The sequence below is a fragment of the Jaculus jaculus genome, unplaced genomic scaffold (genome assembly GCF_020740685.1).
Source record: "Jaculus jaculus isolate mJacJac1 unplaced genomic scaffold, mJacJac1.mat.Y.cur mat_scaffold_35_1_3033546_arrow_ctg1, whole genome shotgun sequence".
Taxonomy (NCBI): domain Eukaryota; kingdom Metazoa; phylum Chordata; class Mammalia; order Rodentia; family Dipodidae; genus Jaculus; species Jaculus jaculus.
The window spans coordinates 1,182,970-1,255,058 of NW_025423491.1; the positions used below are offsets into that span (position 1 = coordinate 1,182,970).

Here is a 72,089-nt window from a genome sequence, read left to right on the forward strand (position 1 = left end):
TGAGTGTAGTGCATGGTGAATTGTGTGGATCAAGTTTCAGTTTCCTGCATGTGGTTATCCAGTTTGTCCCGCACCATTTGTTGAAGATGCTGTCTTTTATCCAGCCTCTATTGTTCAGACCTTTGTCGAATATCAAGTAGCTATAGTTGCTTGACCCAAAGCCTGGGTCATCAAGTCAATTCCATTGGTCTAAACTCCTGTTTTTATGCTAGTACCATGCTGTTTTTTATTACTATGGCTTTGTAATATAGCTTTAGATCAAGTATGGTGATGCCTCCAGAAGTATTTCTTTTCCTAAGGATATGTTTGGCTATGTGAGGCCTTCTGCCTTTCCATATGAAATTTGAGATCATTTTTGCTATCTCTGTGAAGAACACTGTAGAGATTTTAATTGGAATTGCATTAAATCTATATATTTCCTTTGGTAGGATTGCCATCTTCACAATGTTAATTCTCCCTATCCAGGAGCATGGGAGGCCTTCCATTTTCTCAAGTCCTCCTCAATTTCTTGTTTGAGTGTTTTTATGTTTTTGTTGTATAGATCTTTCACTTCCTTGGTTAACATTATTCCAAGGTATTTTTGTTGTTGTTGCTATTAAAAATGGGACTGTGTCTCTTATTTCTTTCTCTGTATCTTTGTCATTTGCATATGGAAATGCTACCAATTTTTGTGCATTGATTTTGTATCCTGCTACTTTGCTATAGGAGTTAATCACCTTCAGGAGTTTTGGGATGGAGTCTCTTGGGTCTTTTACATATACAATCATGTCATCAGCGAATAGCGCTAATGTAATTTCTTCCTTTCCAAATTGTATCCCTTTTATTTCCTCCTCCTGTCTTTTTGCTTGAGCTAGGACTTCCAGTACTATATTGAAAAGCAGAGGTGAGAGAGGACATCCCTGTCTTGTTCCAGATCTTACTGGGAATTCCTCCAGTCTCTCTCAATTAAGTATTATTTGGGCCTTTGCAGCTTTGTATATTGCCTTTATTATGTTAAGATATGAACCAACCATGCCAATTCTCTCCAATGTTTTGATCATGAAGTGATTTTGTATGTTGTCAAAGGCCGTTACTGCATCTATCGAAATGATCATGTGGTTTCTATGTTTAATCTTGTTTATGTGGTGTATTACATTGACAGATTTTCATATGTTGAACCACCCTTGTGTTCCTGGGATAAATCCCACTTGGTAAAGGTGGTTAATGCTTTTGATGTGGTTGCTGGTTTCAGTTTGTGAGGATTTTGTTCAGGATCTTTGCATCTAAGTTCATTAGGGAAATAGGCCGGTAGTTTCCTCTTCTTGTGGCATCTGTGCCTCGTTTTGGAATGAGGGTGATACTAGCTTCATAAAAGGAGTTGGGAAGCTTTCCCTGTTCTTCAATTGTGTAGCACAGTTTCAGAAAGATTGGTTTTAGTTCTTCCAAGAAGGTTTGATAGAATTCAGCTGATAAGCCATCTGGTCCTGGACTCTTCTTTTTGGGGAGGTTTTTAAATATTTTTTCAATCTCCATGAGTGTGATGGGTTCATTGACGTGATTAATCTGCTCTGAGTTTAGCTCTGATAGATGGTATGCGTCCAGGAATTTATCCATCTCCTCCACATTATCCAGTATTGTGGAGTAGAGGTTTTTGAAATAAGTCCTGATGTTTCTCCCAATTTAACTTATGTCTGTTGGGAACTCTCCATTTTCATTTTGAATTTTGTTAATTTGAAGATCCTCCTTTTTTTGCTTGATCAAATTGATCAGGGGTTTGTCAATCTTGTATATTTTTTCCAACAACCAGTTCTTTGTTTTGTCAATTGTCTTAATTGTTTCCTTGGTTTCCAACTCATTAATTTCTATTCTAATTCTAATTATGTCTTTCCTTCTGGAGCTCTTTGGGTTGGATTTTTCTTGTTTTTCCAGTGCCTTTAGGTGGATGGTTAGGTTATTGATTTGGGATCTTTCTGTCTTTTTTACAAAGGCATTGAGTGCTATGAATTTTCCCCTGAGGACGGCCTTCATTGTGTCCCATAAGTTTTGGTGTGATGTGTTTTCATTGTCATTCAATTCCAGGAATTTAGCAATTTCCTTTTTTATTTCATCCACTATCCATTCATTTTTTTTTAAACAATTTCAAGAACCTTTATTCAAACCAACATTCAAATAGTATCTCAAGGGTAAAATTATGTTGCAGTAAAACCAATTAAACAATTCCAAATATATAAAAACATTTAAAAAGAAATCTTGTTAAAGGTGATAATTTACCCATTCCCATGTTATATGCTATACTTCATTGCACCAAATAAACAGGGAAGACCATGTTTAATCATTTGTACCAAAAAAAAGAGGAAAAATTGTTGATATTTGCCATTTGTCAAAATACAATCACATGAAATCAGTGTAATTATAGGCTTAATGTGATATAACTAAGGCTTCCAACACTACAGGCCACAATCCCAGTGTGAAGTCCCCACTACCTCAGGATCTCCCATTGCTTGACTTTGTAGGACTAGAAAGGCACAGGGACCCATTTTTAGGACACAGGAAGCAATACTCTGGGGAATCAGAAATGAGCAGGAATTAGGAGCTTACTTCTAGCAACCTTGTCAGCCTGGAAGAGGCAACTTCTCTGGCTCTCCTTCCCAGGTGGGCTCAGGGTGAGCTGAAGGGGAAGAGACCAGTGGCCACTCTGGTGAGAGGCACGACAATGGCCTGCTTATCACTATCCATTCATTGTTTAAAGGTTTGCTGTTCAGTTTCCAGGTGCTGTTGGGATTCTTGGTGGGTCTTTTGTTGTTGATTTGTACCAATATAGCATTTTGATCTGATATCATGCAGGGAATTATGTCAATTTTCCTAAATATGTGGAGGCAGTCTTTGTGACCCAGTATATGGTCTATTTTAGAGACTGTTGCATGGGCTGCTGAGAAGAATCTGTAGTCTGTGGATTTGGGATGGAAAGTTCTGTAGATGTCCATTAGGTCTAAGTGCTCTATGGTTTTGTTGAGGTCTCTTACTTCCTTGTTGAGTTTCTGTTTGGATGATCTGTCTATTACTGATAATGGTGAACTGAAGTCTTCAGCTATGATGGTGTGCATGGCTATTTCTGTTTTATTGTTAAGTAGGTTTTGTTTTATGAACCCTGTGTTTGGTGCATACAAATTTATGATTGTCATATCCTCTGGATGGATTGTTCCCTTGATGAGTAGGAAGTAGCCTTCTTTGTCTTTTTTGATTATTTTTGGTTTGAAATCAGTCCCCAGACAGTCAGGGTATCTAGTGCCAGAAGGTGCTACATGGGCAACTGGGAGAAATGACCAATATCTGTCCAAGCAACTCATGCTCTAACCCACTTAGCAACAAATAACCAGTTGTGATGTCCACACAAGTGCAATAGTGGCACATAGCCATGGTGGGGAACCAAATGCTCTTGATTTGGCTAACTGATCCCCTCATTGGTACGGGACCCATAGCTGGAGCTGGGAAACAAGTCAGAACCATATCCAAACATAAGCCAACTCTCCATTATCAAGCTACCATCAATCATGGGCTACAAGACGGCCTACACCTATTAAATTCTCTATTAAAAAAAAAAAAGTAAGGGTTAGTTCATTTGCCCTGGAGCTAACTTACTCTCCATTGGAGAACCTGCTTCTCTTTTTCAGATAGATGCAGATCCTAAGGAGAGAGCCACCCCATCATACCTTAAAAAGGCCTCAGCTGAAACTAAGGAAAATTGGCAAAATATGCAAGGGTGCTGTTTTCTTGATGAACTGGATACCAGCACAAAGGGGAAGGAGGCCAACACAGAAAAAGTTCAACTCCTACCAAATCAGAGAGCCAGAGCCTCAGAGGCCCCCAACAGCTCAGCACTGAAGCAGACCAAAAATGAACCCAACATGGCTCAGGGAAATTTTGTGGAAGAGGGGGGCGGAAAGAATGTCAGAGCCACATGTTGGGTCAGGATATGCAGAGACATTTATCATACCAATAACTGTGGGCTAACTCCACAATGCATGACCCATATACCACAACAAGGAGGGGACAATGTGGAGGGGGTAGGTCATGGATGAGCCTATTAATGGTACCAAACTGCCTGTATTTGCTGAATAGAAAACTAAAAAAAAAGAAAAACCAACTTGTTCAAACCTCCAGATCTACTGGGTTAATACAGCATCATAATACCTGGATTCAGTAATGAGTCAGTTTCAAACAACAGAAACACTGTAAATAAGTTTGTAGGCAGACAGTGTTGATAGAAAGCAAAGTAGGTGGAGCCTGGCAGTCAATCCTCCCTGCAGATCACACTTTCAGGCCTTCTTCAACAGCTAACAGTTCCTGGGCCCATGGGTATCCTTAGAACAACTCATCTGTCCCTTCTGAAAAGTGATCCAAACACTCCAAACATTGCAGTGTGACATGTACTAAAATGAAGTTTACCTCTGGAACATTTTTCACACAGAATGTAAATTAATGATGGTTTGGACTAAGCAAAAGCTATTATTCTTTTCTGGAGTTCATATAACTCCATATGAAGTGTTAGTGTAAGGACTCAGTTCAGAGGGGTGCACAATGCAGATTTCTATTCAAACACAGGCTCTCAAACTTTCTAACAATTTATAGCAAAGAAAATAGTATTAACACCTCATACAACCATATCCTGTACAGAACTGTGTCCCCAGAAATTCATGTTATTATATTTTGTTTTATTTTATTTATTGGAGTTAGGTGCCATGGCTCACAGAGCCTCAACCTGCTGATCCCAGGGCCTCCCCTGGAACCCTTGCCCTCATGGTGTCTCCACCCCATCCTGGGATACCTCCTACCCCCAGAGTCCATCTCAGCCTAACCCACCTTCATGGTGGAGGACGGGACAGGTTCCTGACCACCACCAACTCCGCTGCCAACTTCCCAGGGCTAGCCAGTGACAGTGGAGTGCCCCTGCCCATCCTCCAGAGCCCTATGGAGTAAAGGTGTGCACTACCCCCAGATCATTGTTTTTTTAAATATAATTTTATTTATTTATTTGAGAGAGAGAGAGAGAGGAAGCAACACAGAGGAAGAGGTAGATATATAGAAAGAGAAAGAATGGGTACACCAAGGCTGCAAATAAACTCCAGATGCATTGGCCACCGTTGCTTGATTTCTGAGGTCCAACCCCTATTAATGTATTTTCTATAAACATATCTTCTTTAAGCATTTTTTGCCCAAGGTGGGGCCTCACTCTACCCCAGGCTAAACTGGAATTCACTATGTAGTCTAAGGCTGTACTCAAACTCATAGCAATCCTCCTACCTCTGCCAAGATTAAAGGTGTGTGCCACCACACCTGGCAGCATGAGAAAGAGAATAAATGGGCACATTACATACTCTAGCCATTGCAAACAAACACCAGATGCATGTGTCAACTTGTGCATTTGGCTTAAGTGGGTATTGGGGAATTGAACCTGGGTACTTAAGCTTTGCAAACAAGCATCTTAAACACTGGGCCATCTCTTCAGCCCCTTACTTGAGCATTTGAATTGACCACTGTATAATCATTTGCAAGTGGGCACTGTGATGCATTGTTTTAAAATAATCCACCCCTCAGCCTGTTCCTTAGGCCACCACAAAGGATCACACACAGACCTGGCAGTCACTTAAAGGACAAACATTTATTTCTCACAGTCCTGGAGGATGAAATTCACTATTGGTGTGTCCTAAGTTTTACTCATAAGGAGCATTTTGAATAATGTAATAGGATCATGAACTCACTCAGATAAATGTAAGGTGCAGAGAACAAGAATGTTCATAATTTTTCATTTCTCAGCCTTATGTGATCCACAAATAATTCAATTATGGGTAAGAGATACAAACGTATCTCTTTTTAACTTTTATTTATTTATTTTTGTGATTGAAAGAGGAAGGAGGTGTGAACACACCAGGGCCACCAGTGACTGTGAATGAACATCAGACACATGTGTCACCTTGTGCATCTGGCTTATGTGTATGGGTCCTGAGGAATGCAAAATGGGTTCTTTAGATTTGCAGGAAAACACCTTAACCACTAAGCCATTTCTCCACATCTGGCTTAGTAATTTCAATGCTGTCCAGGCAAGTATGAAGACCTGAGTTTGAATCACCAGCACTCACATAAAAACTGTGTGTGATGGCAAATATCAGAACCCCAGAACTGGGGAGGTGGAGACAGAAGGATCCCTGGGCTAGTTGGTCAACTAGTCTAGCTGGATCAGTGAGCTCCAGGGTCTGTGAGAGACCTTGTCTCATAGAATAATGTGGACAATAATTGAAGATGACATCTGACTTTGACCTCTGGCTGCCACATTTACCTGTACACAGCACCATAAAACACACATGTGTGCCCACTTGCATATGAACACATACATATGCCAAAAATAACAACAAAAGGCACTTGTCTGCAAAGTCTAAAGACCTAGGTTCAATTCCTCAGTATCCACATAAAGCCAGATGCACAAGGTAGTGAATGTATCTGGAGTTCATTTGCAGTGACTAGAGGCCCTGGCGTGCCCATTTTCTTTCTCTGTCTGCCTCTCTCTCTCTCTCTCTTTGTTTCTTTCTGTCTCTCTTTCAAAAAATGTCACTATAGACTGCAGAGATGGTGATTGTGCACACTTTTAATCCTAGCACTTGGGAGGCAGAGGTAGGAGGATCTCCCTGAGTTCAAGGCCATCCTAAGATTACATAGTGAATTCCAGGTCACCTTGGCCTAGAATGAGATCCTACTTCTAAATAAACACAAAAAGAATGTCACCATAAGCTGAAAGAAACTTTGTTCACAGCATCCAGAGCCCCATTGTGTGTGTTCATCCCCGCCACCTGCAAATAAATTAGAGAAAAACCTGTGACAGATGCTTTTCTCAACCCTTCCTATGACCCCATCCTACAGTTTGCCTTCTCTCCTCTCATTTCCCCTGTCTTCTCAGCCCCTGCCACACTTATCCACTCAGAGCCACTTCCTATGGGCCCTCAAGCTACCTCTCCTGAACCCCAAGTTGATTTCCTCTTATGAGCCATTCTCAGCTCTACTGAGAAGGAAGCAATCTCAATGAATAGGGAGGGGAGGCACATGATGGTGGGGTATTTGCAAGTCTAAAGGGAATTAATGAACACAGGCTGACAATGTTGCTGTGGAAATGTACTCAGTGTCCCCTCTTCCTCCCTTGGGCTCTATTCAGGGAGTTTTTTTTTTTTTTTTTTTGCATTAGTATTATATGATCCACGAGTTTTGCAAGCATAGATATAAATAGATACCTCTTTTTAGGAGTGTGGTCCAAAGAGCTGCTGAGATCAGCCATTTATGAGCCTTTCAGGTGACCTTAGGTGTGGGATGGGAGGTATGGAAATTAAGGAAAGTTATTGTAGATAGTAATTTTTTCCCCTCCACATTTAAATTATATCCACTCAGGAGTCTCTCAGCCTTCCTTTCCATAGACAGTAAGGATACTTTCTTGAAAGAGAAATTCAAATGCTGTCTATTTCTGATGGGTTCTTGACAGAATTGTTAAGGCAACTTAACAAGGCCCTTTTCTTGGAAAACACACACACACACACACACACACACACACACACATACACACAAACACATATAGTTGGAGAGATGGCTTAGCAGTTAAGGCACTTGCCTACAAGGCCAAAGGACCCAGGTTCAACTCCCCAGGACCCAAGTAAGCTAGATGCACAAGGTGACACATAGGTCTGGAGTTCATTTGTAGTGGCTGAAAGCCCTAGCATACCCAATCTCTTTGCCTCTCTCAAGTTAATAAGTAAAAATAGAAAATAAAATATTTGCCTATCCTCTTTGAGAGAGAGAGAGAGAGAAGGGAGGGGAGGAAGGTAGAGAATGGGCATGCCAGTGTCTCTAGCTATTACAAACTCCAGATGCATGTGTCCCCTTGTGCATCTGGTTTATCTGGGCACTGGGGAATTAAACCTAGTTCCTAAGGCTTTGCAGGCAAATGCCTTAACCACAAAGCTATCTCTCCTGTCCTACAAGGCCCTATTATAAGTACAGTTTCAAAGCTCCCCCTGTCCTGGAAGCTTTATTTGATTTGCTCACCTATTTTAAAGTTCAAAAAAAAAATTGTTTTGGTTTAGCCAGGATGTGGTTTGCACATACCTATAATCCCAGCCTTTAGAAAGCTGAGGGAGAAGGATTGTGAACTGCAAGTCAGCCTGGGATACATAGTAAGACCAGGCCTATTTAGGAAAAAAAAAAAATGTCTGGAGAGATGGCTCAGTGGTTAAGATGCTTGCCTGCAAAGCCAAATGACAGGGTTTGATTCCCCAATTCCCATGTAAAGCTAGATGCACAAAGTGGGGATCAATCTAGAATTGCACCAGCTGGAGGCCCTGATGTATCCATTCTCATTGCCCCCCTCTCTCTCTGAAATAAATTAACTACAAAACAAACAATAGGGCTGGAGAGATGGCTCAGCACTTAAGGCACTTGTCTGCAAAGCCTAAGGACCCACACTGGATTCTCCAGGTCCCTCATAAGCCAGTTGCATAAGGTGGCAAATGCGGCTGGAATTTATTTGCAGTCGCCTGAGGCCCTGGTGTATTCATTCCCTCATCATACACCAGGCTACACCCCACCCCAAATACCACACACATTGTCCCCAAAAATCGTGAGATAATGGGGCAAAGTGTTGACATGTTATGACAAAGTGCCAGGCAACATCACAGCTGCTGTGGACCAGGTGGGAAGGTAACCCTGTGATTGTTTTGCAGGCACTGGTGGGTTAGGAAGGAGAGAGGGATGGGGGAAGAAGGTAACCCTCCAGTTTATTCTGCAGAAGGGGAAATTGAGGCATGGGTGGATTGGGAGGGAAGGAGGGAGGAATGTGGGGGAGATGGTGGTAGGTGGGACTGGAGGTTGTTATGCAGACAGAGAAACTGAGGCACGGGTGGGATAGGAGGGAGCCTGAAGGTGCATAAGGGGGCAGGTAACCCTGGAAATTGTTTTGCAGAAAGGGAAACTGAGGCAAGAGTGGGTTGGGAGGGGGGAGAAGGGTACCGGTCAGGTCAGGGTTGGTCAGTGCCCATGGGCCAAGTGGCCGCAAAGGGACTGCGAGCCCACGTGCCCTGTCCCACCGGAAGCGGGCGCGCAGGGCCGAGGCTGCCAGCGCTCCCGTCAGTCAGCGTGGACGTGGGATCGCAGGTGCCGGCCGCCGCCCGGATTCTGGGCCGAGGGTCCTGTTGTCAGACCCCTCCCCCGAGACAGATTTCGCTGGAAGCTGCCCACCGAGAAGTACCCGTCCACGTCGAAGACGAGGTGGGTGACGGGCCGAGGACTGGGCGCTGGCGCTGGAACTTCCACAGCGAGGAAGGGGCAGTTGGGGCTCAGAAGAGCTGTGCGCGCCTCCCTGTTCTCCCGAGCCGGCCTGCGCACGCGCGAGGACCTTCCCCTGCCTCCGTGTCCGCGCGTTGCACACGGAGTCGTGTCGCTCTCGCGCTGCATTGCTCATGCGCTCCTGCAGCAGGCGCGTTCCACCACGTTCACCACCCGCGGTGCTCCTCCAGCCGCGCGTCAAAGCCATAGACGCAACCCCGCCAGGAGCAGCTCTGCGCAGGAGCCCAGCAAGGGGCGAGCTGATGCGCACCTGTTGCTTTCAGGCTGTGTCCCAGATTTACCGCCCCCCACCTTTGTTTTTGCATGCATAGAAGCAAGCTGGTCTGCTTAGCCAGGGTCCTTCTGTGTTCGAATGTGTATTCTGGAGAACAGATGCAGGGCTTAAGTTGTGAAAGGAAGGCGCTTGCCTGCCCAGTTTAAGGACCTGGGTTCATTCCCCAGGACCCACGTAAAGCCAGCTGCACATGGTGGCATCTGGAGTTGGTTTGCAGTGGCTGGAGCACTGGCACACTGTAGTATTATTCTCTCTCTCTGCTTGGTTCTCTCTTAAATATACATATTTTTAAAGAAGGGGATGGGTGTGGTGGTTCACACCTTTAATCCCAGCACATGGAAGGTAGTGGTAGGAGGATCACCATCGGTTCAAGGCCAGCCAGCCTGAGACGATATAGTGGATTCCAGATCAGCCTGGATTAGAGTGAGGCTCTACCTCGAAACCTCCCCCCCCACAATAAAAAAGGCAGGGCGGGGTGGGTTTGGGGAGGGGAAGGTTGGAAGGATTGCTCAGGGGTTAAGGCACTTCCCTGTGAAGCTTTCTCCAGGACCCACATGAAGCCAGATGCACATGGTGGCATGTGTGTCAGGAGTTGTGTGCAGTAGCTGGATGCCCCTATAGGCCCATTCATTCTTTCTCTCTCTCCCTCTTTTCTTCTCAAATAAATAAATAAATGCTTTTTTTTTCTTTAAAGAAGCGAGGGACTGAGGAGTTGGGACTGCATGTAGATGTGGAGTGGCTCAGACTGGAGGCATTGGGTTGTAGGAGGTGGGTCAAGAGGTTCCTTGGTGGCTTCTTCCAAACTATGAGTTCCAGTCTTGGGGCCCTGGATTGGTTTCCCTTTTGAAGTTTAGTTCACCTGTCCCCATTCTTCCCTGCACTCCTGCACAAGAGCACACTGATCAGGGCAGAGCTGCACCTGCTCACAGAGCATTCCTGGCAGTGTGCATTGACCCAAACTCAAGCTCTAGCAGGATTCTGATAGGAAAGCTATCCGACGAGGATGCTTAAATAATGGCAATTAAAAGAAATGCCCTGCTCTTTCTGCTTCCTAGTCCATATTTTAGGAATGCGACCTTAGACGGTGTGGTGATTTAAATAGATGGCCCCCAATATATTCAGTTCTTTATTGTTCTTAGTTTGCATCTGTAGCCACCTTGCTGGAGGCAATGTCACTGGGTGATCTTAAGGTGTGGTGGTGGGTTTCAGATTTCAATCTAAAGATATGTAAAGTGTGTCTAGCTAGAGTTCCTGAAGTGTGCTGTGTGGCTTTTGATCTTTAGGCTTGTACTTCTCTCTCTCTGCTTGGTCCTGGGAAGGCAGGCCAACTTCTTCTGTCATTGATGGAACTTCCCCTGGATCTGTAAGCTTCAATAAATATCCCTTCCTCCGTAGCTGTGCCTGGTCTGGAAGTTCATCTTAGTGAACCTTAAGCTGTGTGCTACAGAAGGTGTCCCAGGTCTTTCCCCCACCCACCTTCAGAAATAACTTCTTTGCTTCAATTTCTGTTTACATTCCATATACACATGGAGAAAATTAGAATGGAATCTACTACAAAATGAAAATTCCTGACTTTGTAAAACACGAAAGTATATTTGTGGTTAAAGGGCATCCATCCTCAGTGGGAAGAATCAGTTTAAGGTGGGAAGCGTTCAATACAGTTTATAGTTTCAGGGGGTACAGTCCATCATGGTGAGGAGAGGATGTCAGGAGGAAACAGCTGGTGTGTCACATCATTACATTGGCAGGGAGGAAGTAGAAAAAAAAATCATCAGTGCCTGTGTTTGTTAGGACCCCTCCTCACGGAGGGACTCCAAATCTCGGGAATCGAGCGAAACCCCAAAACTGACACTGATGCTTCTTGATGCAATGTAGCAAGAGTTGTTTATTGAAGTACCGGTGCACCAGGGCTCCACACAGAGTCCTCACGCAGGAGGGGTGAAGAGCCCCGAATAGCAACTTTATAGGGTTTATATAGGGAAAACCCACAAAGTTAGGGAGGGAGTCTTGCTCAAGGGGCTTTCCATATAGAGTGGATTTTGATTGATGGAGTCCATCTGGTGTTGCTTGCCTAGGCCAGAAGTGACCACAGGCAGGACGGTGGCTTCCTGAGTTCCAGGAAACTGAGACAGGGTTCAGGAACTAGGCAGTTGAGCAAGGTTTAAGAATAGCAACAAGTCGGTTAGATTATCAGGGCAGGGGCTACCCAGAGACTATCATCTTAAAATGGTTGTTCTTTAGTCAATTTGTGGCAAGCAGGCAAGCAACGTTACAGAAGCTAAGAAGTTAGGTTAGCATGGCAACGAGGCTTTTAATTCCTTGGCCTTACATGTTCAGTTGATTTCTCCTTTTTATACAGTCTAGGTCATGCCTGTGCATGGGATGTGACAGTTATATATATTTCTTTAATTAAAATATTTCATTTATTTGTTTCAGAGAGGGGGAGAGGAAGAGTCAGGTTGAGAGAGAAAGAATGGGTGCACCAGGACCACCAGCCACTGCAAACGATCTCCAGACACATGTATCACCCTGTGCTTCTTGCTTATGTGGCTACTGGGGAACTGAACTTGGGTCCTTGTGCTTTGCAGACAAGAATCAAGCCACCTCTCAGAACCTGGGATATGTATATTGAAGATGGGTCTTCCCACCTCAATGAACCACATCTATTTAATCCCTACCAAGTGACTATAGGTCTTGTCAAGTCGACAATCAATATAAACCAACACTTCAATGCACTTTTGCTTTCTATGGTTTTCAGCTGGCAGTGTGCTTATCAGAATACAGCCACACTGTAAGTCAAAGAGCATATGCTAACTTGAAGGCGGGGTTGGGGGGGCAGAGAAGGCCACTGTGCTTCTGCTACCTAAGTGCAGTCTAGAGGACCTGCATCCAGAAAGAGGGTGTGTCCTTATTGCTGAGCTGTCAGCACAAGGGGTCCCTAGAATAGCCACCACAGCCTCCAGGAGCTGTCCATGAATACAGAATGCCAGGCCTCCCAGACGTGTTCACTCGTGTATACCTTCCACCCAGGTCCCCAAGTAGCTCACTGTATTTGTCTCCTGTGGAGGTATACCAACCAGCTTCTTCATGGTGCTGAGGGGGAAGGAGTACATGGCGATCACAACTAATAATTTTACATCTGGTGAGATAGTTCAGCAGATAAGACACTTGCCTGCAAAGCCAAACAGCTGGGCTTCAAATCTGTACTACCCTCTCAAAGCCAGATGCACACTGGTGTGTGTGTCCATAGTTTGTTTGCAGTGGCTGGAGTCCCTGGCATGCACTTTCTCCCTCCCCCCCCCACTCTCTTCTCTCTTTCTCTCTCTGATTGCAAATAAATAAATAAAAATACTAAAATTAATAACAATTTCGATGTAAAGAAATAGGAAATAGATCTGGAGAGATGCATCAGTGGATCAAGTGCTCACTAGGCAAAAATGAGTACTTTAGTTCAATTTATCAGAACCCACATAAGGTTAGATGCTATATTCTAAGCATCTGTAATACCAGACAGCATCGTCCCCAGGAAGCACATGGGCCAGATAGCCTGCTAAACAACTGCAAACAGAAACCCTGCATTGAGGTGACACTGAGCACTGAAATCCAAGGTTGTCCTCTGACCTCCACACACACACCATGACACATGTGAACCTGCATTTACACACACACACACATGCACACATGGAGGCAATGTTTGATTGGTCGAGCAGTTTTGTTTTGTTTAGTTTTTTGAGGTAGTGTCTTTCTGTATGCCAGACTGACAATGTAGTCTCAGGCTGACCTTGATGACACAGTAAGCCTCCTCCCTCTGATACCCAAATTCTGGGATTAAAGGTGTGCGCCACCATGCCAGCTGTACTAATGTGTTTTAAATCTGTTATATTATTGGGCTTCCATGGTGGGCAGTATTGTGACCTCAGATCTGGTTACCCTTCCTGGTATCTTTGTTCGGAGAGAGCAGAGGAATTATCATTATCTTCAAACATTTTATTTAATTTATTTATTTAATCATGACATTATTGTTGTTATTATTTGTTTGTTTTCTGGCAGTTTTAGTGGTTGAGTCCAGAGTCTTCTGTTGACATCCACAATGATGGCCTGTTACTAATGATGATCAGTACAACACATTTTGAGGGCTGGAGATTCAGCCCAGTGGTAAAGGGCCTACCTGACATGTGTAAGGCCTTTGGCATGATCCCCCCCCACACACACACAGTATATGATATAATTAGGGCTGGAGAGATGGCTTAGCAGTTAAGACCAGGCTTGATTTGATTCCCCAGTACCCATATAAGCCAGATGCACAAGGTGGTACATGTATCTAGAGTTTGTTTACAGTGCCTGGGGGCCCTGACATGCCTATTCTTTCTTTCTCTCCATTTTCTCATCTCTCATAAAGAAATATACACAGGACTTCCAGTTAAGATGGCGGCGTAGGTACCATGCCAAAGCAGCCTAGGGGGGAAAAAGACCAAAAAAACTCAGCAGAATACAAACTTTTACTAAAAAGTGAGGTGTATAGGAAATTGAGGTGGCAGCGGAGAAGTGGAAGAGTTATAGAGCATCCAGAGCCTGCACAGGCGGGAAGGGCGGCTCCGGCAGCTCGGCCAATCGCCGCAACCACAGCGCAGCAGAAAACCGCCAGATTCTCGGCTCGAGCCGCAGGAGAAGCCAGGTGCGGGATTTTCCCCTCACGCCGCGCTCTCCGCAACTCGGGAAACATGAGGGGATAGCGGCAGCGAGCAGCGGAGGAGAAGACCGCGAGGTAGAAGCACACGTGGAGCAGCAAGACAACCAGAGCAGCCGCGGCTCCCTCCCCTCCTCTACCCCACCGCCTGAGCCCAGCTCCAGCGAACACAGCAGCGGCCCGGGACCGGCCACGCCAACTTGGGCTTACAGCGGGACCCAAGCAGGAGCAGAGTTCGGCAGCAACTTCAGCGGCTCCAGCACCAGTACCAGCGGCCCCAGCAGCAGGGGACCCAGGAGCGTCAGCGGCGGCAGATCCCGCAGCAGCGGCTTCGGGGGGAGCAGCGGCAGTGGACACGGCAGCAGCAGCTTCAGCAGCGGTGGTGGCTCCGGTGGTGGCAGCTACGACATCAGCAGAGGCAGCAGCAGCGGCTCGGTTTGCCCCATAGGAAAAGCAAGTGCCCAGCTCCAGAAATCAGAACAGCAGCCCGACGACCCAGGCAGCAACTTGACTGAGACCAAAATCACCCAAGGTAACTGGGATTGCACCAGGGAAGGGTCTCACTTGGTCACAAGCTGACTTGGATACCTCAACAGACCAGAAATCTAAACCTCTTTGTTGATAGAGGATCTGGCCATTATAATAACTACTCTTGCATACATACTCGGGGCTGTTTTTGATTGAATGTGTACAGTGTTTAGTTAAATTTTAGAATCTACCTGTATTTTATTCCACTCAGCCTGCTTGAATACTCCTATAGCAGGGAAACTCAACCCCTAAGAACATCTTTGTAGATACTCTGAGAGTCTTAAGAGCCACACCTAATACCTTAAGGTCCTACCCTGAAAATATATTACATCAAATCAATTGATACAGCTAAGAATACACAGCTAGCTAGAAAATCCAAGCATTAACTTAATCCAAGATGCAAAAATATATACATTATAACACAAGAAACACTAAAAAGCAAGACAATATAAATCCACCTAAAAGTATTAATGCATCAGAAATGTCCTCCAGTGAGAAAGAGTTAGAGGAAATACCTGAGAAAGAGTTCAAAAGAATAATTATAAATATGTTCAAAGAGGTCAAAGAACACATGAAAATAATCAAAGAAGAAATCAAAGGGGAAATCAAAGAGGAAATCAAAGGAATCAAAGAAGAGGCAGGACACCAATTTAATGAAATAAAGAAGGCAATACAAGACATAAATAGGGAAATAGAAATAATAAAGAAAAACCAGTCAGAATTACTAGCAATGAAGAACAGAGTTAATGAAATAAAAAACTCTGTAGAAAATCTCACCAGTAGGATGGATGAGGGAGAGGACAGAATATCTAAGCTAGAAGACCAGGTGGCAGACCTAATGCAGTCCAACAAAGAGAAAGACAAACTTATAGAAAAGTATGAGTGGGAATTTCAAGATATTCAGGACACTATGAAAAGATCCAATATAAGAATTCAGGGCATAGTAGAAGGAGAAGAAATCCACTCCAGAGGCATAGTAGGCATCTTCAACAAAATCATAGAGGAAAATTTCCCCCAAATTGGGAAAGAGGTGCCTATACAGATACAGGAAGCCTTTAGAACCCCAGCCAGACAAAACCCAGAAAGAACCTCTCCTCGCCATATTATAATCAAACTTCTAAACACACAAACCAAAGAAAAAATATTGAAAGCAGTTAGAGAGAAAAATCAAGTTACCTACAAAAGCAAGCCCATCAGGATTACAGCAGATTATTCAACAAAAACTTTTAAAGCCAGAAGGGCTTGGAGTGATATATTCCAAGTTCTGAAAGATAACAACTGTCAACCAAGGTTACTTTATCCTGCAAAGTTATCCATTCAAATAGATGGAGAAATAAAGACATTCCATGAGAAAAGCAGGTTAAAGGAGTATTTGAAGAAAAAACCAGCTCTACAGAAAATACTTGATAGAATCCTCCATGCTGAACAAAAGGAAAAGCACACATATAAGGAACCTAGAAAAAACCAGCTATACTCAAATACCAGTTAACAGAAGAGAGCACAGGTAGAACCAGAACCACAAAATTAAAAAAAAAAAAAGGCAAACATAAATACACACCTTTCAATAATATCGCTTAATATCAACGGTCTCAATGCCCCAACGAAAAGATTTGCAGACTGGGTTAAAAAGCAGGATCCTACAATTTGTTGTCTCCAAGAAACTCACCTTTCTACAAAGGATAGACATTATCTTAGGGTGAAAGGATGGAAGACGGTGTGTCAAGCAAATGGGCCAAAAAACAAGCAGGGGTTGCTATCCTAATATCAGACAGGGTAGACTTTAGTCCAATGTTAGTCAAGAAAGATAAGGAAGGTCACTTTATATTGATTAAGGGCACACTCCAACAGGAGGACATTACAATCCTAAACATATATGCACCTAACATGGGGGCGCCCAAATTCGTCAAACAAACACTATTAGAACTAAGGTCACAGATAACACCAAACACTGTGGTGGTGGGCGACTTTAACACCCCACTCTCATCAATTGACAGGTCATCCAGGGAAAGAATAAACAGAGAGGCATCTGGACTAAATGAGGTCATAGAAGGAATGGACCTAACAGATATATACAGGACATTTCATCCAAAGGCTGCAGAATATACATTCTTTTCAGCAGCACATGGAATATTCTCTAAAATAGACCAGATATTAGGACACAAAGCAAATCTTAACAAATTCAGGAAAATTGAAATAATTCCTTGCATTCTATCTGACCACAATGGAATTAAACTACAAATCAGTAGCAAGAAAGGCTATAGAGCATACACAAAATCATGGAAACTAAACAATACACTACTAAATGATGAGTGGGTCAATGAAGAAATCAAAAAGGAAATCAAAAAATTTATAGAGTCAAATGATAATGAGAACACAACATACCAAAATCTCTGGGACACAATGAAGGCAATTCTAAGAGGTAAATTTATAGCCTTAAGTGCCTATATTAAGAAATTAGAAAGGTCGCAAGTAAACGACCTAATGCTTCGCCTTAAAGCCTTGGAAAAAGAAGAACAAGGCAAACCAAAAATTAGTAGACGGGAAGAAATAATAAAGATTAGGGCAGAAATTAATGAGATAGAAACAAAAAGAACAATCCAAAGAATTAATGAAACAAAGAGTTGGTTCTTTGAAAGGATAAACAAGATTGATAAACCCTTAGCAAATCTGACCAAAAGAAAGAGAGAAGAGACACAAATTAATAAAATCAGAGATGAACAAGGTAACATCACAACAGATTCCAGAGAAATTCAAAAAATTATAGGGACATACTATAAAAGCATATACTCCACAAAGTATGAAAATCTGAAAGAAACAGATGATTTCCTTGATCTATATGACCTACCTAAATTAAATCAAAATGAGATTAATCACTTAAGTAGACCTATAACAAACATGGAGATCCGAACAGTTATCAATAATCTCCCAACTAAAAAAAGCCCAGGCCTGGATGGATTCACTGCTGAATTTTACCAGACTTTTAAGGAAGAGCTAACACCATTGCTTCTTAAGCTTTTCAGGAAATAGAAAAAGAAGGAATTCTACCAAACTCTTTCTATGAGGCCAGCATCACCCTGATACCAAAACCAGGCAAAGATAGAACAAAAAAAGAAAATTACAGACCAATCTCCCTCATGAACATAGATGCAAAAATTCTCAACAAAATATTGGCAAACAGAATACAAGAGTATATCAAAAAGATCATTCACCCTGACCAAGTAGGCTTTATCCCAGAGATGCAGGGATGGTTCAACATACGCAAATCTATAAATGTAATACATTACATAAACGGGTTGAAGGACAAAAATCACATGATCATCTCATCAGATGCAGAGAAAGCGTTTGACAAAATCCAACATCCCTTCATGATAAAAGTCCTACAGAGACTGGGAATAGAAGGAACATATCTCAATATAATAAAGGCTATTTATGACAAGCCTACAGCCAACATATTACTAAATGGGGAAAAACTGGAAGCTTTTCCACTAAAATCAGGAACAAGACAAGGTGTCCACTGTCCCCACTACTATTTAATATAGTTTTGGAAGTCTTAGCCATAGCAATAAGGCAAGAGACACACATAAAAGGGATACAAATTGGAAAGGAAGAAATCAAGTTATCATTATTTGCAGATGACATGATTCTATACATAAAGGACCCCAAAGACTCTACTAGCAAGCTGTTAGAGCTGATCAAAACCTACAGCCATGTAGCAGGATACAAAATAAATACACAGAAATCAGTAGCCTTCATATATGCTAACAACAAAGAAACAGAGGATGAAATCAGAGAATCACTCCCATTCACAATTGCATCAAAAAAAATAAAATACCTTGGAATAAACCTAACCAAGGAAGTAAAGAACTTATACAATGAGAACTTTAAAACACTCAAGCGAGAAATTGCAGAAGACACTAGAAAGTGGAGAAACATTCCTTTTTCCTGGATTGGAAGAATCAATATCGTGAAAATGGCAATCTTACCTAAAGCAATCTACACATTTAATGCAATCCCTATCAAAATTCCAAAGGCTTTCTTCATGGAAATAGAAAAAACAATCCAAAAATTTATTTGGAATCATAAAAAACCTCGAATATCTAAAATAATACTGAGCAACAAAAAAGAGGCTGGTGGTATCACCATACCTGATTTTAACCTATACTACAGAGCCATAGTAACAAAAACAGCATGGTACTGGCACAAAAACAGACATGTAGATCAGTGGAACAGAATAGAGGACCCAGATGTAAGCCCAAGTAGCTATAGCCACCTGATATTCGATAAAAATGCCAAAAATACTCATTGGAGAAGAGACAGCCTATTCAGCAAATGGTGTTTTGAAAACTGGATAAATATCTGCAGAAGGATGAAAATAGATTCTTCTCTCTCGCCATGCACATGAATTAAGTCCAAATGGATTAAAGACCTTAACATCAGACCGGAAACTTTGAAACTGCTAGAGGAAAAAGTAGGGGAAACCCTTCAACATATTGGTCTTGGCAAAGACTTTCTGAATACAACCCCAATTGCTCAGGCAATAAAACCACAGATTAACCACTGGGACCTAATGAAATTACAAAGATTTTGCACCGCAAAGGACACAGTGAAAAAAGCAAAGAGGCAACCTACAGAATGGGAAAAAATCTTCGCCAGCTATATATCTGATAGAGGATTAATATCTAGGATATACAAAGAACTCAAAAAGTTAAATAATAAGGAATCAAACAAGCCAATCAAAAAATGGGCTAAGGAGCTAAATAGAGAGTTCTCAAAGGAAGAAATACGAATGGCATATAAGCATCTAAAAAAATGTTCTACGTCACTAGTCATCAGGGAAATGCAGATTAAAAGTACATTGAGATTCCATCTCACTCCTGTCAGATTGGCCACCATCATGAAAACAAATGATTATAAATGTTGGCGGGGATGTGGAAAAAAAGGACCCTTCTGCACTGCTGGTGGGAATGCAATCTGGTCCAGCCATTGTGGAAAACAGTGTGGAGGTTCCTAAAGCAGCTAGAGATTGATCTACCATATGACCCAGCTATAGCGCTCCTAGGCATATATCCAAAGGACTCATCTCATTTCCTTAGAAGTACATGCTCAACCATGTTTATTGCTGCTCATTTTATAATAGCTGGGAAATGGAACCAGCCTAGATGTCCCTCGACAGATGAGTGGATAATGAAGATGTGGTACATTTATACAATGGAGTTCTACTCAGCGGTAAAGAAAAATGAAGTTATGAAATTTGCAGAAAAATGGATGGACCTGGAAAGTATTATACTAAGTGAGGTAACCCAGGCCCAGAAAGCCAAGTGTCACATGTTCTCTCTCATATGTGGATCCTAGCTACAGATGACTGGGCTTTTGCGTGAGAATGAAAATACTTAGTAGCAGAGGCCAGTAAGTTGTAAAGGAGACATAAAGGGTGGAGAAAGGAAGGGAGGGGGATACTTAATAGGTTGATATTGTATATATGTTATTACAATGATTGTAATGGGGAGGTAATATGATGGAGAATGGAATTTCAAACGGGAAAGTGTGGGGGTGGGGAGGGAGGGAATTACCATGGGATATATTTTATAATCATGGAAAATGTTAATAAAAAAAAAAAAAGAAATATACACAGTGATGGAGAGATGGCTTAGCAGTTGAGGTGTTTGCCTGCGAATCCTAAGTACCCTGGTTCGAACCTCCAGGTCCCATGTTAGCCAGATATACAAGGGGGCACGTGCATCTGGAGTTCATTTGCAGTAGATGGAGGCCTTGATGCACCCATTCTCACTCTCTTTCTCGGTGTGTCTCAAGTAAATAAATAAAAATTTTAAAATCTTAAAAAATATCTTCCTTTTAAAAAAAGAAATATATGTATATATGTATATATATATATATATACACACACACACACATACATACACATAAATATGTACTATTATATTTTATATTAAATATCATGATACCTTATATGTAATAATACCCACTATGAATTACTCTCTATGTATAAATAGTAATATCTTTTTTTTAAATTTATTTACTTATTTGAGAGCGACAGACACAGAGAGAAAGACAGATAGAGAATGGGTGCGCCAGGGTTTCCCGCCTTTGCAAACAAACTCCAGACGCGTGCGCCCCCTTGTGCATCTGGCTAACGTGGGACCTGGGGAACCAAGCTTCGAACCGGGGTCCTTAGGCTTCACAGGCAAGCGCTTAACCGCTAAGCCATCTCTCCAGCCCAGTAATATCTTATATATGCATTACTGTATATAGCAGTCTCCATGTTAGTATGTAAGCAGATACACAGTGTCCTAAAACAACACTTATGGAAGGAAGATAAACACATCAGGTGCAGGCTTAAACCTAACCATGCTTTACACTCCCCCCTCCACTATCTTCCTAGCACTCTGAAGACTGAAGATGACTGTGGAAAACTTAAAAGGGGGGCTTGAGATCTGAACTGCCCATACTGGTGATAGTCATCATTGCATTGTTATAGGGGCTTCCCTCCTTTCTTCCTCCATTCATTCCTCCCTCCTTCCCTCCTTTTCTTTTTCTTCCTTCCTTCCTTCCTTCCTTCCTTCCTTCCTTCCTTCCTTCCTTCCTTCCTTCCTTCCTCAAAAAAACAAAAAATAAATAAATAAAGAATACAAGTCAAATCAAATTCCCAAATCAACTTAAAATACCTAGGCTGATATTACTAACACTTTTCAACTTGCTTCTTTTGGGCTTTTTTAATAGTGTATACGTGTATGATGTATGCATGTATGTATAGGCAAGCAGGCATGTGCACGTGGCGGTCAGAGGACAAGCTGAAGATGCTGGTCCTCTCTGTCCACCTGTGTTCATACAGGGGCTCTCCTGCTTGCTTCCTCCAACCCCAGACTAGCAGGACCACGTGCATTAGGTTCCTCCTGACTCTGCCTCTTATTGCCCTAAGTTCAGTGAGATCACAGAAGCATCTGCCACTTTCACCTTTCCTTATGTGGGTGCTGGGGACCCACACTGGTCAGCAAACTTATGGAGTTATCTCCTTGGTTCCTTCCTTCTTGCTTCTTTCATGTTCCTCCTCCAACTTAAATGTAGCATAAGGAGAAAGAGTTCTAGGGACTGGAGTATAATCCAGCAATCAAGGCACTTGCCTGCAAAAGCCTAAAGACCCAGATTCCATTCCCTGTGACCCATATAAGCCAGATGCACAAGTTGGCACATGCATCTGGAATTTGTTTGCAGTGGCTAGATATCCTGGTGTGCCCATTTTCTCTCTCTATCTCTCTTAAGTAAATAATAAATAATTTTTTAAAATATTGAGGCCCAACTCTAGAAAGAAAAAAAAAAAGGCATCTGGGAGGGGATTCTCCAGGTCTTTTCCTGTATCCTACACCACAATCTTGCTTTTAATAGCCAAAGAGAGCCCAAAGACAGAAAAGAGGTTGAGATATGAGCCGTGGGAGGTTTCAATCATAGTAGTAAATACTTGAGATAAATTTTTATTTTACTCATTTATTTTTTAAGAGAATAAGAGAGAAGTGGGCATGGTGGTGCATGACTTTAATCCCGTAATCAGGAGGAAGAACTAGGAGAATGGCTGTGAATTTGAGGCCACCCTGAGAATACAGAATGAATTCCAGGTGAGCCTGCACTATAGTGAGACCCTACCTCAAAAAGATAGAGGGGGTAGATATTTATAGAGAAAAAAAGGGCACACCAGGGCCTCTAGCCACTGCAATCAAACTCTGGATGCATGCACCACCTTCTGAATCTGGGTTACATAGGTCTGGGGAAATTGAACCTGGGTCCTTTGGCTTTTCAGGCAAGTGCCTTAACCTTTAAGCTATCTTTCCTTCTGAGGTACCTTTTCAACCTGTCAAGAGAAAGGGTAAGTCTGGATTAAAACTCGGACAATTTCAATCCAAAATCAATTGTCCTTGTTGGTGTGGACTTGTGTCACTACATACAGACAGTATGTCAGACATGTGCAAAGAAGCACTACCGCTCACCTCAAGCCCTGGAGTAAAAAGAAAGGAAGAGGTCTGGAGAGATGACTTAGTGGTTAATGTGCTTGCTTGCAAAGTCTGAAGACCCAGGTTCAATTCCCCAGTACCCATGTAAGCTAGATGCACAAGATGGTACATGTGTCTGAGTTTCATTGCAGTGGCTAGAGGCCCAGGTGAACCCATTCTCTCTCTTTAACTATCTCACTCTCTTTTGTATAAATAAATAAGCAATTGTTTAAAGAGTGAGAGGAATTGACAACATTTCACAATCATCTCTAAAGACAGACTCTCCAGAACTCACTAAGACCTTCCCTGTTAAAGATTCCACCATTGGGAAGCATTACTCTGGGGAAAGCCCTTTAAGACATCGGCCTTTGGGAATATTTGTGATCTAAGCTATAGAACATGTCTTCATAGTTGAGAATTTTAGGGAGGTGTCAAACAGATGGGTGAAAAATGCAACCCATGTCAGATGGGCCAGAACACCTTGCTGTCCATGTGAAATGTGTGTGTGTGTGAGAGAGAGAGGAAGGGAGAGAGAGAGAGAATCAGTGCAGTAGGGCCTGTTGCCACTGTAAATGAACTCCAGATACATATGTATGGGAGGATTGGTCCCAGGCCATCAGGTTCTCTGGGTAAGGGTGAGGGGAAGGTCTGTGAGCTGCAAAGGTTCTGCTTTATGATATCTGCATCCTAGGTACCAGGAATCCCTCCATCTGTTCTCTGGGTATGTGTGGGGTGGGACACAGGTTCTGTGAAGTGCAAAGTCCCTGCTTCAGCACAGCTTCACCCCAGTGTCCACGCAAAAGACACAGCTGTCACCTCAAAGGGGATTAGGGATTGTTTAGTCTAGGGCCAAATATGAGTGACCATGGTTCAGAAACATAGATTTAAGTTACCCATATTCCATGTTCAAATGTGTTAACAGTTTCATGAAGTTTTTATAGTTTCATAAATCAAGTCATAAGTCAAGGTGACTTTCAAATACATTGTTTGACCACCAGGTAGGAGGATTTTTAGCAAAGCATGGAAATCTCCTCCATGGGCTTCGGATACTATGTGAAGACATTTTTATTCCTTGGGTTGGTGGAAGCTGGTGGTCTGTCAGTACACACAGCTGCATCTCAGGTCTCAGGAGCTGCTGCATCTACTCTCTGAGAGTTTGGGTTGCACAAGCTGTATTAGCTGCCAAGGCCCTGCTTCAGTATAGGTCCACCTCACTCATCTTCTGCCAGCCCCCCTCCCTTCCTGACCAGTGGATGGCTCCGGCCTCCCCCGCCTCACAGGCAAGTGGAAGTTTCCATGACGTCACACTGCTGCGGCTCAACCAGGGAAACAGTCAACTTTCAAATGGCGGGAGCGCGGAGTTCTTTCTCCTGAACCTCTCCAGCAGCTCGGTGGGGTGTAGGAGGCAGCAGTGGCGTGTCTGAGGCCAAGGAAAGCACTCAGCAAACTGTAAAGTGAAAGGCAGAGGCGTGAGCAGTGCGGAGGAAGCAGCGGAGTTCCTTTTACTGAGACTCCCCTTCGGGATGGCAGAGGAGGCGGCCGTGGCGGGTCTGTGCGGGAGCGAGAGCGTGAGCGCTCCGCAGCAGGTAGGGGGATCGCGCTGGGCTGAGGGGCCGCAGGGCAACCCCGGATTCTCTGTGAGGAACCCGGGGATGGGCTGGCCTCGGCTCTCACCCAGTTCCAGAGCTCCACCCTGGAACATGAATCCATCCACACAGACCACACACACGCGCACACACACACACACACACACACACACACACACACATGCCTTCCTCCCGCCCGCCCCCCCCCTTAGAAAAGGTGGGTGTGGGCCACTCCTGTAACCCCACTGTGAGGGTGAGGTAGGAGTGTTAAGGGTTGAGGGCAAGTCTAGGTCATATAGAGACCCTGTCTCAAAACACAAGACCAAAAAGAAAAAGAGGGTGGGAGATAAAGGGAAGAAGGAAAGGAAAGAGGAAAGTGAGAGAGGGAGAAAAAACGGATAAAGGAAATTGGGGGACAAAAGGAGCAAACAAGGATGGAAAACAGGGACAAAGAATGAAGAATAGAGGGTAGGAATGAAGGTGGGAAGAAAAAGAGAGGAAAGGGAGAAGGAAGGAAAGAAAAAGAGTGGCAAGAGGAGAATAGAAGGAAGGAAAAGGGAGAAAAATGGAAAGAAAAGAAGAAAAGGAAGGTGGGAGTGAAGGAAGGAAACAAAGAAGGTGGGCAAGAGGATTGGAAGGAATGAGGCAGACTGGGAGAGAAAGAAGGAATGGAGAAACAAAGGGAAATGGAGGGAAGCAGGTCAGGGCTGCCGAACCGAGGCCTGAGTACAATCAATCCCTGTAGGTTGACCATAGTGTTGTCAGGCACACACAGTGGGCATGTGGGATCTTCTGGCCAGGAGTCACCTTAACCCATGAGGCCTCCTCAGGACCCAGGAGTACTGCATCTGCTCTATGGGTAGGTGGAATGAAAGATCCCTGTAAGCTGCAAAATCCCTGCTTCAGTACAGCTGCATCCCACTCACTTATGCAGGCCACCTTCCAGTTAGGAATTGTGGATGTCTATTCCCCCTCATGCCTGGGGCAGGTGGAACAGCTCTGATGTCACAATGTTGCAGATCTTCCAGAACATTGGGCAAATTTTAACGTTAAGGTGGGGAGGGGCAAATGGTGTTGAGGCAGCAGCAGAGTTCATTTTCCTGGGCCTTAATTTGGGGAGATGATGGTGGAGGAGGCGAGGATGGTGATCTGCTTGTAAGTCAGACTTCTCAGCATCAGGTAGGAGGATCAGATCAGGTAAAGGGGCCATGTGAGCTTCCCAGTGGCACTGTAAGAACCCCTGATGGTTGGCCAGGCCACAGTCCAAAGCCAGCTCCTGTGTGCCACCCACGAGTGTATTCACCTCTCCTTGCCAATTTTGTAATCACCGTGTGATGTGCTTACAGAAACTGTCTTCATTTTCCTGTGTATATGGCCAGAAAGTAAAAATTAATAGTGTTAGATACTAAATGCTAGAAGGAAAAGCAAGAAGGAGAAAACATGAAGTCTTGGCTTTACTAGCCTCTGGCCTTAACTCAAAAATTGAAGTTTTGGGTGTGAGAAACGAATATCGAACACTACTGAGTGTGATTAAGAATTTTGGGAATGTCCCAAGTTTAATAAGCTCACTCTAGTGTGGAATACATCACTCCAAGCCTTTCTGGCTTTTAAAGTTTGTGTTGAGTAATCTGCTGTGATCCTGATGGGCTTGCCTTTGTAGATAACTTGGTTTTTCTCTCTAACTGCTTTCAATATTTTTTCTTTGATTTGTGTGTTTGGTACTTTGATAATGGTAATATGACAAGGAGAGATTCTTTCCAGGTTTTGTCTGTTTGGTGTTCTAAAGGATTTCTGGATCTGCATTGGCACCTCTTTCCCAATTTGGGGGAAGTTTTCTTCTCTGATTTTGATGAAGACATCTACTATGCCTTTGGAGTGAAATTCTTCTCCTTCTACTATACTCTGAATTCTTGTTTGATCCTTTCATAGTGTCCCGAATTTCTTGAAATTCCCATTCATACTCTCCTATTAGTTTGTCTTTCTCTTTGTTGGATTGTATAAGATCTGCCACCTGGTCTTCTAGCTTAGAAATTCTGTTCTCTCCTTCATCCTTTCTACTGGTGAGATTTTCTACAGAGTTTTTATTTCATTAACTTTTTTTCTTGATTATTTCTATTTCCTTATTTATGTCTTGTATTGACCTCTTTATTTCATTAAATTGGTGTCCTATGTCTTCTTTGATTCCTTTAGTTTCCTCTTTAATTCCTTTGATTTCTTCTTTGAGATCTATGAGCATGTTTATAATCATTCTTTTGAAATCTTTCTCAGGCATTTCCTCTAACTCATTCTCACTGGAGGTCAGTTCTGATGCATTAATACTTTTTGGTAGATTTATATTGTCTTGATTTTTGGTGTTTCTTATACATATTTCATCTTTAATGCTTGAATTTTCTAGTTAGCTACAGTATTATTAGATGTATCAATCACTCTCATGTTATATCTCTTCAGGGTAGGAGCTTAAGGTGCTAGGTGTGGCTCTCCAGACTCTCAGAATATCTACAAAAGTGACCCTAAGTGTTGGTTTTCCTGCTATGAGAGTATTCAAGTAGGCTATGTGGAACAAAACACAGGCAGATTGTAAAATTTAGCTAACCAATGTACACTTTCAATGTAAAATAGCACAAGAGTATTTATGTAAGAGTACGTATTATGACAAGCAAATACTCTGTCAAGAAGGAGGTTAAGATATCTGATCTGTAGAGGGTTCCAAATTAGCTTGTGACCAAGTGAGACCCTTCCCTCATGTACAACAGAAGAGGAAACAAAGCCTTTATAAATCAAGAAGCAACAAATAACAAGCCCAAAATATAGAATTGCACATCTGTCTATCCATCAGATTTAACATATAACTTATCCTGATATGGAAGGTGCAATTAGCACTTCCAGTTCAGTCCTATAACCAGGCTTATTTGGTGGGTACTGATCTGGTGTAATTCCAATTACCTTTTGGGATGATTTTGGTCTCAGCTATGTTGCACTCCTACTTGGGTCCCTCTTTGGTGCAGTGTGGGCTCAGGTAGGCTGGCTAGGTCATTGGATCACTGCTGTGGTCACCCATGCTGGGTACTGTGATGTCCTGCTGGTCTCTGGTGCTTGCTGGTGCTTGTGCTGGCGGTGGGGGAGGGGAGGCTGTTGATGGTGGCTCTAGGTCCTTTGCTGGCCTATGTGATTCACATTTCTTTTTTTTTTTTTTTTAATTTTTATTTATTTATTTGAGAGCGACAGACACAGAGAGAAAGACAGATAGAGAGAGAGATAGAGAGAATGGGCGCGCCAGGGCTTCCAGCCTCTGCAAATGAACTCCAGACATGTGCACCCCCTTGTGCATCTGGCTAACGTGGAACCGAGCCTCGAACCGGGGTCCTTAGGCTTCACAGGCAAGCGCTTAACCGCTAAGCCATCTCTCCAACCCTGATTCACATTTCTTGAGTTTGCGAATAGCTCCAGTATGAGTGGAAAATCCCCTCACCTGGCTTTTCCTGCTACTCAAGCTGAGCCTGGCAGCTGTGGCCACGCAGACCTGGTGCTGCTGCTGCTGCTGGTGCTGCTTCTGCCCGTCTGTGGGCTTGGAATACTCTGGATCTCTGCTACTTCTCTGCTGCCATTGGCAATTTCTTAAACCTCACTTTTTAGTAGAATAGTGTTTTTGCTGTTTTTATGGGGGGGGGGGGCTTTTTCTCCCTGAGGCTACTTTGGTGTGGTTCCTATGCCACCATCTTAACTGGAAGTTCTGATTTTTGACTATATCTATTTTGAGAAAAGTGGGATGGAATTCTCAGAATTGTTTAAGTTATATTTTACTTATTAATAAATATGTAGCACATGTTTTCTTTAGATATTCATTAGCTTTTATTTTTATTTTTCTAAAAGAATGTTTAATTATGTGCAAGAAGAGAGAAAGAGAGGGGTGGGGAGACATATGCATGTGAGGTCCTCTAAGTACTACAAACAAATTCCACATGCATATGTCACTTTGTGCATTTGGGTTTACAAGGACATTGGGGAGTTTAATGCAGATCACTGGGCTTTCAAGCTTGACAAGCAAGCAAGCTCCTTTAACTGCTGAGCCATTTCTCTATGCCATGTGTTATATTTTAGCTGGATTATTTGTAGTATCTACAACTATATGCTACTATTCCCCCTAGTTCATGTTCTATCCATCAATACCAAGTCTGATATCACAGCAAGTGTGTGCAAACACTGAATGTTTGGCTTGGTTTTAAAAAGTTTGCTTTAACATTTTGTTGTATGAAAATTATATGGTTTAATCACTTTTTCTCTACTAAATGTAGCTACTTTTCCATAACTGAAGAATATCTACCTAGCAACAATTCAGGTAAAGTTTCTGCTGTGCTTCTTTCACAGAGGAGGGTCCATCTCAGGATCTTCATTGCACTTTGGGAATGAGGGGAACATCAAATCCAAGACCTCAAATACCCAACTCCTGGCATTAGTTTCCCTTACTCTTCCTGATGACCTAAAAATTTGGCATTTCTTGGTTTTCCCTGTGGACAGGGTTGCTGCTGGGGTTGAATAGTTTTTATTGAGTGACAGAGATGAGAGGAGAAGGCTTTGGATTCTCAGGGACAGAGGAATGAGGCATGCCCCCTAAACCTTCCTAGGAAACTTGGCCTCCCTGGTTCTCTCTGTGTTCCTTTGCCTCTGGATGTTTTTCCCTTTGTCTTTTCCCTGTTTCCTTTTATTTTTATTTTTTTTCAGGCAGTTTCTCACTGTATAGGCAAGAATGTCCTGGAACCCACTATATAGCCCATGCTTGCCGAAAGCTTGCAGCAATCCTCTGCCTCTTGCCTTCCAAGTACTGAGATATACACAGATGAGCCCCAACCTCCAGCTACCTGACACTTTTCCCCCTTGTGGTGGTTTGATTCAGGTGTCCCCCATAAACTTAGGTATTCTGAATGCTAGGTTCCCAGCTGATGGACATAGTGTATTGTTGCAGGCAGGCTTATGGGTGATAGCTAGTTTCCACTTGTTAGTGTTTGGCATAGTCTTCTCTTCCTGTTTTCCATCTGATGTTGGCAATCATAGAGCTTCCCCTCAAGCCTGTAACCCAAAATAAACCTTTTTGTTTTCTCAAAAGCTGTTCTTGGCCAGGTGATTTCTGTCAGCAATGTGAACCTGACTGCAAGAGTAAAGGTGGTACCAGACAAGTGGGATTGGTGCTACACACCTGACTGTGTCTTTGGCCTTTTGAAGCTGATTTTCAAGAGGAATGTGGAAAGCTTTGAAACATTGGCCTAAGAGACACCTTGGAGTACTGTAATATCAGCTTGATGGAATATTCTTGTCAGAGTGGGGCCTGGCGACCTGGTGGTGGGGCAGGGAGAGGAGCCTGGTGATTGTGTGGTCTTGGAGGCAGGTAGCTGGCAGTAGGATAGGATGGTGCTGACTCAAAGGGGATGGAATGGGAGGATGAGACAGTGTGGGCCCAGTGTGGACCTGGTGTTATGGAAAAGGTGACACGGACCTGGTAATGTAGTCCTGCACCTGGTGGCAGGAACTCGGTGGCAACCCAGTGATGTGGATCCAATAGCATTAACCCAGTACATGGACCCGATATTGCAGACTCAGTAACAGAAACCAACTGTTGTGGACCCAGTGGAATGGACCCTGTGGCACATCCCCAATGGCGCAGACCCAGTGACACAGTCCCGTTGGCTATGGTGAGGCTGCAGGGGTTTGGAGAATGGTATGGCAGTCTCGGTGGTGGCGAAAGAGAGGACAGCCATGGGAGGGAGGTAAGAATGAGAGCCGGTTGGCACAGGGAAATGAGAGATGTGCCTGGCCTGGAATCTTTGAACCTGTAGATAATGCAGGAGCAAAATTGTATATGGTGTGGGGCTGGTGCAATGGCTAGGTCAGCTGCTTGAGGGGCTTGGGGCACTGGTTGGCTACTTGAGGGTGTGTGAATCAGTGGATTTCCTGCTGTACCCCTGCACCCTCCCACTGGAGGTCTGCTATGACCTGTTGACCCTAAAACCCTACAGATCTTGCCTATTATTTCTTGAGAATACATTCCTAATGGTTACTTGAATGAGCCTCCCTGTAACTTTGACTGTGGTTATGCTTCATGAGTAATTTCTTTGAAATGCTCATATTCTCTCTCTCTCTCTCTCTCTCTCTCTCTCTCTCTCTCTCTGTGTGTGTGTGTGTGTGTGTGTGTGTGTGTGTCAGCACAGATGTGGCTCTTCACTTTCCATCTGGTTGGAGGCAGGATTTCCTTTCACCTCTGTGACTGCCAAATTATCTGGCCGGTAAGCATTTGAGAGATTCTCTTGTGCATGCCTCGCATTTTGTGTAGTCACACTGTGATTACGGACATTAGCTGCAGCATCTGGCTTTTTCCTTGGATTCTAAGGATCCAACATCAGTTACTCACCCCTGTCCCCTTCTTTCACACCTGGTTTTATCATGTAACATCAAACTTTTTCCTGCCTCAGCCTACTAATTTCTTTCGTATAGGCATGCACATTTGCTCAAATTCTTGTAAACATTTTTTACTAGTATTTTGAATATATATTCCTCCCTCTTTTTTTACCTCACAATATCTTGTGGGTACTTGAGCTTTTTATTTCATACACAGCAGTATCTACGGACTCCAATTCTAAGCTGGGAATGTAGATCTGTAACAGAGAGTTTTCCAGGTATGTATAAAGGCCTGGGTTCAATCCTCACCAAAAAGGAAAAAAAAATATATTGATATTGCCCTTTACATTCATGTATTATTTTAATTTATATATGTTTCATATTTTTTGAGATTAATCTCTATTTTTTTCAGATTTTTTGTTTCATCAAGGGTATTCCTTTAAGTAATAGTTGTGTGTGGGGGGGGGGGTTGAGTAGGCACACCTGTGTTTTTGGCCACTCCAATGGAAATGGAAACCCGCATATGTGTTTCACTTTTTGTATGGGGGGTGACGATTTGAGCCTTGTCCAGTAGGCTTTGCAAGCATGTTCCTTTAAGCACTGAGCCATCTCCCTAGCACCTTCATCATGAGGCTTATTTTGTAAAATTGTCTTTTTCTACAAGCATGTGGTGTTTCATAGTGCAGTGACAATACCGTTTGGTCCTTTTACCTTGTGTGCTATGGATATATTTGCAGTTTTACCCAGTATAGGTTTTGAAAATTTCTCATAATCTCTTTTCACCACTCATGGTCCCCATTATAGTTTTGTGTCTTATACAAATACCACGTACATCCAGACATGTACACAGGTATAAAGAATAAAAGCTAGGATCCATATATGGGCAAGCATATGCATTGTTAGTTCTTTGAGTCTGAGTTACATCACTTTATATGAAAAGTTCCAGGGCTGGAGAGATGGCTTAGTGGTTAAGCGCTTGCCTGTGAAGCCTAAGGACCCCGGTTTGAGGCTCCATTCCCCAGGACGCACGTTGGCCAGATGCACAAGGGGGCACACGTGTCTGGAGTTCATTTGCAGTGGCTGGAGGCCCTGGCATGCCCATTTTCTCTATACATCTGCCTCTTTCTCTCTCTGTCTGTTGCTCTCAAATAAATAAATAATATATTCAAAAAAGGAAAAGTTCCAGATGAACACATTTTTCTGTCTTCTTAACTTTATCTACCACCTCACCTCTTGGTCCCAGGTCCTTTGCTGTTTTGTTCTCAGAGGGAAGGCCAGACAAGAACCAGTCAGGGTCTCTAGGTCTAAATGAGATCATGGGCAGTAAAAAGTGCCAGCTCCTTATACAGGTATCAATATGGATAACTCTTAAAAAATCACTTCTATGTCTTTTATTTTATTGCATTTATTTATTGACAACTGCCATAATTATAGACAACAAACCATGATAATTCCCTCCACCCTGCTTTCCCCTTTGCAGTTCCACCTTCCATCACATTCCCTCCCCCTCTCAATTAGTCTGTCTTTTATTTTAATATTATCGTCTTTTTCCATTATGATGGTCTTTTGTAAGTTGTGTCAGGCATTATGAGGTCATGGATATTTAGGCCATTTTGTGTCTGAAAGAGTGCATTGTAAGAAGTGCTACCCTTCTTTGGGCTGTTATATTTTTTCTGCTACTCCTTCCACAATGAACCTTTACCACTGGAAGTTCTGATTGAGATATTTCAGTGTTAAGCACTCCCCTGTACCTTTTGAATCATCCTAGAGGTCACTACCATCTGAAAAGAGAAGCTTCTCTCACCAAAAGTGAAAGAAGGAAGAGAAGTGGCTTAGCATTTAAGGCAATCGCCTGCAAAGCCTAAGGACCCAGGTTCAATTCTCCAGATCCCACATAAGCCAGATACACAAGGTGGCACATGCATCTGGAGGTCATTTGCAGTGGTTAGAGGTCCTGGCATGCGCATTCCATCTCTCTCTTTAATAAATAAATAAAAAGAAAATATTCAAAAAAGTGAGGGTAGCATTAATATAAAGCTCTAAACCTTAAGAGAAGAGTTTATCAGGAAGTTTCGCATCATAGTATATACATTTAGTCAGACACCAGCAGGTGTTACCCCCTCAGACCTCATGACTTTCCCTGTCATAGGTTTTCAATATCAGACATGGAGCAGACCTCCAGTCCAAGTAGAGAGTGATTGGTTACCCCCTTAACACACATGCCACTATTGCACCTGTTTGCACATTTGACCTGCCTAGCCAAATGTAAATCTTGGATTGCCCACTGTAGTTTACTTCCACTGGTGACTTCTCTGTCTCTCATGGAGTTGCATGTAGCATAGCTTTTAACTGCTTTATGTCGGTTGGTCTTCATGGAGGAGGATTTCAGCTCAGCTCCAACAGGATGCCTCAGTGACTTTGCAGCCCCAGCATGTGGCGTCTTCAGCAATAAGATCTCACCATCAAATTCTGGTGGGAAACTAAGATCCTTGGCAATGGCCTGTAGTATTTTTTCTGGGGGGGGGCATACGTTTCCTCCCTGGCTAACAACTCACTGGACAGTATCTTTCCTGACACTGAAATTTTTCTAGTAACACTCTATGGCTTCAGGGTGTGCCATTGTCCCAAATCTTAGGTTTCCATATGACTTATTCATACCCTTTAATGTTTTGATTAACTGAACCCCACCTTTCCTTTACTCAGTTACTTCCCTTGAAATCAACTAGGTCTTTCTAACCCCTGTTAAGATGTTCTTCTACTTATGTATAATATCATCCACTAAAGTCCTCCTCTCCTCCCTCTTTTATATCCTCTTTCTAGCTAACTAGCCTCTGCTACTAAATTTTATTGCAACTCACATACAAGTCCAAAGATTTCTAGCTTAAGGACCCAGACTCAATTTCCCATTACCCACATAATCCAGATGCACAAGGTAGTGCATGCTTCTGGTTTGTTGGCAGTGGCTACAGGTCCTGGCCAGAGCATCTTCTACATATCTGCTTCTTTCTCTCTCATTCAAAGAAAATAAAATATTTCAAATTCACCAATCTGGTATAGATTGTAAGGCTCATTTTCATTTGTGCTTAAAAGGTAGGTGGTCTTCCAACTTTATATTCTTGCTTATACCTGATTTTTGGTATATACATATTGTCCTTTGCAGAAGTAAAGTTTTCCTTGATAAACCACCTTCATTTGAGTGTTGTTCTCCCAATTTGTGACCCAATACTGCCTCTAATACTCATAACACTATACTTTGGAGTATATATGGGAATATGATGGACTCAGGGCAGAAAATTATGCCATTTGTTGGCATTGTGGTTTGGTTTAAGTTTTCAGTTAGAAGGTAACTGCAATTAACATCACATTTGCAAGATTTTTCCTAGATTTTGAAAGTTTTGGTGGTGAATAATTGCTGGAGGAGGTGGGTTGTTGGTATTGGACTTAGGGCTATAATAGTCAGTTCCAACTTGAGAAACTTGCCTCAATCTCCTGGTGCTGTTTTCCACCAGATGCTTACAAGATGACATCCAGCCTCTGCTCTATTATCTTTTCCCAACTCTCAAGAAGCTTCCCTTCAATACTGTCAGCCAAAATCAACCCTTTCTTGCCACAGTCTACTTTTAGTCTTATGTTTGATCCAAGAACTTAGAAGGTCACTACATCACAAACTTGGTGCCTGTTGGGCATTGCTAGGCACAGGCTAGAGCTTTCAGGAGATGGGCCTGAGCTGCCAGGTATGGCTAAAGACCCCTGGGCTAAAGGAGGCCATTCCCTCTCCAAGCCCAGCACATCTGAATTTAGGTTTTGTTCATAGCCCTGTGACTTTTGGCCAGTTACCTAGGAAAGTCCTTATCAGCCAGCAGCCTTCACATATCCCATCCCCCTGTGATCCTCTTCCTGCTACTATGTAGGTTGCCTGACTCTTTCCCTATGTGCTGCACCTGACTCTTTCCCTATGTGCTAGAATGAACATCCTTAGGCATTGGCAAGCAACCTTTAAACACAGCAATCCCCTTCAGACCCTGTTCCTGCTCTCAACAATTTATAAACCTATTTCCCTCTCAATAAACTGAGCTGTTCACTGAGACTGCCTCCTGAAAGTGGTTCTTTCTGCATGCACCTGGCCAATCTCAAGACCATGTTCTCCACGGTTGCCTGGAGGATCCAGGGACCCACATCTGGTGCCTGAACAAGGACCCTCTGAGAAAGGCCAGGATAGGTGAGTGTTCTCCCAGAAGGACTGCTGGGTGATTGGCCCATGTTTCCATCCTCCACATTTTTTTCTTTTTTTTTTTTTCTTTTTCTTTTTCTTTTTCTTTTTTTTTTAAAAACATTTTATTTAAGCGACAGACACAGAGAGAAAGACAGATAGAGGGAGAGAGAGAGAGAATGGGCGCGCCAGGGCTTCCAGCCTCTGCAAACGAATTCCAGACGCGTGCACCCCCTTGTGCATCTGGCTAACGTGGGACCTGGGGAACCGAGCCTCGAACCGGGATTCTTAGGCTTCACAGGCAAGCGCTTAACCGCTAAGCCATCTCTCCAGCCCAAACCTCAACATTTTTGGGTGCTGGCAGGTTTCTTTTCCCTCCTTATTTTCAGTTCATGCCATCACAAGGGAGCAGACACAGCAAACTGCTAGTTATTCTCTCTTGGCCAAAGCCACTCTTTGGCATTGACTAAAGGCCAACTGTTCTCTGCCTGGACCCAACAGCCTGTTGGGTGTTGGGAAAGACCTTATATCTACTTCTCTCCAACATAAAAAGCCAGGAACACATTTACCTCTTAAAAGCCTATAAGGCAGGTCGCTGCCCTCTTAAACTTGTGGACAGGCTTATGTCTGGACCACTGGGGAATCCCCCAAAGTGCTATTCAGCCCTCAGGGATATTGTCCTCTGGATTTGGCATTTCCACTCTTTTTCTGTCACGAATGATATTGCCTCCCACCAAAAAGAATCATAGGTTTGTAAATTAATGGCTCTCCTGAATGTTGGGGAAATTAAGCTGTCCCAGAGGGAGGCTGCCTCCTTTTGGGAGGAAGTTCTCACAGTCACCCCTTGAATGATTTCTGGGGATCCATGTGACCCAGTCATGTGGACCTGCATAGCTTATCTGGCCAGTAAATGAAAAGTTCAGGAAGAAAATTTCCCCTCATTCACTTGTCATCTCCTTACAAGTCTGTCTGCTATGCAAGCACTCCAAAGCAGCTCAGGACCAGCAGCAGGCTGATGCACACTGAGACAATGGCACCTTGGCCTATGAAGTCACAACCTTCCCTTTGCCCCTGGTGGTCCTGGGAGTCCCCTCCCTTCCCAGCTGCCCCTGGTGGTCCTGCCCCCCCCCATTCCCTATAGCCCCTGGTGATACCAGTGGCCCTCCCCTCTTCGATGCCTCCCCTCCCTTCTTTCCCCTTGTGAAGCTGGACTGAGGTGATAGCCTGGGAGCAGGGCAGGGCTAATCCAAATGTTCTGAGCCATACAATCTCCCACCCCCACCCAGGCACCACCTGCAGTGCCATCACCAGGAAGCAGCAGATAAAGAAGAAATAAACAGGTCACGTTTATATAAAGCCTGTGATGAAATGAAGTTTTATATAAACAATGCCATTTGTTACTTGATATCATAGATATAATCACTGAGTTTATGTTCTTGGTCAATATCAACTTACATAGAGGATTATAGAAAACAAAATTTTCTCTGAGACGGCCACTTATGGCTGGTCTCAAGATCTTGCTCTCCATGGTTGCCTAGATGATCCAGGACCCACAGGTGTCAGAAAATTGTTGCTGTAGGAAACATGACTGTGTGGCTTTGGGTCTTTTGGAACTGATTTGCAAAAGGAATTTGTAACATTGGCTGAAAAGAAGCCATACAGTGTTTTCAACACAATTTGATGGACTGTTCTGGTCAGAGTTTAGAGATCTTAATGCAGTAAGATCTATGGACACTGAGGTTTGGTTTATGATAAGAATTAATAGCTTTCTTTGGGGTAGAGTAGAAGAAATTTATTTGAAAGTTTACTGAACTTTTACTGTGTCTGAAGAACTTGAGCAGAGTTCCATTTAGAAATAGACAGCTGTGAGAAGGAGGTGGCACAGAAACAAATAACCATTTCATCCTAGAGAAAGGTCCTATTGAGCTGCAATTACTTGAAAATTGCTTTAGAAACCAACTTTGGGGATGAGCCAGCCGTTCTGTACTGGGACATCAGAAGGAATGCTGTCTCTTTTGAAAGTCAGGGTGCCACCACCAGCCTTATTTTTTGTTGCTCAGTATTATTTTAGATATTCAAAGTTTTTTGTGATTTCAAATGAATTTTTGGATTGTTTTTTCCATTCCCATGAAGAATGCCTTTGGAATTTTGATAGGGATTGCATTAAATGTGTAGATTGCTTTTGGTAAGATTGCCATTTTCACAGTATTGATTCTTCCCATCCAGAAACTAGGTATGTTTCTTCACTTTCTAGTGTCTTCTGCAATTTCTCGCTTGAGTGTTTTAAAGTTCTCATTGTAGATCCTTTACTTCCTTGGTTAGGTTTATTCCAAGGTACTTTATTTTTTTTGGATGCAATTGGGAACAGAAGTGACTCTCTGATTTCATCCTCGGTGTGCTTGTTGTTAGCATATATGAAGGCTACTGATTTCTGTGCATTTCTTTTGTATCCTGTTACATGGATGTAGGTTTTGATCAGCTCTAACAGTTTGCTAGTAGAGTCTTTAGGGTCTTTTATGTATAGAATCATGTCATCTGCAAATAATGATAACTTGATCTCTTCCTTTTCCTCATCAGTGGATCCTTGCTACAGATTGGGCTTCTGCATGAGAAGGAAAATACTTAGTAGCAGGGGCCAGTAAGTTAAAAAGGAGATATAAAGGGAAGACAAAGGAAGGGAGGAGGGTACTTAATAGGTTGGTATTGTATATATGTAAGTACAATGACTGAGATGAGGTGGTAATATGATGGAGAATGGAAATTCAAAGGGGATAGTGGGGGGGGGGGGGTATTACCATGGGATATTTTTTATAATCATGGAAAATGTTAATAAAAATTGTGAAAAAAAAAGTCAGGGTGCCTGAATACTTAAGGAATGACCTGCTGTTCAAATTCATCTTTATTCCCAACAAATTTACAAATTTCATAGTCCATCCAATACTATGAAATATATCCACCACAGGAATTAAATCATCATTGGATTTGCTGCATTTTTCGACATGGCACCTAAGTAATATGGAGCTCTAAATGTAGGCCATTGGGGCCATGACCTAGATAAACAATTAGTTGCATTAGAAACCACAGGATTTTATTGGTATCCCAGGACTAAAACAAAATTAGCAAGGCCTTTGCATAGAGTGTTCACCAGACTGTGACCAGCACAGCTACAGACAGAACTGGAACGCATGAACTTCATCACTGGCTACGCATGTCAGAGTTGGAGTTACTAATTGTTCAGAGTTTCTAGGTTGAATATTTAGATTGCCTATTTAAAATATTTTGCAAGAGTTTATTGAGATTGTTGTTTGAAGGATGGTTCAAAAGATTGCCTACTATGTATGATCTGGAGTTATCTGAGTTCCCATCGATTAAAGAATACACTATTGTCTATTAGTAGATGAATTTCATTATCTAACCACTTTATACAGCTATATAGCAGTTTCTTATTTAAATGCTGAGTAATAATGGGGAAAATACTACTTTTGAAAACTTCTTTATTTGTAACTGCCCAAATATATCCAATGCACCATGATAAAAATCTTCTCCCACCACCCTCTATTTTCTTCCTCCAAAATCCTACCTGCATTGATTCCCTTCTTCTTTCCAATTGGTCTCTCTTCTATTTTAGTCATTTATTTCCCACTTATTTTGCAGGTTTCATGCAGATAGCATCAGCCACTATGAGGTTATTAATGTCAAGAACAATTTTTGTCTAGAATTTTGACACTTACAATTCTTTATTTTTTGGATTTTAGATGTAGGGTCTCACTCTAGTCCCAGCTAACCTGAAATTCACTATGTATTCACAGCATGCCCTTAAACTGATGGTGATCCTCCTACATTTACCTCCCTAGTTTTGTGACTAAAGGTGTGTACCACCATGCCTAGCTCTCACAATTCTTCACCAACCTCTTCCACAATGGTTCCTCAGCCTTGGAGTATTTGCTAGGGCTGTCTTATTCACTACTGAACCTTCTACTATCAATCATCAGCAATTTGTTGTTTCTTGAGTCTACCCAGGGGTAACTGCCATATGAAAAAGGAGGCATGAACATATTTAGAGGACAGGTTGGTAGGAATAATATATCAAGTTAACAATACAAGAGAAGTAGTTATTCTCTAGAATTATGGCCTGCTGTGATGATATGATTCAAGCGTTTCCTATAAACTTAGGTGTTCTGAATGTTTGTGTCCCAACCTGCTGGCAATTTGACAACTGAAGCCTCCTGGAAGCACTGTATTGTTATAGCCACCTTTCCCTTGCCAGTGTTAGTTCTGCATCTAATGTTGTCCAGTAGGTGAAGTCCACCCTCTGCTGGTTACATTATATTTGCCTGCCACTTTGGAGCTTCACCTCAAGTCTGTAAGCCAAAATAAACCCCCTTTTCCCCACAAGCTGCTCTTGGCTGTTTCTTTGCCAGCAGTGTGAAAGCAACAGCAACATCCCCCCCCCCCCAAAGCTAGGGGCTTTTGATTAAATATTCAGTACCAGGTAGAAATTCCCTCTTATGGAGAAGACTTCAAGTCTAATGAGAGACCATTTGGTCTCCCTCATAAAGTACATAGCACTATTGTACCAAATTGATGCATTTGACCTGGTTGACCATCAATAAAACTTGCATGGTCACCACAGGGTAACACTATTGATTACTTTTCTCTCCCAACAGTTTATTTAGTTCTTCCTAGTACATTGGTAGCCAGTTAACTGGGAGAAGGCTTCCATCTGTGCTGCAGCTTGATTTCCCAGACTACTGCATCTCACACATGTGGAATCTTTAGCAATAGAGTCTTACCACCTGGTTCTGGAGGATAACTAAGGGTCTTGGTAATGCTTGAAGTATTCTCTGACATCAGTGGGTTTTATGGCTAATTGTCAGTGGAAGACAACCTACCCTGTCCCTGAATATTTCTAATAACAATTCATTGGTTCTGTGTACAACAATATCTTTCTCTAAAGTATTTCTGCTATCTCTATTTTAACATAGAAATTACTAGCTAGGAAAGAAATAGGCTTTATATACCATTAATCTGTTAGTAAATCATTAAGTTTCAAGAGAAGAGAAAAAGTCCTACTTTATTAGCACTATTTGGAACATACTTGTGAGCGAAGATGCTTCAGATTGTGTGTGCTCATTGGATGGCAGTTGCATGGCATAGTGGCATCAAAGTGCAATGTGGTTGTATGGATTCCCAACATAAACTACAGTAATGTTGACTGATGCAACATGGTACATTGGTGGCAAGACAAAACACCTTTAACCTATTGTTTATAATATATTTGATTTTGAATTAATATTTGGTTGTTTGCACAGAATCCTTTCAGTTTTGCCATATTTATCATGACCCCAACATTGATGATCAGACTCCATCCAAATGGAGTAAAATCCTTAACTTTATTAAGAGCTTCTATTCCACTATTAGTGTTAAGAATTGAACCCATAGCCTTGTATCTTCTGGGCAGGCAGTACACCACAATGTTATGATACAAGTCCTAATATATGCCTTTCCATTTCCATTGTATGTTCATTAAAAATAATAATAATCTTACACCAGGAATGTTGCCACAAGCCTTTAATCCTAGTAGTTGGGAGGCTGAAGAAGGAGGATTGCTGTGAGTTCAAGGCAAACCTGAGATTTCGTAGTGAATTCCAAACAACCACCACCAACAAAACAAAAAGAAAAACAAAACCTGATTTTCTTGAAACACTATACCAATATGCAGGAATGATACTAGTTTTGAGTCTTTTCATTCATGATACAGCATATAAACTTTGTGCTTATTGAATAAGTCCCTGCCAAGAGACACATAGAAGCATGGAGTCCAGTTTACTAGACCCTCTTTTGTAGTCTTGGGTTGAAGAGAAATATCTCATTATAGCAACTGGTGTCATTTGAAGACGTCGCTGTGGACTTCACCTGGCAAGAGTGGCAGCACCTGGATGTTGTTCAGCAGAACCTCTACAGACATGTGATGCTGGGGAACTACAGCAGCCTGATGTTCTTGGGTGAGCTAAACTTCCGTGAGTTTCTGAGTAGCAATTCCTTTCTTTTTTTTTTTTTCCCGAGGTAGGGTCTCACTCTGGTCCAGGCTGACCTGGAATTAACTCTGTAGTCTCAGGGTGGCCTTGAACTCACGGCGATCCTCTTACCTCTGCCTCCCGAGTGCTGGGATTAAAGGCATGCGCCACCACGCCCGGCTTGCAATTCCTTTCTTTATGGTTGATGAATATAGTTATGATTACTAATATTTAGTATTGTTTTGATATTTTACTCTTAAACTGACATACTTAATGGAACATATTATATAGAACAAAGTGGATTTAGAGTACACACATGTAATGACAAGAGTCTGTCAGATCAGGCATTAGTTGTATGGGGAACACTCAAAAATTCTAGTAGCTATTTTGAAATATTAATATAATTGTTGCCAGAAGCATGCTCATTTACTTCTGTGCTATACAACATAAGAAGTTATTTCTTCCCAATGCACTCAGTTAATTCTAACTATAATCATTCTATCTCTTTTCTTCTACTCCTTTTCCACATTGTAATTATTTGTTATACTTTCTACCTCTATTATGTAAACTTGGAATTGTAAGTATAATAAGAACATGCAAGATTTTTGTTTCTGTGTTTGTCATATTTCATTTATACCCCTTCAGTTTGGGAGGGATGTGATAACTTATAGGAAAAATTATAAATTCCCCTTTCTGAGTGAGCTTATTTGGTTACCTAGAAAGCAAATTCTTCTATGATACACATTTTTATTGCCAAAAGTATGAAAATCCTCATTTATTCATATTGCTTCTTTACACATTACCAATTAGAATATCAAGTGAGAAATGTATAGCAATTAATTCTGGTTGTTGAGTGCTGATTGCCTATTCCCATTATCTTAGACTTCTGTAAGTGTTTCAGCATTCTTGATTTCTTTGAAATGACTGTGATGAAAATCTTTTGGAGGTCAGGAGAGCTGCTCTAATTTGAGATGATGACACTCAATTCATAACCAGAGGAAATAGCTTTATTATTTTACATAATACCCTACAATTATATGCATACCAAAATTTTTAATGTTTTCTTTTTTTTTTCCAAGGTCTCAGATTTATTCAGGCAAGTACAAGCTTATATACAGAAAATAAAAGTTTTTAGACAGTGCCTACATGCCTAAAGTCTGCTCCACAAATGCCTCTGTTTCTGAAGACTGTTTGCCAAGGCCATACGATAAGGTCTCTGTGCCCAGAGATCCAAAAACAGCTTCAGTTCTCATGTTTAAAGAGCAGCTACAGCTCCCAACATCTCCTCCCTTCTTTTATACAAAAGACGGGGAGACCCGCTATTCAGTGGCGGGCGTTAACCAACTGGGGGAGTTTTGACCTGACACCTCCCATGGGCTGTCATTTTTTCGACCCACAATCTTGGCCCTTCGTACCTTTTGGGGAGGGGAGGCAGGGCCTATATGATCATAATACGTGTGGTACCAACCTCCATGAAAGTCAGGTTTTTCTCTCAGGGAATTCAGAAGCGGTCAGAAAGGGACCCTCCCTTGCGGTGCTTTGCCTCGCACCCATGTTGGTGCCCATATCGTACTCACTTTATTTTGAGCTGATATGCATAGGTCTGAATCCTATGCAGCTCCCGTAGGAGGGGAGTCAAGGACGTATTATATAGTGCATGGCTTGGACCTCTGCATGAACATTCACAATAGACTTCATTAGACACTTGAAGAAAATAGGCAATAGGCATAAGAGAAGCAGAAGGCAAACTCCCACAGCTGCAAAGCTGCCTATCCAGGAACTTAAAGAGTCACAACTAGGCAAAACAGACTGAATTGCAGCAAGTAAATCATTAGCAGCCTTAGTGCCATCAAAATCAAGATGACTGTTCTGTACAGCTAAAATTTTTCCAAGGCTTTGAAAGATTAACAGAAATCATAACAAATGCAGGTTGTTTGACAATCATTACAGTTCCAGAATGATGAGAAATACAATTGCACAGACTACAATTATCATTAAAAATTTTCTCAGACCCATGATACCAGGTAATATTTATATTCCCTAACATCAGGGAATGTTTTCTTTTTATTTGGAGACTGGATCTCACTCTACCCTAGGGTATCCTGGAGTTCACTCTATTGTCAAGTTATGTCCTCAAAATCCTAGTAATTTTCCTACCTCAAGTACCCAATTGTTTGTGGTGAAGGGGTGTGCCACCACACCTAAATCAATTTCTCCTTAGAGTCTTTTATTTTTTCTATGTATATACATTTGACCTCCAGACAAGGACATTTCTCTACTCTCTCTTGTGACTTGTATGGACTTTGTTTACTGCACTGATCATATATCTTAGGCTAAAGTTTTATGGTTTTTTTTTTGTTGTTGTTGTTTGTTTGTTTGTTTGTTTTGTCTTTATGATTGAATTAAACTTAGCAGTTCATACATCCTGGAAAAGTGTTCTACCAGTAAGCTGTTTTTCATCACTGAGGTTTGAAGAGTGATGGATAAGTACATTGAGGCCCTCTTTTGTATGTAACATTACTTGATACATTATAGTCCTGTGTTGATTTATAGAAATTTTTATTTTTCTTTAAATTTATTTGTGCGTGTGTGTGTGTGTGTGTGTGTGTGTGTGTGTGTGTGTAATGGTATTCATGTGCTTTGCTCAGTGGCCTTTTTCCCATTATTTGAATTTCATTGGTTTTAGTCTAGAACATGGTTATTATATACATTCAATTACTTACGGGTAATTCTTATAAATCCTGAGGCCATTCTTTCCTAATAATCTTTATGTTTTCTTAATTTCCTCAGGTATCTTTAAACAGTATTGCAATTTTTGGCTCAGCTTTAACAATTTCGTTCTGAATCCTGTTTTCTGTTTTATTTACTTTTTAATCTTTACTGATTAATTTAAGAGGGATAGAGAGAGAGAGGATAAAGCAGATAGACAGAATCAGTTTGCCAGGGCTTCAAGCCACTGCAAACAAACTGCACATGTGTGCACTGCCTTGGTTATCTGGCTTGTGTGCATTCTGGCGCATCAAACCTAGTTCTTTTGGCTTTGCAGACAAGTGCCTTAACCATTAAGGCATCCCTCCAACCCCTGCTTTCCTTTTTTATTAAATTCTTTAATTGAACTCTTTCCTCATAATATTCCTTTGCCCTTTTTATTACCACTTTCTCTTATTTCCCCTTATCTCTAATGTCATTTATTTTCTTTCTAGTTTCATTATGTTCCCCTACCATTATGCTCTATGTATTTAATGGTTTTTTTTTTTTTTTTGAATTATTGTTTAAGATTTTTGTCCGAAAATGTGTGAAGCAGAGTTAGAAAGACCTCCACAAGTATGAGGCCAGTCTTGGGCTACAGTGTCTGTTCTTGGCCAATATGGGCTAGAGTGAGTCCATATCTTGTTAAAAAAAAAAAAAAAAAAAAAAAACAATAAGCAATCATTGTGTTATATATTCTGTTCAGTCACATGAGGGAAATATTTTCAATGTCACTTCAGGCAAATATTCCAGTTAATGAACACCAGGAGTATAAACTGTCTCTAAGGTAACTTTGCAGTTCACCAATAGAGGTCAGTTGTAGAAATGCTGCTTTTATCTTACAGAAGGCCACCTAATGTAACATATTGACACAATTTTCACATTATTTCCCTATGTCAGGGAACTGTGTGATCAAACCACATTTGATCTTCAAGTTGGAGCATGGATTTGCACCATGGACTGTATTAGAATACTCAATTCACAGGCTTCCATGCAAGTAAATGCATAATTTGCAACGTAGGTCAGTGAGATGAGAACTCATCATGAATTGTCATGATAAGTTTTATTACTGTGAATCACACACCTTTTATGACATGGAGAAATTTTTACTCTTTTCCTGATTGTGAAGAATGCTTTCTTTATTCATTCCAAAATTTAATTCCCTGTTTAGGTAGTCTAGGAAAATGTGTGTTAGATATTGTACTATTTTGTTAACTCACCATTTTCAGTATGTTTCAGTATAATAATATCATTAGTCACTTTTACTGCTGTGACAAAAATCCTGAGAAGAAACACCTTAAGGAAGAAAAAATATTTATTCCAGTGTACAATTCTATAATGGTGGTTCTGCTCACAATGTTGACACAAAGAAAGTATTTAACATAATTATATTTACTACCACCTGGGAAATTTAGAAGTAACTGAAAAAAGACAACACCAGAGATTCCATGATAAGAAATGAGAACATGTCTGTGAAATGTGCATGAGAATGTAGGTGCAAAATTATATTAGATTTGTGAAATAGAGGAAGTGTGTCAGAGATTTATAAATAAGCATTTGGGACATTGAAGAAAGAAAATCTAAATGGCAGTGCAAATAAAAGTAAGAAATGGTCCATTCTCATGTTCCAGATGAAAATAACATGTAAAGCCACAGGTACAACATCAGACCAGACAGTACAAAGAGCTCTTGTGTCAAGAGTGGTATCTGTAGGGTTATTAGAAATATGTGTCTCTTGCAGGTGTTAAATCTAGAGATTCACACCAGTATGGCTGTCACTCACTCCATAACAGCAGACTCATATTAGAGAAATGTACAATTAACCATTTGAAATTTTTGAAATCTGAAAACAGGTAATCCAGGGAGTCTTTACACATTAAATATTTATGTGTGGGAGATGAATAAAAGAAGAAATATTCAATCTGACAGGACCAAATGGAGAATTGATGATCAAGTTTTGCATTAGAGAACCAAAGGAGGGAAGTTTTGGTGTTCTCACCCTTCATGGTGAAGAGTCAACCATATTGCTTGTTGATGTTCAAGGTATAGGGAATGTTAAACCTATATTGATTATGTTATTTGGCCTTTAGACATTCATTATAATGTCACATGTTTAGTTGTAAAATGACTCTGAACATTATAAAACAGGGTCAATTATATGGGTGGATCCTTCCACTTACCACAAGTACTTGATTCTTGCTTGGGTACTTAAATCCCTGAATTGAACCAAGAGTCCTTGTTTCTGGTTTTTTACTGTGTGATACACATGGGAGAGGCCTTTTATTTTTGCCTGTATATGGAATAAATTTAGGACTCTGCCTGTTATATCAACCTCAAGGTTTTCTAGTTGCTTTGTATATGAAAATACAATTTTATTTGCCTGCGCACCTGCCATTGACTTTACTTATGGGTCCATCCATCAATGCATATATACTGCCAACATCAACAGTGAGCACAGAATGACTATATCTGTCTAGAGATGAACCCCCATTACTTCTGCCCACAACCACTTGCAGAAAGAATATAGCTGTTCTCCAATTTGTTCTTTTCTCCTTATTTTTAAACTGTTTATCTGCATTAATAGCTTTGTATTCATTTTACTCATATTGTGAAGCTTTTCATATTCATTTAATTACTCTTATTTTGTTTTCATATCCTAAAGTGGTTTGTTTTTCTCCTTTTCCATGCAAACTTTTTTTTTCTGTGTCATCATCCTCCTTTTCTCCTTCATTCAGAACAAAAATGATTGAAAACTGTGCTCATCTAGCATTATAATTAGATAATAGTATTTTAAAAAATATAAAACAATCAGGTCCACAGTCATTATGAAACGCAGTAGTGGCTGGGGACCTCAATCAGTGCGTTAATATGCTTTTTTGTGTAATCATGGTCAGATCCTCAGAATAAACCAGGATATTGAGAATCCCTGAAATCTCCTAATTTATCATTATTGCATACACAGCATTTAACAACAGGAGGCACTGTTAAACAAAGTTGAAGGCAATGACTTACACCCAAGCTTGACTTATTATCAGAAAGCATGCATTTGGTAACACACATTTCCAAATTCACAGATTCACATATAAACATATATATATATGTGGACTATCATGAATATGTACCATGGAGGAAGGTGGTAGTGGAGAGACTAGAAACAAAACAGAACATGTCCTATGTTACTGTTGTAGACTTTGGCACTAGTCTTTGTAAATAAACCAGAATATCTGTAAGGAAGAACATCCAGCCAACATGTGCTAAAATGATGTGTAAGCATTTAGGCAAGTAACTGCCTAAAAGTAAAAATTTTCTTCATATCCAATCAGTTATTTCACTGAAAATTAATTTGTTAAATAAGCCTTATCTGTGAGAGTTTCTGTCTTCAAAAAAATTAGACCAGAACTTATTCAGGAGACAAGAAAACAAACAAAAAGGTCATCCCACTTATAGGTCTTTAAAAATTCTGGTTAGTAGGAAAACATTTGCTGAGTTTTCCCTTTGTTGCGTAAGATATGCCCCATTCAAGAAACTCTCCACAGAAAATAGTAAAGAAGTCCATTGAAAAGTAGTATTAATATAGTTATTGTGAGCTATCTTTTTGTAAATTATAACACTCTACGAAATACTAGGAAGCCCTAGTGGGTCAAATTTTTGTTTAGTATTTCAAATGTAATAAGTTTACTTTTATTTCTCAGAATTGAAAACTCAGCACAAAATGCAGTGGCCACAGACTGATGATTTTAAACAATTCCAGAACACCTTTTACCAGGAGTTACATCAGACATATTATCAAGGAATAAACACAGGTGACAAGCTGTTTGAATGTAGGACAACTTTTATCTCCAAGTCACACTCACTAATCATCAGAGAACTCAAACAGGTAACAATCCTTATGACTGTAATGTATGTGGAAAAGCTTACCTCACCCAGTCACATCTCACTATGCATTATGAAACTCATACAAGTTATAAGCCATACGAATGTAGCAAATGTGGGAAAGCATCATGTCCAAGTCACATCTCAATAAGCCATATGAATGTACTGCATGTGGGAAAGCCTCCATAATAAACTCAGATCCTAATAAGCATCAGAGAATTCACACAGGTGAGAACCCTTATGAATGTAATGAGTGTAGGAAAGCTTACATCACCCAGTCACCTCTCACTGTGCATCATCAAGCACACACAGGTGAAAAGTCATATGGATGCACTGAATTTGGGAAAGCTTTCGTGTCCACGTCACAGCTCACCAGTCATCAGATAACTCACATAGGAGAGAAGCCATATGAATGTATTGAATGTGGAAAGGGCTTCATCTATAATTCAGATCTTATTAGGTATCAGAGAAGTCACACAGGTGAGAAGCCATATGAATGTACTGAATGTGGGAAAGACTTCATCCACAAGTCACTTTTTCTTAGGCATCAGAGAACTCACCCAGGTTCCCACTCAATGTGGGAAAGCATTCATCTACAAGTCAGGTCTCACTAATCATCAGAGAACTCACACAGGTAGAAGCCAAATGAATGTACTGAGTGTCAGAAAGCTTGCATCTCCAAGTCACACCTAATGAATCATTGCAGTACTCATACAGGTGAAGCACCATATAAATGTAATGAACGTAGGAAAGCTTTCATCACCAATTCACAGCTCACTATTCATCAGAGAACCCACAAAGGTGGTAAACAATAAAAATGTATTCAATGTGGAAAAGGCTTCATCTGCAAGACAGATTTCACAAGCCATCAGAGAAGTCACACTGGTGAGAAGCCATACGAATATACTGAATGTGGGAAAGCCTTCGTCTGCAAGTCAAATCTTAATAGGTATGAGAGACGTCACACAGGTGAAAAGTCACATGAATGTACTGAGTGCCAGAAAGCTTTCCTCTTCAGGTCAGACCTAATGATTCATTGGAGAATTCATACAGGTGAGAAGCCATATGAATGTACTGAATGTGGGAAAGCCTTCATCACCAATTTACAGCTCACTATTCATCAGAGAACCCACATAGTTGAAAAACCATATAAATGTATTCAATGTGGAAAAGGCTTCATCTGGAAGACAGATCTCACAAATCATCAGAGAAGTCACACAGGTACTGTATGTGTAAATGGAGGGAAGTTTTGGTGTGCTCACCCTTCTTGGTGAAGAGTCAACCATATTGCTTATTGATGTTCAAGGTATAGGGAATGTTAAACCTATAATGATTATGTTATTTGGCCTTTAGACATTCATTATAATGTCACATGTTTAGTTGTAAAATGACTCTGAAAATTATAAAATAGGGTCAATTATATGGGTGGATCCTTCTCAGAATTGAAAACTTAACACAAAATGCAGTGGCCAGAGACTGATGATTTTAAACAATTCCAGAACTCATTTACCAGAAGTTACATAAGACATGTTATCAAGGAACAAACACAGGTGACCAGCTGTTTGAAAGTAGGACAACTTTTATCTCCAAGTCACACCTCACTAATCATCAGAGAACTGAAACAGGTAACAAACCTTATGACTGTAATGTATGTGGAAAAGCTTACTTCACTGAGTCACATCTCACTATGCATTATGAAACTCATACAGTTATAATTCATACAAATGTAGCAAATGTGGGAAAGCGTTCATGTCCAAGTCACATCTCAATAAGCCATATGAATGTACTGCATGTGGGAAAGACTCCGTTATAAACTCAGATCCTAATAAGCATCAGAGAACTCACACAGGTAAGAAGCCACATGAATGTACTCAATGTGGGAAAGCATTCATCTACAAGTCAGTTCTCACTAATCATCAGAGAACTCACACAGTTGAGAAGCCAAATGAATGTACTGAGTGTCAGAAAGCTTGCATCTCCAAGTCACACCTAATGAATCATTGCAGTACTCATACAGGTGAAGCACCATATAAATGTAATGAACGTAGGAAAGCTTTCATCACCAATTCACAGCTCACTATTCATCAGAGAACCCACAAAGGTGGTAAACAATATAAATGTATTCAGTCAGCAAGTCATATCTTATTATGCACCAGAGATATCACACTGGTGAAAAGCCATACGAATGTACTGAATGTGGGAAAGCCTTCATCTGCAAGTCACATCTTAATAGGCATCAGAGATGTCACACAGGTGAAAAGTCACATGAATGTACTGAGTGCCAGAAAACTTTCCTCTTCAGGTCAGACCTAGTGATTCATTGGAGAATTTATACAGGTGAGAAGCCATATGAATGTACTGAATATGGGAAAGCCTTCATCACCAATTCACAGCTCACTATTCATCAGAGAACCCACACAGGTGAAAAACCATATAAATGTATTCAATGTGTTAAAGGCTTCACCCGCAAGACAGATCTCAGAAATCATTGGAGAAGTCACACAGGTGAGAAGCCATATGTATGTACTGTATGTGTAAAAGCTTTTATCTTCAAGTCACATCTTACTAGGCATCAGAGAATTCACACAGGTGAGAAGCCATATGTGTATACTGTATGTGTAAAAGCTTTTATCTTCAAGTCACATCTTACTAGGCATCAGAGAATTCACACAGGTGAGAAGCCATATGTATGTATTGTATGTGTAAAAGCTTTTATCTTCAAGTCACATCTTACTAGGCATCAGAAAATTCACACAGGTGAGAAGCCATATGAATGTACTAAATGTGGAAAAGCCATCATCTGCAGTCACATCTTATTAGGCATCAGAGAAGTCACACAGGTGAGAAGTCATATAAATGTACTGAATGTGGGAAAACTTTCATCTGCAAGTCACATCTTATTAGGCATCAAAGAACTCGCACAGGTGAAAAGCCATGTGAAGGAACTGCATGTGGGAAAGCCTTCAACTATAAGTCATTGCTAACCAACTAACAGAATTCATATAGGTGAGAAGCCAAATCAATGTAATGAATGAAGGAAAGGTTTCCTTGCAATCAAAGAGTTTAGGAAACATAAAGGAATTCATATGAATGTACTAAATGTGTCAATTGCTTCATCTTCAAGACACATCACACTTTATGCTACAGAAATCACTCAAGTTTAAAGATATATGAGTGTACTTAATGTGGGAGAGCTTTTCTTGCCAAAAAACATCTTTGTAATCTTCAGAGTTGTCATAAAAGGGAGAAGCTATGTGAATATAATGAATATGTGAAAGCTTTTATTGCTAATTCAAATGTTATTAAACATTACAAAACACCCAGGTGAGATTCCCTATGAATATTGTAGTGTGGGAAGCTTTTCATCTTCAAATCACAGCACATTATGTATCAGAGAATTCACATTGGAAAGCAACCATATGAATATAATGAATGTGGAAACACATTCAACTCCCGGTGAATATTAATGTAAAAAATGTGAGAAAGCTTTCTGCTTGAAGTCACAACTCAGTGTGCATCTTTAGACAGGTGAAAAGTCAAATGAATATACTAAAAGTGGTAAAACTATTTTACTGAAGTCATAAGTCAAGGTATAAGAGAAGACACACAGGTGAGAAGTCAGTCTAATATAATAAATTTGAAAAAGGCTTCTTGTAGAAGTCAAACCAAATTTTGTATTTGAGGATTCACATAGGAGAGAAAACAAAAACCATATAGATGTAACTGTCAGAATACATTCTTCTCCAAGTCATAGGTCACTGTGCATCAGAGAATTCACACAGATGGAAAAAACATGTAAATGTAACGAATGTGTAAAAGCTTTTATCTCTCAGCTACAGACTACTATGTATAAAGAAATTCATACAACTTACAAATCATATGAATATAATGAATGTTAAAAACTTACAGATAATATACATGAATCTGACAATGTACACATTATTGTTTAAGTCATTCCTTAGTGAATTTTTAAAACATGTCAATTTTCTAATTTTTAATTTGGTTGTGGGAAAGATATGGAATAATTTAGGAACTTACACTTGAAGAACCACGCAGTGATGTAAACAAAGCTTAATGGCTAATCGTGATGTTTGGAAAAGCTAAAAGCAAAATGAAGTGTGGGTACAAGAAATCTCGACAGTTGTATTTTGTGTGGTGATTACTTGCTGTGTTCTGACTAGTTCCTGGGAACTTGAAGAACATTGAATATAAAATAAGTCATCTGGGCTGGAGAAATGGCTTAGTGGTTTAGCTCTTGCCTATGAAGCCTAATGTCCCTGGTTCAAGGATAGATTCCCCAGGACCCACGTTAGCCAGATGCACAAAGTGGCGCACGTGTCTGGAGTTTGTTTGCAGTGTCTGGAAGGCCTGGCATGCCCATTCTCTCTCTCTCTCTCTCTCTTTCTCTCTCTCTCTCTCTCTCTCTCTCTTTCTCTCTCTCCCTCCCTCCCTCCCTCCCTCCCTTTCTCTGTCTCACTCTCAAATAAATAAATAAAAGTAAACAAACAGAAACATTAAAATACGTCATCTGTTGTCTTGCAGAGGAAATTTTTAGAAGATTTGAATTTCAAGACATGGAAATATAATTTGTTTAAACTGCCACTCTTTAATAGATTTCCATCTTTGATGATCAGACTACTGATATGTATTAGAGCACTATGAGTAGTCATGATCAGTCTGAACATATGAGAGGTCTGTAATGACAATGCTAAATGATATGACTGTTCTGTTTTGGTCAATCAACTTATATTGCTTTTGGAAGTAGAACATAGGCAGGAAAGAGTCTTTCAGTTCTTATGTGGAAACCCTATGATGACAGATATAGAGCTATGAAGATGAAAAATGTTTCACTGTAGTTGCTCAGATTTTCTTGGAATTGCTGCTAAGCAACGCTACTCATGCTGGCATATTTTAATTTCCCCACAAAGCTGCCTTTCAGGGCTGGAAGGGTTAAATTTGAAGCCAGGTGATTTTCTTTGCTCAGGTCCTTGGGTAAAGCTGTAAGGTTTCAAGTTTGTCTTGTTTATTTTCCCAGTTATATTGCCTCACCATTTCCTTGCTGTGCCCCCCCCCCTTTTTTTTTTGCAATGGGACTGTTAATATGTGTTGGAAATAGGTAACTGTACTTTGAGTTAACAAAGCTCAAAATTAATAGACTTTCTGGCTTCTCAGTTGAGGTGTTGGATTTTATAGGAGTTTTGTATTTGCTAAAGACTATAGACTTTTACATCAGATTTAATGCATATGTAATCATAAAATCGTCATGGGTCTGGGAACAAAATTTGGATATTTCAATGCAAAGTTTCTATTCTAGTCTCATGTTTCTTTTTAATTCATGCTGACTTGGAACTCATTATGTACTCTAAAGCCAGTCCCCAACTCATAGTGAACCATCTCTCTCTTCTTTCTTAGTGTGGAATTTAAAGCATCTGCCACTATGACACGCTGTTATTTAATTTTTCATGTGTATAATTGATATAAGTAGTAATGAATTTAAGAATAATATCTGGTATATGATTATCAAAAATGATTTAAAGGACTTGGAAGATGGTTAATTGGGTAATGTGCATACCAAGTAAGCATGAGAGAGTGACTTTGGATCTCCAGTACCCATGTAAAAATGTTACTTGTTGGGGTGGGAACTTTACTCAGTGACTAATGCATTGCCTGTAAAGCTCAGTGACCATTGTTTAATTCCACAGTGCCTTCATGAAGACATAAGGAGTGTTACATTCATCTTGAGTTCATTTGCAGCACGTAAAAGCGCTGGCATTCATATTAATATTCTGTCTCTCTCTCTCTTCCCCCCTTACAAATAAAAAAAAATAAATGTTCGATATATTTTACAATACTGACTGTGGTTGTCCATGTGTGTATTTCCAGAAAAAAAGAAGATCACAAGGAATCCCAGATATGACTTTACATTGTCTTGCTGAATTGATTATCTCTGTCTGCAAGGCAAGACTTGGTATGGACATATCTAACCACCCAATGTCTAAAACAGAGATTTTGCTAAGTTAAACTTGTCTATAACAAGCAGTAACATTTTATGGCCAATCTCTTAAACATAGAAGCAAAAGTAACAAACAAAATCCATGCAAACATACATCCAAAAAATCACACAATGATGATCATATCTCCCTAAACAACATCTGTAACACAATGATGAGCATGTCTCCCCAGGCCTCATCTGTAACAAAATAATGATCACATCTCCTCAGGCCTTATTTGTAACACAATGAAAATCAAATATCCTCATGCCTCATATGTTACACAATGATGATCATGTCTCCACATGCCTCATTTTTTATACAATAATGAACAATCTCCCCAGGCCTCATCTGTAAAAAAATGATGACCATGTCTCCCCAGGCCACATCTCTAACACAATGATGATCATTTGTCACCAGGACTCATCTGTAACACAATGGTTTAAAGCTGGGCTCAGCTACGAAATGAGTTTCAGAACAGCCTAGAGTACATGTGGAGTTTCCCCCTCAAAAAGTACATAATTAGCTGGGCATGGCAGCGCACACCTTTAATCCCAGCACTTGGGTGGCAGAAGTAGGAGGATCGCTGTGAGCTCGAGGCCACCCTGAGACTCCATAGTGAATTCCAGATCAGCCTGGGCTACAGTGAGACCCTACCTCAAACAAACCAAAAAAATAGTACAAAATAGTGTACACGATTTGCAGGCTTCTGTCTCTCCTATAAGATAAGAGAAAAAGTGATAAGAGGGAAGGACTGGGTGGTAAATAGGTAGAGTTTGCAGGAGGAATCTGCAAGTGATTCCATGCAGCATAGGCCCCAGGAATGGAGGCAAACAAGAATATAGATGGGAAGGAGGAGAGACTATGAGCTTGATAGAAATGAAAAGCAGGACAAAAGCAGTTAGTTGGGGCAGAAATGTTGAAGAAAGTGCACCATATCAAATCAACACACACAGGCTCAGAGCAGGATACAGGACAGGGAATTTAGTGACTAAATTAATGGACTAGGAATGATTCTAAGGCTGCAACAGGGTTTGACTTAAACAGAAAACTTGTTCAAGACCAGATCTTTTTTTCAATTTAATTTATTAGTTTTCTTTTCAGCAAATACAGGCAGTTTGGTACCATTGTTTAGGCTCATCCGTGATCTACCCCCTCCCATTGGACCCTCCTTGTTGATGTAAATGGATCATGCATTGTGGAGTTAGCCCACAGTTATTGGTACAATAAATGTCTCTGCATATCATGACCCAACATGTGATTCTTTCCACCCCCTCCTCCGCAAAATTTCACTGAGCCATGTTGGGTTCATTTCTGGTCTGCTTCGGTGCTGAGTGTTGGGGTCCTCTGAGGCTCTGGCTCTCTGATTTCAGAGGAGTTGATTTTTCTCTGTGTTGGTCTCCCTTCCCCTTTGTGCTAGTATCTGGTTCATCAGGAAAACAGCACCCTTGCTTGTTTTGCCAATTTTCCTTAGTTTCGAGATGGGGTCTCACTCTAGTGCAGGCTGAGTTGGAATTCACTATGTAGTCTCAGGTTGGCCAGAAACTCATGGCAATCCTCCTACCTCTCCCACCAAAGAGTTGGGATTAAAGGTGTGTGCCACCATTCCTGGCTGTAATCCCACTTCTTAAAAGGCATGAGGAGCAGCACTGGTACGTTAAACTACATAGTGATTTCAAGGCCAAGCTAGACTGAAAATAACACAGTGCTTGAATGGTTAATGCCTTTGCTGAGAACCAGAGGGAACTAAAGGGGTAATGAATGTCCCTAAGACTAGAAGGCCTTGAGGAAACATCCAAAGCAATCAGTCCCAGAAAAACCTTACAATTCCCCTAAGTGATGTACTTCCTTTAACTCAGAAGGCCTTGAAGGAACAGAAACCATCTGTAATACTTCCCCTTAGACAATTCTACTGAAAAACCTTATGCTGAGCAAGGACATAAATAGCTACAAGTTCTTTATCTACTTCCCTTGGACCTGCACCTGGTCCAGACTCTCTTCCTCACGATCCTCCTTACAAACTCACACCTTGTGTAGTTCAGTGCTTCAGCCTCCTTCCTGCAGGAAGATTGTAGCTCCCCACTGTGCTTCAATAAATAGTCTCAGTCTGTTGTGATCAAGCCCATTGTTTTCCTTTGTTTTTCTCTTTCACTTTCCTTATATTTCTGGTGCTCAGTCTCAGATTGGAGCACTCATGGCTTTTGGGTTACATGCCCTCCCCTCCTCTATCCATCTTCTTCTTGCTACCTCACTACCAGTGTTTCACTTCCTTGGGGGAATAGAAGATTGCCATACTCTACTCACTATTCTGGAGTAAACAGTTACCAGTTGAGACCTGAGACCTCCAGTTTTTTGTGACCTTTGTCTACATAAGAGGCACAAGCTCTTTTCATCCTCATGGTTCAAGGGACTTTATTAGTGTTCTGTGTAAACCAAACTTGATACCTGGCCATTTCCTTCTTATCTTTTTCCTGACACACTGACCCCTGGATTGCATGAGTTTTGCAGCTCATTTGTGGAGAATGAGGAATTCTAACCAGGGTTACACTTTAACGAATGTCCCAAATACCTCTCTGGATGATTTAGTGGTGAAGCATTTGCCTGTGAAGCCTAAGGACCCCGGTTTGAGGCTCGATTCCCCAGGATCCATGTTAGCCAGATGCACAAGGTGGTGCATGCGTCTGGAGTTCATTTGCAGTGGCTGTAGGCCCTGGCATGCCCATTCTCTCTCTTTATTTCTCTGCCTGTCTCCCAACTGAATAAATAAAAATTGAATAAAAAATATTCAAAATACCTTTCTGAGCTCAGCTGTGACTACAACAGTCCTGTGGTTGATCCACCCAGTCATAGTTCCCTCTCACTCCCTCCCATCTCCCACAAACTTCTGAACTCTAGACAGGAGGCCACTCACTGTGTAATAATCTTCATCCACATCCTCATCAAATTACAACATTCTGGACAAGGTATTTACTCTCGGTCTGCTGTAGAGGCACCCCATCTGAGACCTTAGTAACTGCAGGAGTCACTTTTCACTCTGTGGATGATTTGAGGCCTCGGAATCCCTCTACATTTAATTCTACTGGACACCCCAGAAATTATGAATATGGGACAAATCCTCTTAATCTTTGAGATTTGTTGCCCTCCCTAAGCCTCAGAAACTTCCCTGGTGGCATTAGCCACTCCAGTAAGTCTTTGTCCTCCAAAATGGGCTCTAAGTTACCTATTCCAAAGACACCCTATTGGCATGTCTCAAAAGTAGTTTAGAGGAAGTCAGATTATCTGAGGCCATCACAGTATACAAAACCTTAACCATTAAATTACTAGAAAAATCAGTGCCTGCCACACAGCTGGATAAAACCAAGGAAAATTCTGTAACCCCAGGCCACTTGCTTAGGGCTAATGGCCACAGAAGAAAAAAAAAAATCATCTTAAATTTGAAACATTGGATGTTGCTTTCTTATAATTTAAATCTTCACCAATTTACAACATAAGTAAAATCCTACAAATGGTCTTCCCTCCCTGTTTGGTGTTGTCCTGTTTAATGCTGGCCAACAATGTTATGTGATGCAGTCTGTCTATATTATGACTAAATTCATGGCCATTAATCCTTTTAATGTTTATTATAATTGAATATTCTGATGCTTTTGTATTTTAAATGATATTAAATTATTAAAATCAGGTTTATGGTATATTTCTCATTTTAAATTCTAAAGTTAAATTTTCTATGAATTGTGAAACATGCTGCTTGACAAAATTAGACATTTGATACAACAACTGAGTGCTTCATTTTTGCATCATGGAACAGAAATTTTAAAATGATGAGTGTTAAATGTTATATTCAGAGATGTGATATGTGTTTTTTTTGTTGTTGTTGTTAGTTTGTTTTTCAAGGTAGGGTCTCACTCTAGCCTAGGCTCACCTATAATTCACTATAAAGTATCAGGGAGGCCTTGAACTCATAGCAATCATCCTACCTGTACTCCCAAGTGCAGGGATTAAAGGTGTGTATCACCATGCCCAGCTTGTGATTTGTTTCATACACAGGAGTTTATGAAAAGTTGTGCTTAACACTGAATGGAATAGACAACTAAGTGAGAAATGTAACTGGCCCTTTAAATGTGTTTTGGCAATGACAATAAAGGAAGTCTTAAAAGTCAAAAAAAGTTCTAAAGTTTTCTGCTAAGGATGATTCTCTACAGATTTTCAAAATTAGAATGATTAACTTTGTGATGCTGAACTACTTGCTTCTCTGTCAATTAGTAATAAGATAAGTTAATTGAGTGACATTTCTCTTATCTATCCTAAAAATAATTAAAAGTTTGTAAGACAAGATAAGTTTGTTGAAGGATAAAGAGATTTCCAGGGCTGGAGAGATGGCTTTGTGGTTAAGGCACTTACCTGCAAAGCCTGGGGAACCATGTTCATTTTTCCACATTCCATATAAACCAGTTGCACAAACGTGAGGAAAGTTCAAGTTTGTACATGACAGTAGGTGGCACAAGCATCTGGAGTTCAATTGCAGTGGCTGAGGCCCTGGCAGTGCTAATTCTCTATCCATCTCTCTCTCTAAAACATTTTTTAAAATTATCCAATTTTTTTAATTTATTCATTTGAGAGAGAAGGAGAGAGAGAGAGAAAGGGAGAATGGGTGCACCAGTGCACGGCAGGGCTTCCAGCCTCTACAAATGAACTCCAGATGCATGCGTGCCCTTGTGCATCTGGCTAACGTGGGTCCTAGGGAATTGAGCCTCAAACTGGGATTCTTGGACTTCACAGGCAAGCACTTAACAGCTAAGCCATCTCTCCAGCCCCTAAAACATTTTTTTTTTAATGGAAGCGATTTTCAATAATAGATACAAAGAACTTTATTAAGAAAGATGTTTAACTGGTCAATGAAATCATAAAATGTTGTGAGGATATAACCAGTAATTTTTTTTAAAAAAAAAGTTAGTCTAGACAGAGAAAAAAGTGAGAAGGCAACAGACAACCTAGACATTCCTGATTACTCCTTCTCCTCATGGTCTTTTATGGTTTCCAGGAACTGTTAGATGAAAGAGACAGATCAAGGGAAATATGCTAAATATTGGAGAAATTGGGTCTTAAGTGACAGGACATGGTTAAGATAAAACACTCTTCTGAACTGTGTTGTTCATAGGGTATGAGAATTGATAGAAAAAGGTTGTGGGACTTAAACTATAAAAGGTTTGAGTTGACTGTGGTAAAATGGGTTAACTTAACATTTTTAATTGTACATATGTTTATCACCTGAATTGTTAATATAATTCAGAGTTTACCCTTTATTTATATTATCATGTCCCAAATCAAGGTTAAAATTGATCTATGGTTCCTAGTTTCAAGCTCTGGCTACTGAAATAAAAGCTGTTTACCAAAATCAAGATTCATTTCAATAAGCTTTCATTTGCTTATTTAGACTTTATTTATGTAGCATAAAACTCAAAAATATGAAATTGATATAACAGACTTTTTGGATTTTTAACAAAAACGTTGGCCTAGGGGACTTCAATCCCAAGGAAATTGGAAGGCAGACCATCACAATCCACTCTACTTACAATTAACCATAAGGACAAAAACCATAAAGACAAAAGTTAGGGGGAAAAGTTGTTAAGATTCTGATAAAGAGTTATTGATGGGCATGGTGGTGCACACCTTTAATCCCAGCACTCAGGAGCCAGAGGTAGGAGGATCACCAAGAGTTCAAGGCCACTCTGAGACTACATTGTTAATTCTAGGCCAGCCTGGACCAGAGTAAGACCAAACCTCGAAAAAAAAAAAAAAAGTTATTTAAAGCTCAAACAAAAAGAATGAAATAAGTATATTATGTATTTTTTTTTTTATTTGACTGGTCAATGTTCAGGTTCTCTTAAATATGATTCTGCTCAATGAGCTTTAGGTAATGTTCACAGAATAGTTTATACATAAATCTTTATGTTAAATGAGATACTTAAAGCTTATAATTGACTTATATCAAGGTGTTAAGTTTACATATTTTCCAATAGGTATTCATTCTATTTGTTAGAACATGTGGTTCCCTATTTATACCAATAGATTTCTTACATATTCCACTTTTACATATTTTTCCATTAGATAACAATTTTGTTGATAAAATTTTATTATACTAGATAACAATTTTTACTATATAAAATTTCATTACACTTATAAATAAACAACTAATAATACACTGAAAGTAATGAAAAATTCTACCTCTTTTTAGCTTGACATACTTTCATTAGTTCTTCTACAGTTATGACCTCTTTTGATCTCTGTACCAAGTAAGTAAAAATTACAAGCCACCTATATTAAAGCCTTATTTGGAAGAAAAAAAAAAAAAAACTTTTAAACTTGATATCTGAACTTCAAAATTAATGTCCTAAATTCTGTAAACCTTAACATTAAAAAATTTCAAGCTATTTCAAATATTGTGTTAATACTAATCTCATATATTTCCTACCTTATCTAAACTAAGTATGTATATTTCCAAGAATTACAATTAAATTTCCATTCAAGTTAACAATTTCTTCTTCCTTACCTATCACCTATATTATTATTTTCAACGTTAAATCTGATATTTGTGTCCCTGTAAATGTCATGTCACATACAAGATATTTGACACTTAGAAAATAACCACATCATAATGGCTAATAGATTTGACATGATATAGGAGTGTCTTTCCTAATGGCTCTGATAAATATCACACTCCTGAAGAGCTGTCTTCTTTACCTGTTCCTAAGATGTATGTGAGATAATAGCCTACTAGGTACATAAATGGCAAAATGAAGTTTGGCAAATGGAAAACCCAAACTGAGACTATCAAAAATATACTGTGGTATAGGTTAAAATCAGGTATGGTGATACCACCAGCCTCTTTTTTGTTGCTCAGTATTATTTTAGATATTCGAGGTATTTTGTGATTCCAAATGAATTTTTGGATTGTTTTTTTCTATTTCCATGAAGAATGCTTTTGGACTTTTGATAGGCATTGCATTAAATGTGTAGATTGCTTTTGGTAAGATTGCCATTTTCACAAAATTGATTCCTCCAATCCTGGAACAGGGGATGTTTTCCCACTTTCTAGTTTCTTCTGCAATTTCTCTCTTGAGTGTTTTAAGGTTCTCATCATAGAGATTCTTTACTTCCTTGGTTAGGTTTATTCCAAGGTACTTTATTTATTTATTTTTTTGACGCAATTGTGAACGGGAGTGGTTCTCTGATTTCATCCTCTGTGTGTTTGTTGTTAGCATATATGAAGGCTACTGACTTCTATGTATTTATTTTGTATCCTGCTACATGGCTGTAGGATTTTATCAGCTCTAACAGTTTGCTAGTAGAGTCTTTAGGGTCTTTTATGTATAGAATCATGTCATCTGCAAATAATGATAACTTGATCTCTTCCTTTCCAGTTTGTATCCCTTTTATGTGTGTCTCTTGCCTTATTGCTATGGCTAAGACTTCCACAACTATATTAAATAAAAGTGGGGACAGTGGACACCCTTGTCTTGTTCCTGATTTTAGTGGAAAATCTACCAGTTTTTCCCCATTTAGTAATATGTTGGGTGTAGGCTTGTCATAAATAGCCTTTATTATATTGAGATATGTTCCTTCTATTCCCAGTCTCTGTAGGACTTTTATCATGAAGGGATGTTGGATTTTGTCAAATGCTTTCTCTGCGTCTGCTGTGATGATCATGTGATTTTTGTCCTTCAACCTGTTTATATAATGTATTACATTTATAGATTTGCGTATTGAACCATGCCTGATTCTCTGGGATAAAGCCTACTTGGTCAGAGTGAATGATCTTTTTGATATACTCTTGTATTCTGTTTGCCAATATTTTGTTGAGAAGTTTTTTACTACAGTGCCATAGTAACAAAAACAGCGTGGTACTGGCACATAAACAGACATGTAGATCATTGGAACAGAAAAGAGGACCCAGATGTAAGCCTAAGTAGCTATAGCCACCTGATGTTCAATGAAAATGCCAAAAATACTAATTGGAGAAAAGACAGCCTCTTCAGCAAATGGTGTTGGGAAAACTGGATATATATCTGTAGAAGGATGAAAATTGATTCTTCTCTCTCTCCATGCACAAGAATTAAGTCCAAATGGTTAACAGACCTTAACATCAGACCTGAAACTCTGAAACTGCTAGAGGAAAAAGTAGGGGAAACCCTTCAACATATTGGTCTTGGCAAAGACTTTCTGAATACAACCCCAATTGCTCAGGCAACAAAACCACAGATTAATCACTGGGACCTCATGAAATTACAAAGATTTTGCTCTGCATAGGACACAGTGAAAAAAACAAAGAGGCAACCTACAGAATGGGAAAAATTCTTCGCCAGCTATATATCTTATAGAGGATTAATATCTATGATATACAAAGAACTCAAAAGGTTAAATAATAAGGAATCAAAGAAGCCAATCAAAAAATGAGCTATGGAGCTAAATAGAGCATTCTCAAAGGAAGAAATACAAATGGCATTTAAGCATCTAAAAAAGTGTTCTACGTCACTAGTTGTCAGGCAAATGCAGATTAAAACTACATTGAGATTCCATCTCGCTCCTGTCAGATTTGCCACCATCATGAAAACAAATGATCATAAATGTTGGTGGGGATGTGGAAAAAGAGGAACCCTTCTACACTGCTGGTAGGCTGCTAGGCAGCAGGCTCACACCTTTAAACCCAGTACTATGGAGGGTGAGGCAAGAGAATCACTGTTTGAGCCCATCCTGTGTAATAGAGTGAGTTTTAGGACAGCCTGGGCTATAGTGACACCATATCTCCAAAAATGTTTAAGAGAATTACACTATGTAGTAAGACGCAAAATTATTTAGAAGGAGGTAAGAAGGCAAAGCCATGGGAAGGGAAGGGCAAGCAAAAACAGAAGGCATGGCCGGGCGGGAGGAGGCAAGATGTGTAAGTTAAAGGTTTTCTAGCTAGGCAAGGCCAGACCACTATACAGATATGGGAAGGCAAGGAGGATGACAAGGGAGAACACAAGGACAGGAGCAGGGAAGTGTGGAGGCACAACTAGATAATGGGAGTCAAAGGCCATAGCAAGCATGGGAAGAACAAGTGTGCAAGGTCAAAGAGACGATAGAGCCAGGCAAAACAGAAGACACACCAGTTATGGCCAAAGGCGGGTTACAAAAGTAAAATGAGAGAAGGCCAGATCAAGCAGCTGGAAAAGGAAGGCAGGGCAAGCCATTAAGGTGGAAAATAAGGCTAGAGTAGGTAGAAGATAGGGCCACATGCAAGCCAAGCAAAGAGGGAAGGAGATAGAGGACAGGCCAATTTCCAGATCAGACAAAAAAAAAAAGGAAGTCAAATCCAGGCCACATGCAAGGGAAAAGAAGGTCATGTCAAATCAGAACAGGAGGAAGGCAAGGGGCTGGTAAAGGCCAGTGATGGGAAGTGGTAAGACAACACTATTTAAGGGAAGGACAGGGGATACATGGTCAAGCAAGGCCTGCCGGTGGTGACAGCAAGAGGAAGGGAAACAATAAGCAAGAGGAAAGACAGACCAGTCAATATGATGGAAAGGAAATGTTAAGCAAGGTGGAGTGCAAATCAAGTGGGGAAACAAGCAGGAAAAGCCAGATAAGACAGGGGAAAACATGGGGAAGCCAAGGTAGAAGGCTATGCCATGCAATGTTAAGGAAGGCCAGGGAAATGGCCAGACCAGGCATGGTCGCAAGTGACCAAGGAGAAGGCAATGACTATTGCAGCCTAAGATAAGATAAGACCTGGTCAAGGCCAAGTAAAACTAAGGGTGAATGGCCAGGGAAGATGGGCAATTATGAAATTAGGGTCCTGTGAAAAGGAAAATTCCAGAGTGAAGACAGGATTGAAAGCAGTCATGGCAAGGGGGGAAGCCAGGCCAAAGTCAAGGAAGAAGGCTAGCTAGCCCAGGCAGGGAAAAGGAAATGAGGCAAAGAGAAGGTAGACCAGGCAAACTTCAGGGAAAGGCAAATGCCAAGTAAAGCAAAGGTGAAACCAGGTCAATGCAGGAATGACAGACAAGGGAAAACAAAGCCAGACCAGGCATGGGAGAAGAATGGGCCAAGTCAGGCAAAAGGAAGGCAAGGTTGGCCTGGCAAAGGAGTCAGCCAAGGAACAGGAAAGGCCAGGCCCAGTCATTGTGAACACCATGCCAGACCAGGCCACAGGAAGGAAAGGAGAGACAAGGCAAGGTGTAAAGCAAGGATATCAGGCAAGCTCCAGCCAGCAAAGGCCAGGAAATATGGAGTGCCAGACAAGGGTGAAAACGTGATCAGTCTAGGACCTCAGAATGTGAGACCAGGACAGGTGAAATGCAATCAAACGGGGAAAAGCAATGCCAGACATGTCAAGGGAGAGAGAAGGCCAAACAAGAACAGGGAAGGAGGAAGGTAGGCAAGAAGCTAGACAAGGAAGGTGAGAATAAAAACACAGCCCTGCAAAAGCCATGCCAAGGAGAAGGCAAGGAAAAATCCAGGTCAGGATAGGGTGAACCTAGTCTAAGCCAAGCCGGAAGGAAGGCAGGTGTAAGGAGGCCCAAGAAGACAGGAGAAAGGCACAGTCAGACAAGGGAAAAGGATGGACAAGTGCCAAGATGAAGGGATGGGACAGTAGCCCAGATGAGAAAACAAAAGGCAGAAGGCACATCCACTCATTAGAAGACAAGACCAGACAAGACCACACTTGAGACAAGGCATGGAAACAGAGGTCCTGAGACCATGCAGTATGGAAGTCCTAGAGAATGAAGTACAGACAGAAAGCAGGGGTAAGTCAACACAGGCCTAAGGGAGAGTAAGAGGCGCAGCAGGCTAGGGCAGGGGAAGACAAGATGAGGCCAAGCAAGGTCAGGCCAGGCCAAATGTCAGTCCAGCGGGAAAGGAAGGCCAGGTAGGCAAAATGACAGACAAGCCAAGGCACACCAGGCCAGAAGCCAGTCAGTACAAGAGAATGATATGGTAACAAAAGCTCACCAAGGCAAGGGGAAAACAAAGCCATGTTGTGATTAGCGGGAATGGGTGATTGAAAAGCTAGGATAAGTAAGAGGTAAGGCCACGGGGCAAGTCAAATTAGGGAAGACAAGAGAAAACCAAGTCCAGGCAAGGATAGAAGTAATACAAGGCCAGACAAGTTGTGAGGCAAAGGGATTGAAGGGAAGGACCTCCAGGCAAGGCCTCATGGAAGGCCAGGGTAAAAAAGGGGTATCAAGGCCTGGAAAGATGGAAGGCAAGCAAGTGAGTGCACACAAGCAGAAGGTACATTCAGAGGAAATCAAGGAGGCTAGTTAAGGGAGTATGTGGGCCAGTCAAGGACAGAGGAAGGTGTGGACATTCAAGATGGAATTCACAGCAATGGAGAAAATAAGGCTAGGCAGATGGCAAGCCCAGACAGGCCATTAGGAATGCCAGAATAGGACAGACAAAAGGGAAGATGATGAGGAAGGCAAGGCAGAGCAGGCAGAAAATAACAGAGAAGGAAAGGACAGATCATGCATGATGTATTATGACTTAGGGCCAGGTAAAATTCAAGGCAAGGAAGATAGCAAGACCAAGAGACAAGGAGAGATGGGAAGGGCAAACCAGACCAGGCCTGGGGCAAGGCATGATCAAGCAAACACAGAAGGAATGCATGTTCAAATTTGGCCAGGGCAACCCATGCTGAAAGGGGAGATCATAGACCTCAAATGGATCAAAGACCTCGTTGTAAGACCTGAATCCTATAAACATATATAAGAAAAAGTGGTGAAAATACTTCCAGATAGAGCTGTAGATAAGGACTTCCTGAATAGGACCCCAGTTGCCCAGGAAAGAAGGCAACAGACAAATAGAACCTCATGAGACTTAAAAGCTATTTTACAACTAAGAAATGCTAAGAATATTGTATTATTGTGCATATGTAATCATTTTCTTTCCATTTTTAGAAGAACTTCATGGATATCAACAACACCCCATAATATTTTCTACTCATCTATGAATCACTAACCTGATGATTTCAGAAATATACATGCAGTATTAATTTTCTCCTCAGAATAACTTAGGTAACCAAGGAAATAGAACAAACACTTGAGAGGGAAGGCTCACTGATGATGACCTGTAGGGTTTTCAAGATAGGTAAAGGCATCACAACTAGTTTACCTGCACACCCATGAATGCACTTTTAATTTGTCACCATTTTCATTTCTATGAAAGTGTGTGAGGACAATATTCACAGATAAATATTTTATACTCAATACTAGAATGTTTTATGCAATGTAAATGCCATGATTTAAAAAATTGTAAGCTAAGGCCAGGCATGGTGATGCATGCCTTTAATTCCAGCAGACAGATGGCAGAGATAGGAGAGTCTCTATGAACTTGAGGCCACCTGATCCAACATAGTGAATTCTAGGTAAGCTGGGGAAATAACTGGTAAATTTGGAACCATACTTGGGTGGCTAAGCTTTACAGGCAAGTGATTTAAATGCTGAGTCATCTATCAAGCCTCAACATTCTCAAAAAAAATTTTTTTTAAGTGTCCTGTGCATGTTCACTTCACATGAGATTGACAGGGCTACAGCTGAAGTCCTCATGCACCTGTAGAGTTTGGTACTGATAGAATGGAATATAGTGATAGAATTGATGTAGCCAAGATCAGTACAGTTCCTAGACTCATGTCTGAAAGGGGCTGGGGCATTGGTAGTGCGATTCATAAACTAAGTGGTTAAATTACAGCTATGGTCATAACTGCTATAAGTAAGAGTCTAATGAGGGAGTTTGGGTGAAGGAATTCTTCAATAAATAATTTATGGCTGAGAATATGGTTGGAGAAGACCATATGGTCTGACAACACCTGAACATTTATTGTAGTTGTATATATTTCAGTAGTTCATGTTGTTGATTGGGATTGGGATAAATAGTGCTTATGGTATTAATTAGATGTATTCATGTTAATGAGAAGATTTGAACCTCTTAAAATGAAGCTTTAAATGTTAGGCAGTTACCGCTTCTGCACTGTAACAAGTCATGTTCTTGAACAAGTTTCTTGTAGTTAGTTTCTTAATGCTGGGACACAACACCTGACTACAAGCAGATGATGGGAGGAAAATGCTACTTTTATCTTACAGTCCCAGTCTTGAAAGGGCTAAGAAGCTTCATCATGGCAGGAAAAATTGCTAGTAATAGAAACCGACCTGGATTACTACAATCTGAACTCAGATCAAGTAGGACTTTAATCATTGAAAAATAAACTCTTAGAGTTACTGTGCTTCTGGGATGCCCTAATCCAAAATTCAGACCATAAACCCTATTTCTGGACTGTATAATGGGCTAGTGTTATTATCCATGGGATTATTTGGTTTGATTAATTTTGTTAGGTCCATTTATGACAGTAATCAACCTGTTAAATTCATTCAGAGGAGTTTTTTTTTTTTTTTCTCCTAAGGCACTTCAACCAAAATTATTAATTCTGTTTATTATTGATTAGTCTATGAGGATAAAATTTTGATAGTGAATTAAAAAGTATTAGGTCCACAAGGTATTCTCAACTATTAATTTATTCCTGACTCTTCAGTGGGAGGGAGGTCAGGTACACTAGTTGGAAGTAAGAGACAATTAGTCCCCCTTTTTAGTCATTCATACAAATCCCTAATTAAGCAAAAGAAATGATTATGTTACCTTTGCATAGATAGGATATTGCAGTTCTTTAAGATGTGTCAACAAACAGATAATACCTATAATAATATTAATGCTAAAGATAGTGGTTTTTTATTAAGATAGGGTCTTGCTTTATTCCATGGTCACCAGTAACTCACTCTGTAGTACCAGGCTTGCCTCAAACTCATAGCCATCATTCCTACCTCCACCTCGCAAGTGCTGGGTATTAAAAAGGTGTGTCCATCCTTTTACTTATTTAATCTTTCCTTTTGTTCACATTCCTGCCTTGATTTACCCTAAATAATGCAAATGTACTTATTATAGAATGGTAACTTGCCTAATTTTAACTTCTAGTTGAGTTTTTCATCTGGTATACACTTATACAGGTATAAACAAATTTTTTTTACTCGTGTTAACAGTACATCATCAATAACTTTATTGATGGATACTATGTACAATTTGCTTTTTAAATTTATGGGCTAAGTGAGAGAGAGAGAGAGAGCAAGAATGGGAATGCCAGGGCCTCTAGCCAATGCAAAGAACTATAGTCACATGTGTCATGTTGTGCACCTGGCTTATGTGGGTGCTGGGTGAATCTGACCTGGGTCCTTATACTTTGCATGCAAGCACCTTAAAATCTAAGTCATGTCTCCAACTTCCTTGATGGCTGCTTTTATACCAGCTATAATTTTGTAAGGTAACTATGTTTTCTTGGGGCTAGGGATAGTGGGATATCTAATCCTAGTTTGTTTCCTAGCTATCATGTAGTCGAGCTTCTTATTGCTTAAGAATGTTATCTTCAGGGCTGGAGAGATGGCTCAGTGGTTAAGCGCTTGCCTGTGAAGCATAAGGACCCCAGTTCGAGGCTCGGTTCCCCAGGTCCCAAGTTATTTAGATGCACAAGGGGGCGCACGCGTCTGGAGTTCGTTTGCAGTGGCTGGAAGCCCTGGCGCGCCCATCCTCTCTCTCTCCCTCTATCTGTCTTTCTCCTTGTGTCTGTCACTCTCAAATAAAAAAAAAAAAAAATGAACAAGAATGTTATCTCCAGAGACGGGACATTTGTGTGAGGTGTGTTACTAGGGGCCGATCTTGATGTTGATTGTTTCAGCCACTCTGGGTGTTGAAAGCTCACTCTCTACTTCTACTCTGCTCATGTGAAGATGTTATGACTAACTATTTGCTCTTGACATGTTTTCCCCACCATGATGAAGTTTCTCTTCAGAACTGTCAGCTAAATAAACCTTTTCTTTCCATAAGCTATTTTCAAGTAAGAAGGTAAATACTACAGAAAGTTGTTACCAAGATATGGGGCTGATGCTACATAAAGCCCAAACATGTGACTTGGTAAAATTTGTGTGTGTGAGAGAAAGAGAATATGGCCATGCAAAGGCCTTTAGACACTGCAAATCAACACCAGCTGCATGGACCACCTTGTTCATCTGGCTTATGTGGGTAATGGTGTATTGAATTTGTGTTCTTAGCATTTGCAGGCAAGTGCCCTACCACAAAACAATCTCTCCATCCCAAACCATGTTATTTTTAGTTTGACAGAACTGTATTACAGGAGGAAAGCCAGGGTCCAGCCCTGGCTTGAAGGAGGGTCCCCGAAGAGAGGTGTGAAAGGGAGCGGCGAAATAATGACTCGAAATCAAGTTCTGGTGCAAGGTGACAGGCTAATGATGAAGGCAGTTGAGTTTTTCCATCTTTCTCTTTTTTCTTTCTTTCTTTCTTTCTTTCTTTCTTTCTTTCTTTCTTTCTTTCTTTCTTTCTTTCTTTCTCTCTCTCTCTCTCCCTCTTTTCTGCCACAGCTCTTAGCCTCAGTCTTTTATTTTCTGATCACGTCTTGCAAGAACAAACTTCAAGAAAGGTACAATTTCACAGAATTCATAGAAACTTTTTGTTATTCCTTATCATCAAACAATCCCATAATTATTCACCTCAAGTAAAGTCGTCAGGCCCCTGTAATGATTAACTGTTTTCACATTTTCCCCCTGTATGTGTGGTCAAGCACTTGTGATTTCCTGGACTTCTACTTTCAATTACTCTATTAAAGGTGAGAGGCAAAACAACCACAAATGGGGCTTCCCATCATTAATCACTGATCCAGCAGATCCATTTATCCTTTAATTATTTATTTTGAAGTTTCCTTTTTACGTCCCTCCAATACTTAGACTTTGGTCCCCCCAACTGAACTATTTCTGACTTCAGTTGTTTTTCTGTAAGGGTTCTTGGTATAGAGTCAATTGCAATTGCCACCATTTAGAAAAATTAGTCATATAACAATGTTTATGTTGTTCCAGGAGGTTCATTGTTTCCTCCTAAGTTTACTGTACTCCATGCCTGACTTTCTTTAAGGCCTTTAAGGAAAACAATTATCTCTGACCCATTTTCTTGTTTATCCAATTCTATGCCAGAGCCTCTTTCAGATACATTGACCAACACTTTACCAACACCAATTTTTACTGGAAAAGTAAACTTAGAGATTGGGACACCAAGTGAAAGACAGAGAAAGACAAACATTATATAGAAAAACCACATATTTCTGTAGCATAGAGAGCCAAGGATTTTTCTATAAAGGGGCCACATTGGACTTCAAGGAAGAGACAGCTGGGCTGGAACTATGTCAAGCAGCTCTTCAGCGCTCGATTCCTTGTGATCCTGAAATGGCATGCTTGTCATCTCCGGCAGAGGAATATTGAAGGAGTCTGGAACTTTGGACTAAAGAACCTTGTAGTGTTATAAGCAGAACTTAATGGGTCATTCTCATGAGAGTATGAAAGACTAAAATGCATAAAGAGGTATGAATTGTGTAGGCTCCTGAGGTTTCAGAGAGCAAAGAGGTCTTTGTCAGGCACTGGATACATGAAATTTGTGTGATATTCCCACTGTTCTGCTCTTTTCCTGAGACTTTGACTAAAGATTAATTTAGAATTAATGCACTGATTTGTTTGGTGGAGAATAATACAGGCAGAATGATATGAAGGATATAAAAATTGGCAAGAAGGAAGTATGGACAGATAAGTTTTAGGACCCAGAGAATGCAGCAACCTTATTTACAATTGTTAAAGGATCACCTTGTTGAAGGATGTTCTAGGTCCTCTGAATAGTGGAAATAGCTAAGATTTCCTGTGAGTGAGTCTCAACTGAGTGTAGGTTCAAAGTAGAATGTATGCTCAAGAGTAGGGCCTGAAGGAAGAATGCTGAAGGAGTTTCTTGATCCTGGAAGTCCAGCTTCATTTCAGCCTGGATAAAAAATTTGTCAGCATCACCTCCTTGGCATTGGTGAAGTATAGATGCCGGAAATTGGGGTCATGGAGAACACTCATGATTCTGGGAACTTTTGGGTCTAGACAATGTTTGGGTCAGGTATTTTGTCCCAGAAAATCGACTGCTACAGAATTTTTAAACTCAGATGCAAAAATCTAAGTCTACTTTTTTTTTTTTTTTTTCCTAATGTAAAATTCAAGATACTCCTTTGGAAAGTGGCGATAAGAGTATATAATCTCATAACAACATTGTAAGTCTCTTCATTGTATATGTTGTTAACCACAGAGCAATGGTTCTTCTTTGAAATTGATTGTGGTTTTTTTCTGGGGGGGGGGCGTAATATAACTCTATTGCATATGTGTACACATACTTGAAAACTGATGATGAGTTTAATGTACCAAGATGGCAGGCATTGATCTTAAAGGTGAATCATTATTTGTATGAGAAAGTTTTCACTGGTTTGATTTCTGAATCACTGGGCACATCTTTATTAAGTACTTTTGCTCTTTTACAAAAAAATTATTCAGTTGAAGGTACCTTCATGCAGAGCTTACTATGTGTATACGTTTCTCAATTTGTTTTCTAGATAGGGACTCATTCTAACAGAAGCTGACCTAGTTCTTACTCTCTTGTCCAGGGCTGGCCTGGAATTCACAGGGAATCTAGTACTGGGATTAAAGGTAAGTGCCAGCATGAGTACCTGTAGTGTCTGGATTTTATAAAGATACCCAGCAGTAGTTAACTCCTGGATATTTCAAGCTGTGATGTCATTATGAATGTAGCCTAAATATTGCTTTTACTAATGAGCAAATGCAGAAAGTCAAATGCTTTGTAATAAATTTCTACATGAAGCCTTAATCATAATGAAGAAATATTTCTGACTTATGTGGTCTTAAGATGATATAAAGCTATAAACAGATTTAAAAGACATTTCATTTCTTTATTTGAAAGCATAAGAGTGAGAGAGAGATGGAGGTCAGGAGGGTGAGGAAGAGAGGGAATGGACGTGATAGGATCTCCTAACACTGCAAGTGAATTCCAGATGCATGTGCCAGTTTGTGCATGTGGTTTACATCAGTACTCTGGATTTGAGTGTGTGATGCCATGCCTTCCTTGCAAGAACCTCTATGTTTGAGCTATATCCCCAGCTCCAGCTATATATTTTTACGAGATATTATTATATGTGACAATTAGGTAACATACTTGTAGGGGACAGGTTTCTGATATAAATTGATAATTGTGTGCATAGGAGATGGCTTATGTTTTAAGGCTAATCAACTAAGCATTTATATGCAAACAGCTTAGGTTGCAACTAAAATTTTTTAAAAAAATTATTTTCAAGCAAAGAGATAAAGAGAGAAAAGACAGAGAGAAACAGGCACACCAGGCCTCCAGCCACTGCATACAAACTCCAGATGCATGTGCCCCTTTTGCATCAGCCTTACGTGGGTCCTGGGGAATTGAACCTGTGTCCTTTGGCTTGCAGACAAGAGCCTTAACTCCAGCCCATAACTAGAT

The 72,089-nt window shown here is 40.7% G+C and overlaps 1 protein-coding gene across 1 annotated transcript; it reads left to right on the forward strand.

Moving 5' to 3' along the window:
• Window positions 1-24,369: 24,369 nt before the first annotated feature.
• On the forward strand, window positions 24,370-50,659 carry LOC123457295 (zinc finger protein 420-like). The gene is given in 8 exon segments (XM_045141254.1): window positions 24,370-24,432; window positions 40,908-41,049; window positions 47,487-47,671; window positions 47,778-48,147; window positions 48,505-48,685; window positions 49,398-49,639; window positions 49,795-50,475; window positions 50,478-50,659. Coding segments are annotated over 8 exon segments (2,046 nt in total).
• The last annotated feature ends 21,430 nt before the right edge of the window (window positions 50,660-72,089 follow it).